This window comes from Anomalospiza imberbis, chromosome 2 (assembly GCF_031753505.1).
Source record: "Anomalospiza imberbis isolate Cuckoo-Finch-1a 21T00152 chromosome 2, ASM3175350v1, whole genome shotgun sequence".
Taxonomy (NCBI): Eukaryota; Metazoa; Chordata; class Aves; order Passeriformes; family Viduidae; genus Anomalospiza; species Anomalospiza imberbis.
Window position 1 is genome coordinate 13,985,956 of NC_089682.1, and position 72,089 is coordinate 14,058,044.

At 43.2% G+C, this 72,089-nt stretch overlaps 1 protein-coding gene across 1 annotated transcript; it reads right to left on the bottom strand.

Moving 5' to 3' along the window:
* Positions 1 to 13,570: 13,570 nt before the first annotated feature.
* On the bottom strand, positions 13,571 to 47,128 carry PTCHD1 (patched domain containing 1). The gene is made up of 3 exons (XM_068179874.1): positions 46,226 to 47,128; positions 33,401 to 34,061; positions 13,571 to 15,281 (listed from the first exon to the last, which is right to left on the bottom strand). Exons 1-3 carry the CDS (start codon positions 46,652 to 46,654, stop codon positions 13,627 to 13,629), a joined length of 2,745 nt encoding a protein of 914 aa, XP_068035975.1. The 5' UTR covers positions 46,655 to 47,128; the 3' UTR covers positions 13,571 to 13,626.
* Positions 47,129 to 72,089: the final 24,961 nt, after the last annotated feature.

The window sequence follows — 72,089 nt, forward strand, 5'->3', positions numbered from 1 at the left end:
GTGGTCTTTGATTTGACTCTGTTCTCAGCCTTCAGAATTCTGCAGTTTTTCCCAACTTAGGCAGATGCTAATGCTTTATTAATATATTATTTTGTGCATTGTCCATGCTGGTAGTAGTGAAAACATTGAATGGAGCTGGTCCTGAATAGCCCATGTGGGATCTCCCCCCATGGGTCTGCTAAGAGTACCACTGAGTACACCAAATGTGAGCATGCACACACATGCAATTGTAGAGATGGATTTGAAATGTGACCTGATAATTCCTATTGTACCACACTTACTCTGGGATTTGAACACATTTAAATTTCAGAAACACTTCTCTTTTTTTCAAAATAGTGCCATTTCACATTGTAATTGCTTTGTATTCAAAGCACAGACCAAAACTGGTACCACAAAATGATGATTCTGTAACCAGTTGCAAAAAATAATGATATGCCCTCTCAACTCATTGTACTTATACTAAACTCACAGTACATGTTTTGTAAAAATTAGTAGCATGCTTGTCTTCTGTTCCCTCTGCAGTATTTTGGATATCCGTCATTAGATCATCTTTCTCTGTTTCTTGTGATGTTTCTCGTGTTGAGGAAAGGAGAAAAATGATAATTTTGCCAAAATTGTGGATTGCTTTCCTTTGCCAATGGAAGTCGTGTTGGCTTAGGCCACAGAGGAATGGACTGAGATCAGCCTTTTGCATAGGAATCTCTTATGTACATGTCTGTGAGATAAATGAGGATGAGAACAAGGAGAGAGAAGGAGGGTGGCATTGCAGGAGGGCAAGGTGCCAGAGAATCTTCCTCTGAAGAAAGTCAGAGATCTTGAAATGTGCATTGTCACTCCCAGAGGAGAGGGGGAGAGGAGAGACCTCCTACTGGAGGTCTGCAAAGCAGAGCCTTTGTGTGTTACCAAGATTTGGTGGGATAAACCATGGGTCCTTGGGCAAACTGACAGGACCTGGCTCCCTGCGAGCTGCGTCACCTCCCTGTTTTCAGGGCATGCCAGAGATTATCAGTTCTCCAACTGTAAGTGGAAGACCTTTTTCCCCTTTCCTTTTTCCCCCAGACTTTGTAGCTGACGGAGGAGCCCAGGAATTAGAAACCCTTTGGTGTTTCATTACTGGCACATTGCTGGGAAAATGCAGTCCTTTAGGCATTGACCTAGTTAAGGCTCCTACTTCTGCAGAAATTTGGTGTCCCCACCTAGGCAGCTCCTAGCAAATGCCTGGTGAGCCATTCCTTTTTTCTCCCACACTCTCTAGAAGGTTGTCTCCCTCTCTTTGCAGGTATAATTCAATTCAAACAAGAGCTGCATATTCCTTGCTAGTCATTGCCTAGCTCCCCAGGCACTGACCGAGTCACTGCCTTCCCATCAGCCTCAACAGGAAGTTGCATAATGCTGCAGAGACACAATGGAGAAAGGGATATTTTTAAATGTGTGCTTTATTTTTATTTTTTTAAATCTGTATAAATAAATACAAAATGACAAAGAGGTTCATGTTTACTAAACATTGCATTTGATTGTATGACATTACACAGTGTGTGTCACAATAATTCACTTTGTAATTGTGTCCTTTTTGCTGTTGGTGCATAATTCTATAACTCATAGGATACAATTAGTCCTGAAGCTGCATCCAGCCACCCCTTTAGTGGAACCCCTGAGTACTTACAATTGCAAGAGTGTATTAGGGGAGCGCTTGAGTCAACTGGCCAAAACTGGGGAATTTCATAAGAGAGGTCTGGCATAGCAAAAGGAGAAAGTAATGGGAGGTGTAGGATACATTCTTGAGAAAAGAAAAAGCAATAAAGATTTGGAGGATTTTTATTTCTGTCTTTTGTCCCCTTAGTGGTTAACAGAAACATACTGGAATTAACCAAAATCAGCAGAAACCACAGGCTCGTTTAGGAATATGATTTTTTTCATGCTCACTGAGAGCAGACAAATGGATAAACCTTGCATGATCAGTTTTTACCTGATGAGCTGGTTCATATTTGAAAAGGGTAAAAATATACTCAACCACTTGATGAAATGCTGATTCTCCAAACCACTTACCATCCTCACCCATTGAAGGTCAACTGCCAAGGTATTATAGACATTCCCTGGTCATGATTCGCTTGCTTGCTTCTTTAAATTGCACTCCATGTGCTTTTTCACATTCATTCTCTCATTTTTTCTCTTCAAAAGGCTTGAATAGAGCTACTTTACCTTCACATTTGAGCTTATAAAAGTATTTGCTGCAAACAATTTTTCAATTCTGTTTGGCCTGTTTAAAGCAAATTGTTTTCAGGTAGGTTAGAATTTTGTATAGATTTTCCCAACTATTCTGTGGAGTACATACACTTGATATGTATTTTAGGAGTGGGGGTTGCTGTTAAGGATGACCTTTGACTAATTGAGATCTATGTCTGGCCACCTGAGTATGGTTTATATTTGGTCAATGGCTGAATGTATATTAATGATAACTATGTCTAAAGAAACAGTTACAGATTTGAATGGAGTGTGAAAGCCACAGATCTGGTGAACTTACAAATAAGCCATAACAAGAAGTTAAAAACCATATAAAGGTTTTTTGACAATCTTTCCCTGACTTTATTTTTCCTGTAACATTCAGCCAATTATGCATTCAAATCTGTGTTTCCATAGAAGTGCAATGTTTGCTATTGTTTGTATTTGCTACTGCCTTGATATCTCTTCTCAGCTCAAGTCTGGCCTCTCCTCTTCTGAATGGAAGGTTTTGTATATGATTTTATGTGCTTTGAGTTTGTTGGACTTAAAGACTTCTCCTTTCAAAACAAAGTCCAGCAACTCTATTCACCTCTCCTCCCCTTCCCAATGCTTTATTTCCACTGGGCAACATGGTTTCAATGCAGCAGTTATATTCTGCTTGGAGTATTCTGAAAATCCATAGTTCTTCCTGGCTTGGGAGTGGAATAGTGAGCACCTTTTAAAAATTTGGTACTGGAAAATGAGGCGCACAAAATTCCTGGTAATTGAGCCTCACAAAACTAGCTGCCACTTAACTGAAATGATGGGACTTTTGCTTGCTTTCCAGTTCTCTCCTTCCCACTGTGGCCACCTTAATTTCTAGATGTACTAACAGGGAATAGAGATGGCAGGTGTGGGAACCTTCTGGGGAGAATAGAAGAGTTCATATTTAAAAAGATTTGTTAGTTCTGAACAAAGTCCTTTTCACCAAAAAGGTATATCAATGAAACTTGCAATATGAGTGTCAGAGGGACTGCGTGGCATGAAGCCAAAGGCTGAGGACTACTAAAATTTGGGAAAGCACAAGCGTAAGGATGCCTGGACAGCATCCATAGCACATCTACTACTTAGGTAAACCACAGTGTTCCACAGAGGCCAATTTTTCTTATAAGCTTTTAAAGTACATTAGGAATTGGAATGCTCTCTTTTGCACAGCTGTCTGCTGAAGGAGGAACAATGCTTTGCCTTGCTATGGCTCAGGTATGGATTTCCTGTGCTGATCTGTGCTGGCCTCTGTGTCTCAGGTCCTATGTCACTCAGACACTGCCACAGGGATCATCTGCCTTGAAAGCAGACTGACAAAATGAAACTCAGCCTTTGGCTTCCAGGGGAAGGGGAGAACAGTTGTCTGGAATGTGCTGGATGGCGCTTTAAACAAATGCTATTAGCTGTAACTCCTGAGAAGCCTGTGGAGAGGAGCTGATGAACACAAAGAGTAAGTAATTCAGTATTTTTCCCATAATTTTTCCATTTCTCCCCTACCCAAGTTCCACACTTTAAAGGTCTGTTGGTTGTAGTTGTCAATAATTTAAAACTCTTACCTTATTTTTGATCTGGTACTGGAACAGACCACCTGAAGAGCTCTTCAGGGCTGTGAGTACATTTAGGAGGTTTTCTGCTCAGGCTTTCATGGACTTCTCTACAATAAATCTAGGCATTTCCCATCTGAGTTGATTTTTTTGTCTCCCTTGACTTTACAGTTTCCAGTATGTATTTGTCATTTCTACCTGTGAAATGTTCTCCATGAATTTATTATTTGCTTCTCACTTCAAGTATTTTGTATTCTGAGATTCTGGCTTTGAAGCATATGCTGGGAAAAAAAAAAAAACAAAAAAAAGAAAACCTCACTGATGTTAGCAATCTTGTCCATAATTCTGAAGTCACATATCACTGCTCCACATTTTCCCTTGCTAAGCCAAATTCTTTTAATCTTTTTCTGTAAATTAGATTCTTAAGGTTTGGTATCACCACTGACTGTGAGGCAAGAACTCTTACTTTGATGGAGAGGTTTCGAAAGTGCTGAATGAGCAGTTAAATTGATATTCTCTCTCTCTCCTCTGCCTATTTCTGCAAATTCCATATAATAAATCTGCTGTATAAACATCCTCAGAGATGGTGATATTAATACCATATGATGTCCTGACAGTGAGCTTTGGATGCTTCTCCTTGCTAGATGTAATACCGCTATGTCACTTGTGTATATCAGAGGCATGGCAGGTCAGCAAATTGTTGTTGGTTGTCCTGTGACAGCCATTGTAGCCACCCTTCCAGTAAGATCCAAGATAGTGACAGAAAGGCTCCCATGAGAGAGGCTAATGAGCAGGAATAATCCTGAAATTATAATGCGGCCACTGCCTCTGGAGCCAGCATCAGGAGATGCTTGGCAGAGCTCCACCTCTCTTGCAAAGAGGGGTATGATTGGTCAAACTGCCAATAGACAGGTTTGGAATTGCCTGCAATAGTATGCAGAGAGGAAAGAAAAGAGAAATCCAATTGCAGACGGATGTCCTTGAATCAGGAATCACCTTAAGAGAGGAATTTCCCACTTCTTGCTATGGGTTATGTGCCTGGGGGCTTACTTTGTCCAGAGAGAAAATTGATCGCATCATCAAAAGAAAAGAAAAGAAATCCTTCCAACAGACGAGTATTTTGTCAGGAAGGCACGACTGTTTCAGAACATTAAAGTCAGCTGCTCTTCTCTAAATAAGAGCTGCAGTAAAATAGTGAGGGTCAATTTGTCATTTTTAAGTAAGTTATGAGCCAGAATCCATGACCAATCTCTTTTTCTGTATGATCCTGTTTATAGATCATGTCAAATTCTTCAGCTCTGGGCCCCAGATTAGATTATGAATGATATTCTCCTTTTATTCCAAAACAATGAGGTATTGAATCTATATTTGAAATCATATAATTAGGCAGCTGTGATTTTTTATTTTCCTTGTATAGACAGATCCTGTCTTTTACTAAACAGCCTTAATATACATTACAGCTGCTAGTCTTACATATGTTCATATGATTTTTTTCAGTCCCATACTAGCTTAGACCTTCCTTCCCTTTGCAACACAGAGGGTTTTATATAATTTCTTTCTCATCCTCCTGACACAGTTTTATTGACAGCTCTGCATTTCTGTAGCCAGTTTCTTTGTTCCTAAACTCCTTACCAAACTTCTCTGTTGCTCCTCCCCTGCTGATCCATTACTAATCTCAGTACAGATAAACTATTCTTCCTACCAGCTTTCAACTACATTTCTAGATTGGCTTTTCCTCCTCTTTAAACGGAGCCAACTTGTGTTGGGCGTATAATACATAATTGGTATGGGGGTGTATGCACTATATATACATTAGTGGGGCATCTCATTTTCCTGAATATAGCTGACAAATAAAAAATCAGTTTTTACTTGTAGCATCAGGGAACAGATTGCTTATTATGAAATATAATCAGCATGTGAAGGCATACTTTTTACAAATTGTGTTTTCTGGCATCAGTTTGTTTGTATACATTTAAAATTTTGTTTCCAGCAAACTTCACCTGTGCAAATTGGTAATTTCTAAGAAGACAAATGTCAGTTTAGCTCAAAAGTATGCCTCCTCACAGAACAGAGCATATTTCAGAGGATTCAATGTGGCCAAAAAGAATCCGAATGGAATATTCTGCACTATATATAGCATATGCTATGTATAGCAGCTAAGGTCTTTAACATGATTCTTACATTTCTCATACATATAAATTTTCAAGGGGACTTTTTTTCTCTGCTGATGGACTCTTGGTTCTTTCTAGCTAGTGCTTGGCATATATTACAGTTATATTCTGCCATTAAACTGAAGTCAGCAAAAAATATCCTGTTCTTCTCAATGAGTTGTATATTGCCATTACCTTTAAAAGTTTAAGTGATATTTACAGGATGAATGTAAACATGAGCACGCTTCACTGTTTTGGGCCCACAATCTTGCCTAGTTTCTGTGTGCAAATTAGTTGTATAAATAAGGAAATGTGGTATTTGGGAGTGAAAATATTCTGACTTGAATGCAGCAGTGAAAGAATTGCATGTGGAATTCAGACATGCTGCTCACGAACATTTGTTGAGCTGAACTGTATTACTTGATAAGCTAAAAATCAGATTTAACATGCCTTTATTTTGAAGGTATAAGTACAGATGAACTTTCAGAATAAAACGTGCCGATTACACATTTGGAAAGCCTGAATTTTGTAAATTAGATCGGTGGAGATTTGCAGGAAGGAGCTCTTGCTAACACAAATGAACACCAGCCTGGTACCAGGGGTTTTGCTTTTTGAGTTCCTGTGTGATGCTTAGACATAGCCTCTCTTACATTACACTAGTAACTGGAAAAATTGATATAGTTTGAGTTTCAGTTTCAGACAGTGCTTCTGGATTCTGAATTTAAGGCAACGAGGCAAACTGAAAGGGACAAGGCCAGGAGCCATAACAGGTGACAGGAATCACCTTTAAATTGCAGACCCAAACTTCCCATTATACTAAAGTAGCTGAAAGCCCTTGGTAGCCAAAAACCCCTAACCCCTGCTATTTGTTGCAGTGACTTGGTATTGGATCTGGCTCACCTGCTTTTTACAGTAAAGTGATGCATATCTCATTTCTGCAGTCTCGTGTGACAGAGCACCAGTAGCTGTCACCCTCATCCCCTGGTGGAGTGGTTTGCTTCTGCTTTGAAGCAGTAGGTCCATATGGGCCTGTAGGGATGCTGGCACCTTCTCCAAAACATTAGGAGAGAAGTGTAAATGGATTATCTGCTTGGGCATGGGAAGAAGATGATTGAGCACAGTCATCAGAAGATCCTGGAGCAGCAGCTGTGGTTTTGCTGGTGAGAGAGGTGGTTCTCTCAGTGATGATGGGGCTTCTAAGTTTGTGAATGGTAAGGTATTGGTTAGAAAATTTTTAATAGTAATAAGTCTGTTCAATTGCAATACTTCTGTTCAACAGTAATACTGCAGGTCTACCTACCTACCAGATCTCAGAAGGTCTGGGTCTTGTTTGAGGAAATGTAGTTTTTGATCAAATCAGTTTCAGATTTTTGCCTTAGCTGTTGGTTTGCCAGCCGAGGCTGGAGTTCTGCTGCTGGATTATCTAGAATTCCCCCAAAAAGCACTTAGATCCCAATGACATGGAAATGAATAGATGTGGCTTTCCCCGTGCTTGCAGTGTGCAGCCTGGAACAAGAGGGGCTCCTGCAGAAGCAGCATGCTCATCAACTGGGGGATATTGCTGGCTCTGTGCTGAGCAGGTGCCCCGGAACTACTCCACCATCCCCTCTGTGGGGCCTTGTAGAGCATGCTCATCCTGATTACTTGGGTTAAGCCAGGAAAACCAGACTGTTGCATTGGCGATAGCATGGGATTTCTGTAGCAGTTTGGGAGCACAGGAAGCAAAGAGAGAGATAGCCATTTTATTTTAGGCTTATGCTATACATTGAGATTCATTATACAATTTTTCCCCTAAATTAATACAAAAATAGTAAAAATAGGTTAAAAAAAGCCTAAATGAAAACCCCTGACATCTTGCAAGCCATTTATTTGATGCACAGATTAAGACTTATTGGAGCGCAAATAATCTAGAATTGTTTCTGCCAAACTTTTTTGTTTTGTTATTCCCAAAAATTAAAAAAAGGTAATGACTTGCAGAATGCCAACGACATCAGAACAATTTGTGCCTGAGAAGCGGCTGCCCCAGGCAGGCGCACATGATGCTGAGGTGCCCTCTCTCCAGGCAGGAAGCTGTGCCAGGACAACAGGGCAAGGGGTGGCATGTCAGGGCATGCCATTCTGCTCCAACCCATGCACCATGGACAGGAATTTGTGTTCAAATGCCCTCCTGGGATACTTTTGCCATCTTTCTCAAAAAAACCCAACCAAACAAGAAGTTTGCCACTGCACTTTCCTGGCAGTGGATGGGTTTCACAAGGGCTTCTGGGGGCCCACACCCCCCACAATTTGGAGTTGAAGCTTCTCCCTGTTCTCTAATAAGATTGGGGATGGGGGATAAGGTTGCCCTCCCCACTGCACTGAGCTGGGGTCACTGGGGGTGCCCTGCAGTGATGGTGTAGTGCCTGGCCATGGGTGGAAGATGCTTCCTACCTTTGGGAAAGGGAAGGGGCTGTCCCCCCTCCCCACCTCCTTCTCATCAGACTTGTGTGTACCCCAGAAAGGCTTACTTATTTTGCAATGTTTATAATAAAATAAACGACAAGTACTTTTAGTGATAAATGTAGGGATAAAGCCATGGAAGAAATACTTTGTCCCTACATATCTAAAGTGTACAATCTGATTTTTATGGATCAGGATTTTACCATGTGCAAAGGCAGGGGAGGAAAAGGCTCTGGGTAATTCTTTCTAACCAAGAGCTTCCAGAAAGTGGTTTCCTACAGGGCTGGTGCCTTACCATGAAAGCACTGGTTCAGCAAAACCCACCAGCAGTGCTGCCACAGTGTGAGAATCGTGAGGAACTGTTCCTGCTTGGCAGCTGATGCTCTCTGCAGGCTGCACACTCCGGGAACCCCGGGGCAAGGCTGTGGGATGGGGACAAGGGAAATGGCACCACCACAGCCCCTGGTCTGGCATCCCCAATACCCACACGGCAGTGCCAGCCCTGCATCTCACACATTCCCATCCTGCTGACAGTTCCCAACCACGCCAGAGGAGCTACTGTAACTGGAGTGCACAGCAAATCCAGAGCTGACTCCTACTAACTCAGCTTCCCTTCCCCGTGCCTCCCTGAACATGCTGTTTGCTTTTCGAGTTAATGAAATAGGAAAGACCACCACTTTGCTAAGTTTTGAAGTCATCAGATCTTCTTACTTGCTTTGCTGGCTCTCTGTTTTTCAGAGAAGCCAGTCTTCCTTCTGGACTCCCCTGATCTCTGCCCAGTTGTGCCACCACTTAGTTTTGTTTTCCCTTTGAATAAAAATAAAAGTGTTGGCTGATGTGGGATTTCATGGCTCACAGGAGGACAGTCAGCCTAGAAAAAAACATTTAAAAGTACACCTTTCAATTTACAGTACATGTTTTACCTGAATTCAGTGCTGGCTCAGAAGGCTTCTGTGAGCAGATGTGAATCCTCTCGTGACTCAACATAACCTCAGGCCACTTTGGTACTGTATTCCCTCCAGGTTCATGCAGTTGACCATAATAAGTGTATTTGCTTGTCTTTGGAAAAGAAGTTCTTTTTCTTTGACAGACAGGTTTTTCTCAACAATTCCAGCTCTAATTTTAATCTAACTAGAACACTTCCACATTTCTGCTTTGGGCAGAAAATTCTGTCTTCATCAATTAATGTTATGGCATAGTTATTCCAGCTATAACAAATTTTCTTTATTTTTTTTTCTCTAGTTAGAGTAATTGCAAATTGAAAGTGGACTTGTGCTAACACAATATCTGAAGTTATATTACAAGGAAACTGGATTGATCTTGAGGGCCATATGCACATAGGTTGGCTCTTTTTCCCCATGCTTACCCTGTAGTAAAAATATACTGTACACCATACCTTACATGGAAATACCTTACTATGGGAATTTTCATGTTTGTAAAAGATGTATGTGCTCAGTGAGCCATAGTCCTACGTAGTCTTGTTAGCCTTAGCTAAAATTTTCACTGTTAGATTTTGGTCAGTGCCTGACAGTGTATAATACTCTCTTCTACTCACTGCATTTATAAAAAATTGGATCATCTATATTGCAAACAAAACCACAGTGATATCTGGGCTAAAAAGCCACTTAAGAGTATGACAAAAATCTGCTTAAGCCTAGGTAGTCTTCCAAACTGGAGGTTCACCAGTAAGGGTAAAATCTCATGCACAGTTAGCCGCTGGGAGTGCTTTGGACTGAGAACAGAGCTCTGCATCTGCACCTACTAATCAATCAGTGCAGGGAGGTCCATTGACTTTGGTGAAGATAATTGCTCCAGAGAAAAAAGTTGAAGGAGAGGAAGGCCAAAGTGGCTTAGCATAGTCTGAAACCTTGAGAACGTGGTTCGTGTTGAGGTATTCAAGCTACCTGCAGAGAAGGAGCATTTGGTGCATCCCTCAGACACATCAGGGTTCAGGCCGAAGTCTCACGGACCTGGGCTGAGTGCACCTTGGACACTTCCATGGCTGTACCTTGCCAGTGCTGGGGGTGGGGAACAGAATGACAGCGTGATGTGAAACACAGTGAAAAATGTATGTAAGTTGGTTTTGGCTTTGTTCTGGGTTTTCACTTTTTTGGGGATGCTCCAGTCTCCTGCCTGTCCTATCCCTGTGTAGAGAGGGGCACGGCTCCTCTTCTCCATCCCAGTCTTGGGTAGCTAGCGGGAGTTACTGGTTACTGGAGAGGGTAACATGGCATTGAGGGGGAACTACTGGGAGAAGAATCTTCCCTTAAAAAGACTTTTAGGAATGGGCTGGACAAACATCCTTCAGAAATTATTTAAATGTTGTTGGCTCTGCCCTGGGGGCAAGGGTGTGGACTTCATGACTTCTCACCCTGCCTTCTGTGGACACTCAAGCCTCTTCTGCAGCACTTTGTCACAAGAATGCCTCCACATCCTTTTTCTGACAGGTTTGGAGATAGAGAAGTAATTTTATCCCTGGTTTTATCACTTTTCTTGAAGATCTCAGAAGGCCTCACATGGTGAGATTTAATAAGAGATCTGTGAAACTGCAAGCTTGTCTTTGGACATCTCTTTAAAGATGCTCCTGTCTATGCACTGCAATTAGATGTGAGGAGTTTTATGGTAACTATCTTGGAGTCTGGTGTTTGCAAGTGAATAGCATGAGGGATAGCAGAGGTGTAAAATCAGTGTTTGCCGTGTATTCCTCTTGGCAGTGTACAAACAACCTCTTTGACACGTCCCATTTCCAAGTGTCGCACAAGTCAGTAGATTACTGCAGAGGAATTGCAATTCCTCTGGAACTCTCAGCTAATTTGCTAATGCCCTCAGAAGTTTAAAACCACTGCAGCTGCCTGTTGAACAGCCAGGGGACAGGGTGACTGGTATTTAAACAACATACTGATGATCACGGAAAATCTACAGTGAAGTATATTTAAGGAATATTTTTTGGCTGGAAAATAATAGCCCCAAGCCTGAATCTAAAAAAACAGGGGAAACATCTTTTTCCTAGCCTTACATTCATTTGGCTGTCTTCAAGGTGTCTGCCTGTGTTCTGCCAAGGCTGAAGTTGTTGTTACAGCTTCCCAGCTGCTACCGAAGCAACTGTTGTTTACTTAAGCAAAGAGCCTGTGCATTCCTGGGCACAGCTTCCTTTCTTCTGGTCAGGGAAAGGACTTATCCAGGGGAAAGTAAATGTTGCCAGCTGCTCTGCTGAGTTGTTTTGCTAGTGAGAATGTAATATTTTGCTTCAGGGCAAAATATCTGGTTATCTTATTTTCTGCTAGGAAGGATGCTTCAGAAATATCTCTTTGCTTGAAAATTAATATTCAGTAGGTGGCATTGCAGGTTTTGTACAGGGCATTTGGGGGTCACTGGGATTTGGATGCTAAAGAGACGTTTCATGCAATGAAGCACATCCTGGGTTTGTGACCACAAACATCCTAGTGACTGTACAGGTACCACAGGCAGCCTCCCGAGCCACGGTGCTCCCAGTGCTCCAGGCCCCATGGCTCTTGCAATACCCCTCCCCCCCGATTCTGTCACTGAAGCAAACTTTGTGCCAAATGCTGAAAACTTTTCAAGTACTCTTAGTTTCCATATGAGCTGCAAAAGGGAATCTGGTTGGAATACATTCATGTTGCACCACAAAGCAACAGTCCATATGAAACCACCTGCACACCCGCCAGCTCCCTGCTACTGGGTTTCCACAGGCGATGTATGGTCAGAATACTCTCAGCAAAACCTACAGAACTGGCTTACATATCCCCACTAGGGTTCAACCACATGATAAAACCTTACAGTAATGAGCCTGTTGCTCTTAAGGGTGGAGGGGGCAGAGGAGGGAAGAGGTGCTGCTTTATCTGTTTTACTCCACATCACAGATGCTGACAGAATTATTGATTTAGAACTCACAGCTCCAAAAAGACTCGGTAATGTAATCTTTTTAAGTAGTTGGTTTTGGTGGGTTTTTTTGGGTTGCTTTTTTTTCTCTCTCACACGTGATGTTTTCAATAGGCCCCTTAGATATGGGCTCTTTGGGGAAGTTGATAAACTTGCTGCTGCTGAACCACAGTCCCAACCTTCAGTTTATTCCACACAACTCTTACTGTCTACTGTCTCCTGGAAGAGCCCATAGCTGCAAGGTCTATTGCTTTACAGGTACTCTAAGAAGATCGAGGGATTAAGTTCTACATTATGTAAAACTACCCACTAATCCTCTTAGTGTGCATTACCAGTGAATGGCCTGAAATAGGCTCTCACTAAAAGAGCCCTAACATTCACTTTCTTGATGACATTTTAGTATTTGAGGTTTGTATCATGGATTTTGGTGCTGAAATATTCAGTACACCATCTTCTGTCTGCTGCTAGATCCACTCACATGTCTTAGTAGAGTACTAACAAAATTACAGTTGGTAAAGCAGATTACATGTTTAACTAGTAGCGAGACATGTATAAAATAGAATTATATATTTTCTAGAGTGACAGAGTCACATGGATTTTTTTTTTGTTCCTTTTTTTGTTCTTTTTGTTTTTATAAGAAAAAGAAACAGTTATAAAACCATGATTAAAAATGTTACAAGGGATGATTTCATTTTTAAAATAATGATACATTTAGAAAAAAAAGTGATTCATAACATAAAGGTGTTTGGAAAGCACTTGGTTGCTGTGTACTGCCTTCTTTCCCAGTACAGTTTGCTATCTTTTATATAGTCTTGCATAAATGTTTAGATTAGGGGAGAAAAGAAATATTAAATGTGATGGCAAAGACTTATAAGAGCTGACTCACTGACTTGAGTTATTGCTGTGCAGAAAGTTTGTAAAGCCTTTACATCCAGCAAACATTTAGTGCTACTTCAGCCTTGACAGTTGACCTTTCAACATGATTTGGTTTAGCCACAATAATTGCAGCATCTGCAGTACAGGCGATGCAGATGACTGCTTAAGAACCCAACTTCTTCCATTAGATCTTACTTCATGCATCTAAAATTTAACCTCTCTTTGCATGGGTGTGCAAATTCTCCCATATTACCTGTTATAGGAACTGAGCAAGGTACAATACCCCGGCTCTTTTTATTTATTTTTTAAAATTTATTTTTAATTTCTCCCATAATTTTGAATATTCCTGGGTTTACTTTAAAGGAAGGAGGGGAAAACCTCCAATCTTCCTGTCCCCACACATTTACTCAGTACGGGTTTCTTTTTTTTTTTCTCAGTAAGACCTAGTGTAAAAAAGCAACCAACAAATCAAGTTAGACTGTTGTAATTTGGTCAACCACTCGGGTGCTATCCATATCCACCATTTCAACACACTCTATTTCCTCACGGTTTTCAGGATTCTTCTTCTCTTTCCTCTTCTTCTTGGAAGGTGGCAGGAAAGTCAGTATCACAGGTAAAATGGCAAAGCAGTGAAAGAAGGTGACTAATGCTATTAAAAACAAGCACCTGAACAGTGTACGGGTCAGATTTGAAGGCACAGCTGCGAGAGGAATCAGACCAACAATATAGCAGAGGTAGCTCTGCAAAATAGCTACCCCATGCACTTCCAGGGCATTTTTCACCCATTTAGTTCTTGTGAACTCTTTGCCCAGGACAAAGGTTGATAACAGTGGAGCACAGTTGTCAATTGTATAATTAATTCCGTAAATTAAGCACAACACAGAAATACAATCTAGTTCCACTTTCCACAAGGTCATAAAACCTATAACTCCAAATTCAACCGAGGCAACAGTTAGAGTGAGCCAGACATTGATCAGAGAGTCTGCCACCAGGAATGCAGAGAAGAAGAGCAGAAATAAAGCACTAATGCAGGAGTTTTGTAAGGGGGCTCCCACTGAAGAGGCATAACGATCCATGTACACAAATGATGGATTGAAAACGATGAATTTCACCTTGGAGGTGAGAGAGAGCTTCCTCAGGGTCTCCAGGAGGTCATACAGTTCTTCCCTCTTGGTTTCCATTGTCTTGGCCACCAAGAACATCCTGGAGGCCACAACATCAACTTCATTGTTGTATTTCTTGGAAAATATGATATCCTCTGAAAAATGGGCAAACTGAGGGGTCTTCAGGAAGGAGTTCCTCAACATATCAGTGAAATTCTTCTTCGGCAATCCAGTAGATATGTTGAGTTTCCTAAGGTAATTTAAGTAGCTTTCGAACCAAGATATCCTCACAAAGCCCTTGGTGTACTCCAACACGTCCTCCTGGACACTGGTGTTCCAGTACTCGATTGACTCGTAGATGTAGAACCCAATGACCGGGCTGTAGTTACTGAAATACTTCTGCTGGGCAGTTGTGTACTCGATGGTCCGAGTCGCAGTCGCTACGATGTTGCTCAGGTCTGACCCCTCACTGACCTGCAGGTAGCCCATTAAGGCAAAGGAAATATAAACAAGGTAAAAGAGAACTACAAAAGGCTTGACGTAAGTGTTTGTTATCCAGTCACAATAGTAGCGTTTTAGGAACCACACCAAAAGATGACTCTCGTAAGTGTTTGTTTCCTCTGAATCATCCGTGTCCTCACTGAATCTGGCTGTCAGGAGAAACCTATACCATGCAGGCTTCTCTTGCAATACCTCTGGCTTTGGTACCTTTCTGCAGAAGATACTATGCTGGTAGTTGTTTTCTATGTAGCCAGTAAACACCAGGCTGGAACCATAAAAGGAGAGTACATAGAGGTAGTTGAAGAAAATTGCAATACAGGAATTGCAGCAGAAAATCCTGGCTGCTTCAATGTTAGTGAAGGGACTGGCACCTATTCCAAAAGTGACCAGGTACATGGCAGTGGTGAGAGAAAACGAGAGCATGGAGTCTGCAAATACAGCTGCAGTCCTCTCTTTAACATGTTGGTCTTCTCTAGTTTTTCTCCAGGAGGACAACATTTCAAAAGTCCCATACAACCCATGACCTACAATAGAGAACAAAGGTATTGTTTAATGTATTCAAATCCTGAATTACACAGAAGAAAGTAATGTTGACACGCTAAAAGGCTCAAAGGAGACACAGCTGGATTCTACCAGTGCTTGAAGGAAATGTTCTGCAGAAGAGAGAAATTATTATGGAGGTGTAAACCACAGGAGCATGTTTGCTACCTGCCTAGCAAACCTTACTGCCAGAGCTTGAGGAGAGTTCTGTACTGCTGTAACAGGATGCATGGGTTAAAGAAACAGGATGTTTTTACTCTGCTTGGGTGTTTTGTTTCATTATTTCCAAGTGCCTGTGGTGGAAGATGCTTTCAAATTAGTTTTTCCTGGTGATGGTAACTGACCTGTGGTGAAAACAAAGAAATACGACCTTGAAGTGCCTATGCTGGAAGCAGAGCATTAGTTGGCTGCATTGTAGAAAATCTGTAAAAAATGAAAATTCCACATAAACTGAAAATGATCAATTAAATCAGTTACTGATTTCTCCACTTCCTGTACAAATTTTCCATCAGGAAAAAGAAATCCTAGAAATGAAACAAACAAATAAAAGAACAAATACATTTTAGAGAAGGAGAGGGGTAAAACTGATATGGAGCTGCTTCAGGCATTGGTGTTCTTTATATATCCAAGAGCTTATAAAACCAAATACAGCCCTATATTTCTTGTAATGTCCACATTTTGTAATGTATTTAATTGACTCTTAAAATGGATATACCATTCACAAAAGGAATGACCTAAAATCCTGTGTTTAACTCCAAAGTGTAGGTAAATCAGGAAAAGTACATGCTTTTATTTTAATCCCTGGTAGGTCATCTTCCTCTTACAGTTTCTATGTTGTGACGATGCATTTGGAGGAACAGACCTCTGCTCTCTGGTAGTGATCCTGAGCTGGGAATGCAGCCACTGACCGTCTACCAGGTGAGAGGAGCTGAAGTCAATGTAGTTTGATGATTTACAGAGAAATAAACAGAAGGTAGCCTTTGTATCACACCTAAAATGTAACATGGTAATATTTTCTCATAATAATTCATTATTATGTTCATCTTTACTTAAGAGATTTTACCATATAATCCCAGCCTCTTTGCTGCCTTTTAATTCCTCTCCTCCTTATTCTTTTGCTGATTTTGCCGTCACTTTTCTGCTTCTCTGGTCTGCTCTTGGATTATCTCCAGAAATTCCCAAAAGTCAGTCCACTGTGTTGTGCTCTTACCCATCTTCTCTGATAGTATTAGATAAAATGATCAGTGCTAAATTAGTTGCTGATAACACTGAAATGCAATCACTGAACTTTTGAAGCTGATGTTCCAGTCAGGAAGGTCAAGGTAATTCACAGATCTCACTTAGAATTTCAGACTGTCTGCAGAGTTGACACCAAAATTGCTGTATCACCTCTGTTCTCTCCACCTGTAGACAATTATCATTTTTATACAAGGGCGATAAATACCAGTCCATGAAACCCAAGCAAATGAGGTATTTTGAAGAACTGGAATACCACAAGATATATTAGGGATGTCGGAATTAGATGATCTTGAAGGTCCCTTCCAGCCCAAACCATACTATGATGCTGTGAGTCTATAACCATGTTAAGGTTATAAACCATGTTGAGGCATTCTTAAATGCCTCATACAGGCTAAATATTTAATTAACTTGACAAAATAACCCTTTTGTGGTCAGCGCCTTTTACTGTAGGGGCAGTTGTTGCTGATTCACTCTACCCTTCTTGAAATCTGTATTTTGACAGATGGCAGAGCTGGTCACTGTTATGCTGAAAAGAATAGGTATGCAGTATTTTATAAAGAAGTCACAACACAGAGCTCATAAGATGAGATAATAGGGCAGCTGGTGTATCTCCTTATCACCTGGTGTTTAGTGTAATGAAGTCCACACTCTCATGTATATCAGCTATTTTACCTATTTTGTTATTTAGAGTCATGGCATGAACCTCAAATGTCCAATTTGTAGCAGTATTACAGACCTGGCTTTGGCATTCATCTTAATTTTCCCCAACAGTGTTTTACAGCTGCTTTCAGAGGCCAGGTCAAAACTGTCAATTTGATAACTAGCACTGTGCCCCCTCTTAAAGCTAATAGGGAATACTGGAACTCCCCAGACATAAAATCAAGCAAAAAGCACAATCAGTGACTGGCACCCCGTTGCTAATTATGCTTCAAATAGTTATGTTCTAGGCTCAGTAGGGAAAGCTATTAAGCTTGCTTTTAGTGTGTTCTTTGTAAAGACAGACTGACCTTTATTTAAATGTAACTGATCACTTGCCAAAGTAGGGAGTGAGAGGTTTAATCCATTTATGGCTCCCATGAGTCCTGCAGACAGGCTCGTCTGCGAATTTCACATGGCATCATACACATTAGCATTGAGTGAGCAAAACAGAATAAAATGAGGTCATTGAATAGTACAAATTACTTCCATCATGAGCTTTAGCTATAGCATGATTTTGCAAAAAAAAAAAAAAATTGCATTAATAGGCTCTTGCCTAAAAATACTCAAATAGCCATATTAATTTGGGGAACCTTTGACTGTGCAATGAGAGAAGGAAAATAGACCTAGTTAAATATGATGCTGAACATGACATTTTAACAGGTATAAGGCTTTGGATAATGCCTTTTAACATGACTTCTGATACCACATTCCTTCTTCAAGCAGAAAAGATAAAACCACAATTTGCTCTTACATAATCTTCAAGACTACCCTAAAATGGAATCTGATTTAGAGAACTGCTCAAGCAAATGCATGAAGAGGCGTCACCACATGTGCTCCACAAAGTCAAGAGAAAAATATTTGGATACTTTCCTATTTTAGGATAGGTTCCTTTTGTTGTTTGCTACACAATCTGTGTACTAAGAGCTGGTATTTTCCTTCAATTTTACAGTTTGTGATTTCTCTGTCCATTTATACAATAGCTACAGAATTATCATTTACATTGAGGAGGACATGCTTAAATTGCAGAATTTTGCACCAGTGGCACTCCTGACCTGATCCAGTTTCCTCAGAAAAAAATTAGGCCCAAACTCAAGCACAAATTAGGCTTGGCAGTCAAAAGATTAGCTGTATTTAGCTAGGATGGGATTTACCTAACCTAATTTACCTCTAAATACTGACTGTAAACACAACTTGGGTAACAATCTCCGACACTCTAACTCGCTGATGTTCATATAAGTCTAGCCCACAGAGACTAGGGCAGATATCTCCATGGAAGCATTATGAGAGAATTTCTTTCACTTCTCTGTCATTTCAGAGTTTTCATTTTTTGCATCCCTAATCAATTTGCACCAATTACCTCTATTTCTCTTGCTACATCTACTCTATGTAATATTAATGAGACAAAAGGAATTTTTTCCTTTTAAATAAATTCTGTAATTGCTTCAACTGATTTTCCCTTTTTAATAGAGATTTAGCCACAAATCTGTAATCGTTTAGAGCAACTTGTTCATTATCCACAGTCATTCAGTAAATAATAAATATGAACTCAAACAGCTAATAGGCTACTGGAGATCTTTTCCCACTGACATTTGCTGTTATGATTCACTGGTCATGCCCCACAGTCAGGCTGTACAATCATGAGCTAACAAGAGGTTCCCAGAAAGATGGGAGTTTTTTAAGAAAAATAGGTTCAGGGTCAAAGGAAAATGTTAAAGGGATAGGAGAAAGGTATTGCACAAAATGGGAATCAAACTTCTTTTTCTTATTCTCTTTTTCTGCTGCTTTGCATTTAGGAGATACTCCTAGCATATGTTGGAGGACTGAGAGCAGACATTCTGACTTCTGTAATCAAAGAAAATGAAGAAAAAAATTATTGTTAATGCTGAGGATCTCCACAGGTTTTTCAGCCAGAGATGGGCTACCTTTAATTTTAGAACATGATAATAATAGTAATACTACCAATAAACCAAATAAATTAGGTCTAGATTAAATACAGCACTTTTATGAGTAGCCTGAAAATGCTATTAAAAGTTTCATTTTCCTCCTTCAGAAACAAGTCTTGCAATTACACATGCTCTGCAAAATCAATGCAGAGCATACATCAGAAAAAAGCACTTGTAGGAAGTTGTGAAAACGAAAGCAATATTTTATCTTCCTTAAGATTATCGAATCATTAACCTCATTTTAAAATACTACTTATGTGCAGGCACTGAAACAGTTCTTTCTAGTACCATACCTCAAAAAAGAAATGCATCCTTTCCCCTGTTAAGTGGTTGTTCAAGCAAGGGGCCTTCATGAATTGGCACGGGCAGCCCAGGCTTAGTGTTGGCTTTGCTTCCGACTGCAAACGGCGAGACCAAAGCAGAGGGAGCAGGAGGGATTTAAGCAGCCCTAGAGCCTGTGAGAGGGCAGCAAAGTGACCTTCTGGTCACTGGAGTCAAAAACCAGTTCTCTATTTGCTTGGCTTAATTGCTTACCTGAAGCAAGGGCTCCTGCATGCTTTTGTAAAACAAGCGAGGAATATGCCCAATTGTGCACAAAAATCATGTGAAGTTTTGATCTTATTGTGGTAATATGAGGCTTGGATATCCAAATAGATTTCTTCCATCAGAAAAATAAAGGGGAATGACTGAGAAAGAAGTTTTTGGTTCTTCTTTTTGCACTTTTACCCATCTATGAAAGTAGAGAATAATAGTACACTGTGGGTCTCATCTTTTTGTCCTTATTGTTTTGAAGGTTGTATGCCTCTGTATGTGTTTGATACTTGAGTAAAATCTCCCTGAGTAAAATGCCACTTACAGGTTGTGACCTTCCAAACTTCTGTGAGGAAGGTAGCATTTCAGGGCTAATAGATTTTATTAATCCCATTTTAATGCAGAGGTACACAAAACACTAATAAAAACAGATCTGCCCCTCAGGGAGGCTGAGTACTGCACCAGGATGTATGGTGCCCATGAACAGCCACAATTAACACCAATAAAGCATCAAATTGTTTTCCAGAGGGACCAGACTTCACTAGTGGCAAAGCTGGGCTATGGGGTATTTCTCCCTTCTCAGGCATTACTTCCCCTCTCCTACTGTACTAGTATTAGTAGCCACATGGTTACTAATTCACCTGTTTTAGTCTACACTGAACTAAAGGAATGGTGGGGATCAGCAAGTTGCCTTTTTTTTTGAAGGTTACTTTTGAAACAAAACCCTTTCCTGATGCTGATGTCACAAAAGACTGTCTGAAATGGGTAATGACTCATGGTAGGATATATGGGAGCCTTGTAAACTGGGTGGCTGAAAATTTGAAATGGAAGCATGCTCTGATGGCATTTCGGAGGCTAAGTGAGGATTTTGATTTAAGGTTTTTGCTTGCACTGTAGTGGCTGCATCCCTGTAACACTATCAGTTCAGCTGGACCACTGTTGTCCCACTCAGGTTGATTTAAGCCTGAAATCAACCCACTGAATTGGAGCACTTGTCTGCAAGAGGAATTTAGTGTCCTGTGAAAAGGGGTGTGAATGCATAGAGGGCAAACTATGTTGCACCAGATTTCTTTGTGGGCATCTGTGAAGCACAGCTTGATTCACATTCAAAGTGGAGTGAAATATCATCTGCAGAGACAAACACCAGATGAATTAACATGAAATAACTAGGATGCTGTAAATTCATATCCCAGCTTGCTGCCAACGCAGGCAAGGTCTCAAGAACTGCTCTTGTGTGCAAAAATAGTACATAGGAGATCAGAATCATATCGCAGGAATTGCCCTTTCCAAAACGGTACCTGCAATAACATATGATATAATGAAGGTGCAATGAATTTTCCTAGCTGACAGTATTAAAAATAACAATGTACACTGCTCGACTCTAGAACTGCTTTCTACAGTAATGTCAACAAAGAGGCTGAGATAATTTCCCCCTGCTGACTTATTTTTTTCCAGCTAGATCAGTGATCTCATCTCCCATCTTCTGACAAGCCAAGTGAAACCACTAATCCAGACTCCCTTTGTCACAGGAGCTGCAATCAACCAGTTGTTGACTAAATACCTGGCCTGCCTCATGTGGCCTCTCCTAGCAGGCTCGATTTCAGCCTGGACCATATAGCAGGCTCAAACTGCCTCTGAATGTGACAGGCAGAGCAAGAATGTTTGCATCCAGCTGAAGCAAACATCTGGCTCCATACCCTGTTCTCACTAAAACAATAAAATACTACAGCTAAACGAGATCCTTCAGCACGCAGACAGAACCAGCACCAAGCCTAATGATACAACACTTTTCACTGAGTGGATAACAATTTAATGGCAAGGGTTGAACTGACCAGCTATACCATCATTAGCACGCTGTTGTAACAAACCCTAAGCAATGTCCAACTTTGTGGTCCATAAATGGTGCGATACATGAATGTAAAACATAAATGGTTTTGCAGCATGAATGTCAGACGTGAAGGAGGGTGTGTATTGCTGAACATCCCACAGTGCAGACTTGTCTGTCCCAAACATTTGTGCTGAGCTGAGAAATGCACTGTGAATCCTACTTGCTTTTCCTACACTTGCCTGTTTGTGGGAGCCCAGTTCACAGTGTAGAGTAAAATCCTGGAGGATACTAACATCCTGTAAGGTACTCATCTAAACAACTGTTGTTTCCAGGCAGCAGTGTTCGTCTCAGGGAAATTGTACTAGGGCACTGCAGGCTCTGGACAGCTGAGTGGTGTTAAATGCATCCTTTTTGGCAAAGTAATTGAAGTCCCAGCCACACAAATCCCTCCTCATTTCATACCTCCAAGCACAGGTTCAAAGGCCAAGTAAGCCTGAATGCTATGTGCAGGCATGGAACATGGATTCAGGACACATGAAGAGCAACATGGGATGGGATGTACTGGTATAAGCATAGGCTGTATGTATTGCAGTGCTTTATTCACCTCCTGTCCCAGAGAATCTACATGTCAGTATTGTAACTGCACTGCAGCTATGACAGCACGCCTCAAAAACATGGTAATGGTACTGTTGGGTAGATTCAGTATTTGCAGTTATTGCTTTAAAGGGTACTAAAGTTTACACATATTATCACCTAAGATGTACTACGGCTGCAGGTACTAACATCTGACTTGGGATCTTCCCAAAGGATAAACATACTGAAATTAGGTAGGTGAGCTTGTTAGGTATCTAGGCATGAAACCCATTGATCAATCTCTGGTTTTGCTTTATATTTGATTATTAGCCATTCACCCTCAAGTGTCAGGCTGATCTCTCCAACCGTGTTTACAACAGCACTGGCCATCCCAGTCATAAAGCCCCACGCATGCCCAAGTATTCCTCAACTTACTACCAGCATCAAAAACACAGTATCTTGGTGCATGCACACCAGATAAAAATCTGCCTCAGTCTCTGGAGAGAGAGCTGTGTTTTGTGCTGTATCTACTTGGCAACAAAGTAAGAGAAACCAAAATGTTTAATAATATGCTCTCAGAATCTGCTGTGTTTCACAGCTGTGGGCGGCTGTGCCCACAGAAATGCACTGTGAAGAGAAAGTGTCCCCATGCAGCACACGCTGGCTTGGTTGGTGTGTGCAGAGAAGACGTCTTCAACTGGCGCTCAGTGCTTCACCCTGGGAGACCACAATGATATTTTCAGTCGTAGATCCTGCTAAAAGACTCTCCGGGCCATTAAGCCTGCACTCAAATTGCTTAATGCACAGTCAGGAAAATGGAGTGTGTCTGGAAATCCAGCACAAGGTTGAGGCTTCATTTAGGTCTTGTGCAGCCTACTCCCCCAAGCACAAAAGGGGAGTAGGTTCCTCATAAGACTCGTATGGATCTGTTGCACCAGAGTAATTTAGATCCCAGTCTTCTGGCAATGAATGTCTGCCATAATATCCTACATTTTTAAACTGAGCTTTTGGAAATGAAGCACCCAGTCAACTCTTTGCTGTCCTGTGAAACTGTCTGTTTTGGTCAGGTGTAGCCCTTTCTGACCTGTACTAAAAAGCACACATTTGCACAAAGCAGGCACGGACAAAATGAAATCATCCCCTTGGTCTCACCCTAAACTGTGGGGACACAGTCAGCAACGCTTGGGGTACGTGGTGCACACCAACTATAAACTCCCCAGTACTATTTTCTATTTTTTATCACGGCAAATAAACAACAAGGAGCCAATATTTTCACAACCTAATTTTAAAACTATGATCACATATTACACATACTCACACACACACACACATATATATATATACACCATGATGACATATAACTATTGAAATGAAAATCATTCTACATATAAATTGCTATCTTTGAAGAAATACATACACATACACAAGAAACATAAACATTCTGTATTTTTTCTATCTATTTAAGGGAAAAAGAAACAAAGAGAATGTGAAATATTTTAATTAAGTAAAATTAAACAATGCTTTGGTATTCATAATCCTAGACTTCACCACAATCCCTAATCAGCAATGGTGGTAATGGTGTTCACTACTTTTTATTTTTGGAGTATTTTAGAGCTATTTACTAATAAAAAAATCTTACTATTTAATATTGCATTTTCAAATTATTTTTTTAAAGTATACCAAATTCTGTTCCAATTAACAGCCTCCTACTGTAATGATTATACATGCAATTCAGCACTTACATGGTAAATCCTGAACAGACCCATTGATTTCACTAAATAAAGTTATTGTTTTAGGTTTTGGGAGAATGATGAATGTTTTTCTTGTATCACCCTTTTTTACTTTGAAACAATGTAATATTTGAGATTTTTTTGTTACAGTGATAGCAAGAATGTCATATAAACACATTTTAAACAAGAGAGATTTGAGAGAAAGTTTGAGTGGCTCTTGTATTTTGATAAACAAACTAAGTTATAGTTCAAAACCTACTTTTATATATAAAGAGAACATTTATTCCACTTAAAAATCAGTAAAGGGTTGTTTTGGCATTTAAATAGCAGGCTGTCAGCTCTGTTTAAATGTGTCACTTGCTTTCCTATGTTTTCACAAAAGCCCTGGCAAAAGTTAAAAGTCATATTTCTTTCAGTGCAACAGAAGGAGCTGTGTGTTAGCAAAATTTGGTTTTAGCTGCTGGAATATTTATGTCTGCATGGTTTGCTCATCTACTGACTCCCCGGACCTGTTGCAGATCTGAAGTGAAAGCATTTGAGCCACACCTGTGCCATACGTGCAGATCTGTGCTTCTGGAACAAACACCACGGAGCACCTGACTGTGTCTGGCCTCCAAAGAGTCTCCCTGCCCCAAAGACCTCCCAGGAACGCCTCTTCATCCTCTTTAGCTCAGAAACACCAGAAAATCTCCCAGGAAGCAGAGTGCCCTGCCTGAGCTGTTTTCTGAAGAGAGAAGGAGAAAGCCGCAAGGAGGATGACAAGAGGAGGAGAGCAGGGGTCTGCTCGCCACTGCTGCTGGCATGGGGAGCAGACCCCAGGGTGTGTGGGGAGCCAGGACCACCCTGTGCACCAGGGGAGCTGTACAGGATGGGAGAGTGCCATGCCAGGACAGTAAAGGAATGACAGCTACAGCTGGCAAGATGAATTTCCCCGTGGTGTACGTAGCTCACATGTGGTCACATGTGGAGTTAGTCTGTTAAGAAACCCGGGCTCGTCTCACATATAACATGCTATGACTCATATCAGCAGACAAAATTGAAAACTGATTTTCATCACTAAGTGATTTTTGGACAGATTTTATGCATGCTGTGGAAAAGAAGCACTTAAAAGTGAGGGCTTCCTGCAATCACCCATGCTAGGTTAATGTTTACCTTGTTACAGAACAGCCAAGGGACACAGAGCAAACCTCCTGAAGATGGAGTAAGACATAGAGGGTACATTTGGGGCAAACAGATTTTAAATCTGCTTTAAATTTCTAAGGCTACAAGCGAAAATATCATTTGCTTCTACAAGTGCTGTCCTAGTGGAACATGGACCAGTGGAATATGAATTTGTTTACCACTCTTCAAGTTTCTCCTTTTCTGGCGAGAAAGCTACAACTGCAACATCTCAGGCATACACTTAAATTCTCCTGTTTTAGTGATGTTTGTCACTACTCTTACTCATAATATATAGATCAACCATATGTGAAACACAATGTTCAGAAAGTTGCAAAAATTCAGTTAAACCACATCCAACCTACTATTTTTGCTGATTAAAAAAAAAAAAGGTTTGGAACTCAACTTGGGCTTTTCACAAAGCATCCAGACTTATTCCAATTTATTTAATCCACCTCTGAATTCTCTGCCAGAGGTTTCATGACCTGAAAATGACTGGTCCCCTCTCTATATTCTTCTATGCTGTTGCCTATTTGAGGGATGCCATTTATATGAAGCTCACAACGTTCACCTTCTCTCTCACAGCCAGACCTAAAATGAAGTCACATCAGTTCCTTCTGACATTCCCCAGGTCTTCATTGACCACTGAGGCCCAGTAAATAAAGTGTACCACAAACATGTATATATATACATACACACACATATATATATATGTATGTATATATATACATACATATATATATATATATATGTATATATACACATACACATTTTACATGTAGTTATAGAGATAAAAGATTCCTTTCTTTAACCTCTGAACTTCCAGCATATTATCTCATATGTGAAAGTTTCTCCTGAGGGACTTCACTACTTGGAGAAAATCAGGATGACAGTGCCAAACTCTTAGTACCTGTGACTGTTTGGGGCACCTCTTGACAAAGCCCTTCACTGAGCCCTTGCATGCACTGAGTTCCCCACAGTTAAAAGAATGCAGACGGTGAAAGTGTAACAGCTGTTACTCTTTGCATAAATGAATATTCAATGAACATGCCGCATCACCTGTAACATACTTTTCACAAGTGTATATTGGAACACCAAAAATGAAGAGGAAATGGCTGTACAGCACTTGGTTTCAATATTAAGATGTTCTTTGGACTGACTTCCTATGGATACAGCTCCTCTCTTCTAAGAACCATTGTAAATTATCTGAGTTATCAGCAGTCTTCTGAAGCCAAGAAGCATGTACGTGTGCAGGGATTTCACTGGGCTTTGTGGTGGTGAAGGGGGAACTTGGACACCATGTTGGCTGTATGTCGTTTGTGCTCATGTCGTATGTCATGTAAGCTCTACCTGCTGCTTTTGAATTGCTCAGGAAAGGGCCAGTGTTTAAAACAGTCCGCCACCATTTGTTTTTCAAGTCTATTTCTTTTCCACACAATAATGGCTTCTGTGTTTGGGTTCCTTAAAGGGCTTGAGACATCATCTTTCAGGAGGAGAGCTGGAGTAAGGAAGACCAGCAGGTGAAGGAGGTGATTAATCAGCTCCACTTTGGGTGGAAAGTGTTGACTTTGGTGAGAGGACTAATTGGTACATTGAGTGAGGAGGGGTGGCCTGGGAACCTACTTCTGCTCTTACTCCCTCTTCCACATGAGGAACAGAAATGCCAGGTGATGCTTGAAGGACTGCAGAAGATGCATGGCTGCTTAGAGATGTCATAAAAGACTGAGGGACTGAGAACAGAAAAGGAAGAAGAAAAAAGCATGATGAGGAAAATGACATGCCTGGGATTCTGTCTGTTCAGGGTAGATAAAACCAGATAATTTTATTCATTTCTTAGAAGAGGGATGAAAGGAACAAACCACAAAATGCTTTAGGACTGTAACTGAGCTGTGCGGGGTTGAACTGGGAAAGCTGAGCAGATGGAGTGACAAAAACCCAAGTGTACTTCCAGGGCACTCTTGGAGTGCTTTGGCAGTATGAAAAAAGGAAAGGATGAATGGTGGAAATCACAAGCAGCTGAGATACAACTGCAGGGCATAGTGGGACCTATCTGACTGCCAAGGAAGTTGTTGAGGAATATAGGGAAAATGGTGGGAGCAATGGGACCAGCTGTGGCTGAGGAGAGGGGAGGATGAGAGAGGAGAAATTTAAAGAAAACCCAACCAAAATGGCAGAGAGGACACACTGACAGGAATGTGAAAAACAGCAGAAAAGACAAAGGAAGCTTAGGGAGACCAAAACCAAAAGATGCTGAGAGTTGTGCAGGCATTAGGAAGGAGATACCATGGCCTGGAGGAGGAAGATGGGTGAGACCTGCTGGAGAAGGCTGCCAGATATTGCAAAAGAGATGGATGAGATGGGAGAAAGGGACGTGGGGGCAGCCAGCTGAGCCAGCTGAAGGAGGACATGCTTCTTCACAGCATGAAAAGACAGCAGAGGGACAGTTGGACAGGTAGAGTGAGAAAGTTTAGCTGGGGAATTAAAAAAACAGACTCAGTAAGCTTCACATTTTTATTAACTGACAGCAGGGAAATTGGTGGAAAAATACAAAGCCAAACATTCGGGGGTGTGTGTTACTTCTGTGTGTGGACTGAAGGGCACTGGGGAGACCTGAGGAGGGGCTGCTTCTCTCTCTTTGAAACTCTCTATATGTAACCAATGTTGACTCTTCAGCTTTACTGAACATAGCAAACACTTGGATGCTTGATAGGGAGGATAATGGATGCTTTTTTGGATGTATAAATTTGGCATATGTTGCAACTCCCTACCAGCATGTTCTTCCAGAGAATTAAGCAGCAGCCAGGCCAGGTGCCTTACTGGCACCGAGGCACAGCACCAGTGAGCCCCATGTACTGGTGTGTGTTGGCCTGAACACCCTCAGGTTTTTGTGCTGGTTGTCAGCTGCCCTATTTGGTTTCGTTGCCTGTTGCCTTTGGGGTCTCTAACCTTCAGCAGTCCTCTCGCTTGCTGTCCTGCGCTTTTCACTCCTATCATCAAACACATTGACCTCCCCTCTTCTTCTGATGCCTTTTTCCTTCCAACTTTCTTCCCCAGCTGTCTCTGACCTCAGATCTAATCTGTGGTGCTCCATCTTTTTGCATCTGTCAAACCCCCATACACGTATCTCAGTTCACTTCTCCATCAGCAGAGTTCTCCCCCAGGCAAGCCATGTGGAAGGTGTGTGGCCAAGAAATATGTGTTTCTAAGAGGTGACTGGAACTTCTCTGTATCTATAAGGTGCCACTATGAGTCCTGGTTCCTTCAGGTACCTTCCAAAGTGCTCCACACCTTACCCTGTTCCTGTGCTTTCTCCTGCCAGATGCAGACCTGTAAGGGTGTCCTTCTCCCCCTGACTTTCCTCCACTTGAGACTGAACCTCAGGAGAACCCTGCCTGGGTCCTACATGACATTTCCACCTGCTCCTTCCCACTCATCCCTCCCTGGATCTCTATGTTGACTGCATTTCCCTTCTCTCATCCCAGAAAGGGCATGCTGCAGGGCAGGATGCGATGGAGGTTGTAAGAAGGGGTTTTCATTTGTGCCTGAGTGTTACACACGGCCGGCTACCATTTCCTTTTACAGTGTGCTACAAGCTCAAGCCACTTTCATAACTTCTACCTGGTTTTCCCCTGCCAGCATTGGAGGCTAAATATAAGCTCTCAGAGCTGGCCCCGTGTCCCTGCCCATATCTGGCAGCGCCCGGCATTCCACCGCGGTTTCACACAGCCGATGCTTTTCACGAACTTGGCAGCTGAAGAGAGCCACTTCTCCCCGAGTAAGCTGTATTCATTTCTGAAGGAACAGCAAACACATTGCTAGTTTGCGGTGCAAAGGGCTGTGTTGCAATTTTCTTTTGAGTGCCTAGGTTCCACTCTGCCTCTGGGAAGGAAAAAAAGTCACGCCAAAAACTTGTTCAGACAGCACTGGTTGTTGTCCAATGATTTGTTTGGTAACACTCTGATTTTTTGAGGAAAACATTATTTTTAAAGGTTTGGCAGTTTTTAAACAGCATTTAATGTGTAAGGGAAACTTATGATGGATATATTAGCATCTCTGCCAGACCAAACATCTGTAGTTTTTAATGAAGAAGGCAATGGGAAATCAGAATTTTAATTCTGTTTTTCAGCTGACACTATAAATCAGCCATTTTAAACCCAACCTAGCTGTAGAATTTTTTTTTTTCCTATGGTCAAAAATGAACATCCCTAATTCAGCAAAGTATTCACAAGATCTAGACATGTCAGCAAACTTGTCCTTAGTTTACTTGTTTGCACACTGATAGAGGTGGATGGCAGTTTGAAAAAAACGCAGAGACATATGCTAATTCATACTACGTCCAGACGAATGGTGGGAGCCTGCTAATTTTCCCAGGTTTTAGGCTTCACTTTCAGGTTAGAAGTATTTGTGTTAACCTGTAATGGGAGAAGAGCAGTTCCCAGTTTGACTTGACAAGATATCCCAGAGAAGAGTGGCTGCAGCCAGCCTGGACTCTGCTGCCTCACCCTACAGCCCCTCGGTGAGGTTCAGGCCAGCCCCAGCCACGGCCTCTTGCAACTGGACCACCAGGCACCCAAGGGAACATTTGCTCTTTTAGTATCTGCTGGGGAAGGGGGTGTCTGGCAGCATTTCTCCTGGCTTCAGTTTTTGCCATTGAGTTAGAAATCAGGGATGGCAAAAAAGAAACCTGCCTCACCATAAAAATCGTCACAGTAGTGACATACTCAGACTGTGTAGAGTCCTCTTTTCTAAGATGGGTTACAGTAATCTGCCTTAATTAAAAAGTAAAATAAATTAGAATAAACGACCATTATTAAAACCAAAGTATGAAGTGTTTAAACTGGCATGTCATATTTAACAGGTGGAGTAGGCAAAAGATATTCCTGCCTACACTTACACAGCCTGAGTTTAAGACTGTAATTTGGTAAGTCATGGTAATTTAGTAACTTTTAAAATTCCCTGTTGATGCAAAAGCTGAGGATTCAACATCTGCCGAGGCTGGTACCCTTCACTGTGGCTTGTTTGTTCTTGGAAATGCCTGATGAATAAGGGATGTCAAAGAAACAGGATAAATGAAAGAAGTATTACAAAGCACTTTGATCAGACTATTTTCCAGACATACTGCCTATATTTTTAGAATGGGCTGGTGACTGGACAACCTATTCAGAAAGTAATTCTTGAAAATATGAAAAGGTTGATAATTGCAAAACATTGCTGACCAGCTAATACATCTTGGAGACAGTGATGGTCTCCAGATAAACTTATTGAGGAGAAATGGTGTGAGATAAACAACCTATAATTCAGCAAGGACAAGGGCAAACTTCTACGTGTTGTTTGGAATAAATGACTGTGAAAACGGGGTAGAAAATGACATGAAGGATCTGTGAATTACCATGTACCACCAACCAAATGCCAACCATTTCATACTGCTGAGAAAAAAATGAATGACATATGGCGATGTATGAACAGCAGTGCCATATGCAAGATGTGAAAAATCATCCTCCTACTCTACGTGCTGCTGAAAGCCTCAGTCTGAATCCTGTGCCTGAATTTAGGCACCACACTCCCTGGAAGATGTGGAATGGTCAAAAGTAAGAAGATTGCTGGAAGTCTGGTAAACATAGTCTGAGGAAAGCTGGGATGAAAGGGAAGAAGACTAGGCAAGTGAGAGTGCTAACAAATATGCAAAGAAAATGAAAATAAATTATTTTCCAGATGCAATGGATAAATAAGGAGGACAGCTAAGTTGCAAAAGGGGAACTCAGGTTAGACATGATGCAAATGCTGTAGTGGTTGTGCAGTGAAACACAGGCGGAAGTGGTCCAAGAAGGAGACAAAGTACATGATGAAAACTATTTGTTATGAAAGATGTAATCTCATCCTGTGTCAAATGATGTCTGGAGAGTGTCCCCCTGCCTCCGCAACGCTGATGAAAAGTTAAAAATCCTCAGCTGCTACAAACCAGGGAAACTTCATTAATGATGTATACCAGTAAAGGGGCCGTGCCTGAAATGTGTCCGGTGTAATCATTTTTTCTATCTCAGTTCTGCTTTTAGCCATGAGATTATGAGTAATAGATACAGGGCTACATCATTAGCCAGAAATCTTTTAGCTTCCTAAAGGTCAGTTAATCTATGATCTAATCTGACGGTCACTGAAATTAAGTGGAAGCAGTTCAGCGAGCTATAACGGAGGATTCTTGGCGTCTGCAGCCTTCAGTTGCTTTGACTTAAAACATCCTTTATAAGCAAAACAACATGTAGGTATGAAATACGTTTCAAAACGCATGCTGAATCTTTCTGTTGTACTTCAGGAAGAGAAGAAAAGGCCAACCTGCCTTTCTAGCTATCTGCCAGTTTAAACAGCTCTCATTAAAAACTCCAAAATGCTGTCAGTGCCTTCTGTTCACCTGTTGATATTCCCATCCCTTGGGAGATTTTATGCAGCTGGGGAAGCAGACAAGATTTACACGAACTTGGCTGCTTTATCTTGACTTGTTCACAGTGGGAGCCGAGCTGCCCTTTTAAGAGTGGAATACTTAACCAAGTAAGACAAAAAAAAAACAGGAAAAAGAAAAAAAAAAAAAAAAAAAAAAAGAAAAGCAGAGCTGTCTATACAGCTTGGCACTTAATGGAGCACTAAAATAGTCATTTGAAACTTTTCATAGTTATCTGTAAGTCTTTGAGGATTTCAAGTCTCAGCATTGTCACTACTAGTAAATTAAAGATCTGAAAAGTTGTCCCAGTGAGCAGATATTTGATCCCTAAACAAAGCTAATATTTCATATTTTTGAGTCAGTTTCCCCATGTTCTTTCAATTCATATGTCTGGACTTTAGATTGCTTTTCTGCTACTCTTGTAACACGTCTGAAAATCCCCTCCTATCTAAAGTTACACTTAATATACTCTACTTAGTTTGAAGAATTGAATTTTATAATACATGAACAGGCATAAAAACCCACCAAAGAAACCAAAGACTCAGGTCAGAAAGATACCCTTCTTTTGACTCTGACTTTCTTGTGCTACGTTTCCTCTAGATAACAATGTAGTTTAATTTTCACAGATGTCATCTGAAAATGACAGCTGATGTAATGTAGCTGAATTCTGTTTGTCACTGAATATATTCTGTATGTTAACTGGTAGTGTGATGCACTGAAGCATAGTCTTTAATTAAAGTGCAACAATACCACAGTGCAGCAGCACTATAGTACCAGCACAGCACAGGAACCTGGTGCTGGATATAAAAATAGCTGTGCTCAAAACGTGTCATATCACTACATGATGTGACTAAGTCAGTGGAGACACTCTTACACTTGAAACCTGAAGTATTACTGAACACTGATTTTCAGCTGGGGAAGCTGTGATCAAATCAATGCATGTATTATTCTCCACAAATGAATAATGGCGTGAACAAGGACATATTAAACACCTACAGTGCACAAAGCTTTTCACACTGGTTATGAACCAAAAACAAACAAAGAGGCTGTGAACTCTCCAGAGCTCTCATTTTGTCTCCCGTGAAGTCCTCCTGCCTCTCTGGGTACAATAGGCAGAATTCCCACAAATACCCTGGTGCCAGCAGGAGAGGGCTCTGACTCTGGGTTGGGAACAAGATGACCAGACTTCTGTCCTCCCCTTTCCTACCCTTGATGAAAACAAAACAAAACAAACTGAAACCACTCCGTACTCCACAGTGAGTGAAGGTGGTACAAAACCCAGGGAGATAAAGATTCTCTGCTGGCACAGGAGCCAGGGAGCAGCCAGTGCTGCTTCCCTCCATAACCCTCTGCTGTGGAATGTGCTGGTGCTGAGCTTGCAGGTCCAGGGGTGCCAAAATTCTCTCCCCCAGGGCTGTGAAACTCTCCCTACACTTGCTCAGCCAATACAGGGACTTCTGGAGAAATGCAACCCAGAACCAACCACCACTCATATCCCACAGGAAGGTACCTGCCAAGCCAGGACAGCATTGCTCTGGCCTCCAAAGGAGCCAGCACTCCCTAAATGCTCAACATGGGCAGCCCTTTGACTTGCCAGCACAGCTGATGCTGTCAGTGTTGCATGGGGACCACTGCAAAGGTCTCCCTCCAAAACCAGAATCAAACATCCACAGAGAAGCAGCAGCTGGGCTCCCTCTCCGCAAAAGGCACAGCACTTGCACATCCTTGTTCCTTGCTACTGCACAGGCTCCGCATCCCACGGCATTGTGCTATGCTGTACTGGAGCCCCAGGCATGATTTTAACATCCAGGCACCATATAAACAGTTTAGGAAAAGAGGCAGTGTGGATTTGGCATGGGGCAGTGCTGCAGGAATGAGACAATAGGAACCATGCAGTGATGCTTGTCTGCTTGCTGGGAAATGCGTCAGGGAGGCACAAACACACAAAAGAGAGAGAGGAGATAGTTACCTAACATGACGAAGGGGATTCCCAGGAAGGTGGAATTGTATTTCCCACCAGTGAGATTGATGATCCCAGCAGCAGTCAGGGTGGCAAGGGTCACTGTCAGCAATCCCAGCAGGCCAAGCCAGGGTTTGCTGCGGACACAATCCTGCATGGAGCAGCAGAGAATGGCCAAGGTGACCACAAGGACCAAGCTTGTGATCAGGTAGCGTTCTGACACCCTGCTCGTCTTCTGGAAATCCTCCTTCAGCGAAGAGGAAGTGAAAGGATACATTTTGACTTTCCTGTTGGATTTCTGGAAAAGTTCAACAGTGTCACAAAAAATGGATTCCCACTTCTCTGCCACCATGTCATTCAAGGAGTTGATTGCCTGCAAGTAGTAGGTGAGCTGAATGGCTTCTGCAGACTTCACCCGGTCCTTGCTGTGCACAGTAACCCCACCGAGCTGATGCCCATTATACACTTCCCTGCCATCCTTTAAGTGAGTAATCGGATAAGTGATTGCAAAATTAGTTCGATTAGAAGAACGAGCAGCCTTTAATTCCTCCAGTACATGCACTATGTCGTCCACTATGCATGTCTTGTCATTGTTCAGGATACATATATGGGCAAACGTGTAATTGAAACCAGGTCTTTGAACTTGGATCCTGGTCACTGCAGAGTGCAACTACAAGGGAAAGAGAAATCACACACGTTATTCATCAGTTCATCTCGCACATTAGCAGCCAGAACGACAGCAGCTCCTCACCGCCATCCCTTTTGTACTTGATCTAAGCAACAACAACAACAAAAGTTCTGGTGACTGCAGTATTAATAGCACACTCATTGCAAAAAAAAAAAAAAAAAAAAGGAAACATGCATCAAATCAGCAGTATTATTCCCCTGTGTCCTTTGCTGGTAACTCTGGCATAATGTGACGTGCATATGTGCCACGTGCAGCTGCAGCTTGGCCTCTCTAAATAAGTAAACTCAACAGGTCCAGCCAAAGCCCAGCCATGTCCAGGGACAATGTTGTGCTCAGGATTGCCCAATTACTCTCTCAAGAGATCATCTTGAGGTGTAGAAGGCAGAAGAGCATTGTGACCAGGTGTGCCACCTGTGCAGGATGCACTGGCAGCCTGGCAGTGCAGGGCACCAGCACAGGCCACAGCTGCATGTCCTACATATAGAGACAGTTGGCACAGCAGGGAAAAGAAATCTGGCAATAACTAATTTGCCCTCTTTTCTCCTCCCTCTTTCTCCCATCAAATCCTCAGTAGTCTGAGAGCAGGAAGCAATGGCAGAGACAGACACTGGTTTTCTCTTGCTCTCTCTGAGAGGTTCTGTTAATTAGTGAAGGTCCCCTAACTTTAGGGTTTGTAGGTTATTTTTGGGTCTAGCAGCTCTTAGTGCACCTTCCTTTTTGTTTCTCATCTTTCTGAAATTTGCCATGCCTAAGCTCTGACTCCAAAAATATTAAGCTATTTTTGAGCATCAGAAAGGCAGAAAAATTAACATCTCTTCTTGAAAAAATACAGAAAACTCTTGCAAACTTTTCTGAATCCATTTTAGTCAACATAGAAGAAACAAGAAATTTAAAATATGGCAAAAGAATAGCCCAAATAGGCTAGGGTTGCAATGTTTTTCAAAAATAAAATATTGAGTTTGCTAATGTTTATCATTCTGTCTGATGATAAACACTGTTTAAAAAATAGAAGATAGTGTACAGGAGAGCAGTAGAGCTTATACACTCTTCTGGGGGCAAAGGAAAAAATGTCAAATAATCCTGGCTAACCTCCTGTGTCTGTTGAAACTAAACAGTCATAGTGACTTTTGTATGGTATTTGAGACTTATTTGCAGCACCCCACCCAGCCAGCTTGCCCCTTCCTAAGGTACTATCAGTCTGATTGTTTTGTGATTACATTGCACACCCTGTGATGGGTAGAAATTTAGTTATGTTGCCTCCGTTCCTCAGGATAATGTGACATCATATAGACAAAGATTACAACATTCCTATATTCTCATCTTGTTTCTCTAGCAGCTTGAGGGTGTGTTTTTCCACCTTTGAGTAGTTTTAATTTTTTTGACAGAAATAACAGTTCAATACTGACATTAGGAAGATAAGTTTGAGAAATGAACTGAACTAACAAATCTTTTCACAGTACTGTGAGAACAAGATACCTGGCCATGGTGAGAAGCAAAATTTTCCATTGTGGTGGGAGGAAAAATGTAACTGTCTGTGCAACAGATTAAGGTCTTTTGCACAACTTTCTTCTAAAACAAAACAAAACAAAATATTTGCAGGAACATGACAAAGAAATTAACCTCTATGGGGAATACTTCCCATCTTTTCAGATTGGAGTTGCAAAGTTCCAACTGTTTTGGGGTACAAATTCTATTGTATTTGACTACAGTTTGGGGAAAATGCCCTGATTTACCAGATCAAAGACAGAGATCTGATTTTAATTTTTTTGCAGTGGGAGCTACTGAATGGTTTTCATTGACTACAGCTATAAAACAAGATGTCGCATAAAGAAGTGCAGCTGAAAGAAAACAGGAGGAATAGAAGGAATTTCCTGCCTTTATTAGATTCACAATACAACTCCTTCAGAGAGGGTCTATGGAGTGACACAATGCAGAAGAAACTAAACTGACATGCAACTTTTATCAAACAGTGTGTGTTGCTATTTACCCACCCTGCCTCACTGCAGCATTTGCTTCCTTCCACATCTGAAGCACTTTCTTTTAATATTTAGGTTATAAAATAACCTCATCTATTACAGCTATTACTTCATCTTTAGTGAATGGCTAGAAGCTAAATGTCATACCTAAAATACTCCTTTCCTCTTGGAAATGATCCTTTCAGGCTGAGGAGCTTGCTCTGCAGCAGTGGCCTGGTGCTTCTGAGATCGTGCTGGGCTGGACAGGGCACTGCACGGGGCGGACCTGCCCATCCCACCTCTCAGCAATGGGGCTTTGGGGAGGAGAGGGAAGGTGGCAGACAGCTGTGTCCTGGCACATCCTGCCAGCTGAGCAGCTCCCAGAGCTGGCTGCAAGCTTGTGCAGTTCAGAGCAGCTATGAGATATATTCTGAGCTTTGCCAGGGGCCACAGTGTTTGGTCTCAAATTGGTGGCAAACAGCCAAAGAAGAAAACTTGCTATTCCCTCCATCCCAACAAAGTATGCTGAGAACTGCACCAGCATGTCCAAGGATTCAGCACTGGGAATTCAGACCCAGACTTTCCTTCTTAAGACAAACACAACACTTTATCTGCACTTTTTTCAGCCTTGATGCTAGGAAAGCCCTCTGCTGCCTCAGTGCAGGGCAGGGGTGTGCTGCAGCATGGCTGCAGGCTCTCTCTCCTTTCTCCCTTTGCCTGTGGCAGCCCGTGAGCCACAGGATGCTGCCTCCTCCCTGATGAGAGCTGCAGACCCATGGCGCTCTCCCTTCTGCTGCCATGCTGGGAATTCAGCTGCGGCCACCCAGATTGTTCCACCCATCCAGAGCCCACAGTCATAACCCTGGGTGACTGGTTTCCACAGAAAACAGAAGCTCTGAGAGCTTACAAGGGCACATCCTGTGAGTTCAAAGGATTGCACAGTCTACAATTTGGCTTGCCTATGGTACACCAGGAGGTCCCCCAGGAAACTTCAGTCTGATGGTAAAGGCTATTGTGTGATGGGGACATCAGCAATATGCTAATGCATAATGCATATTACACTCCTCAGTGCAGAGGATTCTAATAGCAAGTAACCATACTCAGAATAAACCTGGCACCTAGTCCTGGGACAAATGACTGACTACCAGATCCTCATTTATCCAGCTGTTCTTATCCTTACTGCTCCTATTAGGAGAAAGCGAAATTTAAAGGAATAACAAAATTTGAATGAATGTTTTTTCTTGAAGGGAGACACGCACTGCTTGCTCATCACTCCCAGCTTTTTCAGCTAGCTAACAGTGCAAGGAACCAAAAAGCAGTTCACTGCTGAGATGCCAGAGCACTGCAGCACGAGAACTGCACAGCACCACCTAAGCTCCCTCACCACGGTGGCACACGGTCCCTGAGAGTGTTCAGACATGAAATAATAACATTCACTTCTTCCTTTTGCCATTGTTTAAACAGTGACCATTCCTTGGACTTCCCCTCTCCCTTCCGAAAATGGTATTTATGTATCCTGCACCACCTTAGAGATTTCTAGAACAGGGTTTTCCTTTAGTCTTTAGTCATTTACATTTGGTAACATCTTGGTCTTGGTGTTTGCTTACTTTAAGTCCCATGCTCACTCGGTTATTTATTTTAGACAGAGAGGAATGATGGCTTCAACAAGGAGACAAATGTGGGGGCTTCAGATGGCCTCTTACACCAATATCTCCAGGTGAGGGCTGTACTGGTCTCACACCTCCCCACCACCCCATGTTTAAGCCTGTGGCACAGCTGACAGATGAGAGGTGGTGAAATTGCACTTTCCTGCCTGTGAATACCACACCTGCCAGCTGGTTCTGTCATGGGCCCAGGAGGGGACGCCAGAAAGCAAAAATCCTTCCACTTATCCTGGGCTATGCTGTTTGCACCAGGGCGTCAGAGAGCCATGGCTGGAAGTTCTTCAAACTGTTTTATTTTTGCTGGTCCTCCTACCTCTGCCACCAGCACAGGAAGACAGGTGCTGGGAACCAGAGCCCCTCAGTAGGGTCAGTTTGGGTGCCCTGGGATGGCCAAGCCCCACACTGGGCTCTGTCAGCCGGCTCTCCACTGTAAAGAGCTTGGCACATCTTTCAGCAGCGCCATCAAAGCCGAGCCTGAAGGCAAAAGGGTTGTACTTGGAGATGTATGGTCATGACAGAAAGGAAAGCTTGTTTTTATTCTTAAGTCCCTGCAAAAGATGCAGAAAGCTACAAGAAGGGGTGAGAAAAACCTGTGCCCCTTTGCTTTGTGGAAAAATCCTTTAATTCAAAAGTGAGAAGGTATTACCAGAAATTTGTTAATTTAATCAGGTAACAAAGAAGTCTGCAGCCTCCCTGTGAAGGAAACAGATCCCTTCTCAGCAGGAATGGGTTAGAAACTGCTGATTCATCTGCAAAATGGTCCAATCTCAGAAATCCTTTAAGCTCACATTACATAATTTCCTACCCCAATCAAATCTATGGGCAAAGGGGATGAGAACCCAATCACCAGTGTCCCACTTGGATCTCACCTCGCTGGTGGCACAGCTTTGCTCCCAGGGAAACTCCACAGTGACAGCAAAATGCAATGGCACCATTCAGTTTTTATCAAGCTCCCATGCCCAGCTCATGAAAACACATCCTGACTCTCTTGGAAGCAGGGTCACACACAGACACCATTTTTAATCATAAGGATGCATACAACTACCTCCTGCTTATCATGTATACCTCAAAAATATGTTTGGTTTTGCTGCTGAGCAGTGATATGTGGTGTTTATAGAGGACATCACTCATTGTAAGGACTCGACTATACTTTGTACTTGACATACAGTCAATGAATGGCCAATGAGACAAAACTAGCTGGATATATGGATGTCCTCCTGCTCTGCAAATGATCTGGCACACAGACATGTTTTACTCTCAGGAGCATCATCTTTGCAAAGCCATATTACTTTGTTGTTGCTGCTATTATTTGACTTATTTAGTCTTGCAGTCTCCATCTGATGGTTCAAATCCAATATTAGCTTCACTTTTCAGTGTTGCCACTCTTAGAATATTTTCGCTGTCATTTTCACCAAGTCTGTTTTTATTGTGAGTCCTGGAGCCTGAAGTATTGTGTTTTGTTTTTTTTTAATCTCAGCTTTCATTAAAAAAAAAAAAAGAAGAAAGAAAAAAAAATACTGATCTCGTGGTTATGGAGGAAAGACTGAGAAGGCTCTGAACTCATTACCTATTACCGTTTAAAATTTTATCACTGTTTTGGATTCAAGACTGAAAAACTAGAAAGCAGGATGAAGACAATAATTTTAAATATACACTTCATTTTTATGAGAAGCTGGTTTACTCTTTTAGTAATTTTTACAGGTAACTTGTGCCAAGGAAAATGAACAGGAGAAAAATGCCTTTAATGGATAGCTATAAATTTCTCCACTTTTTCTATGATCTCAGTAATCTCTGGCATTTCATACCTTTGCAGTGTACTTTTTGATTCACGTCAAGAGGTGGCCTCAGTCAGAACGTAAAAAGGTTATGAGAGACTTGCACAGCTTCCAGCTTAATTTACAAAAAAATCCCCACTGTGGGTTCTGCAGATATGGGCAGAATTAAACTTTCAAGAGTGCATTTTCATCAGAAGGTGCAGAGAGGGAGGGCAAGGGAGACCCTGGCCAGGGCTGTGCCCTGCTGTCAGTCCGAGACTGTGGGTCCAGGGCAGAGGTTCAAAGAGGGTGGTGGGCAGTGGCCTCCCGACCATGCCAGCCTAGCAAGGGATGAAGAGCGTGCACACAGCCAACAGAGGAAGCCAACAGATCCTAATGGCTCGGGAAAAACATTAGAAGTCCCAGCTGGAGAGCAAGCAGCAAGGATCGCTATGAGTAGTTTGGCTCTTTTTCTCAGTCCTACAATCAGGTTTCCTGAAGAGGCACTAAGATACTAATTATGCACGGGATTTATTTTTGCAACTAATTTTTTCAGCTGTCCAAAACACAATGATTTATCTTTTATCCAAACATTTTTCAGAAAAATAAAATCTAAAAATTGTTCAAACTACAAGTCATCAACTGAGGGACAACTATTAGTGCTCGAAGCGACAGATGTGCGTACATTAACATTTCCATCTGTCTTCTTGGTAGCTACAGAAAATCGCTAGATATGATTTTTCTTTTCTAATCTGAAGCGGAGAAGCTTTGCTAATCAATACCGTCTTAATTCTGACACCTTGTAAATCTGCCTGAATTTGTTCCACCGAGAGAAGCCCACTCTTTTTTGGGCTGACTGCTGCTGGATGACAGGACACCTGGGCAGCAGAAACCTCCCCGCACAGCCTGGTGTGCGGCAACAAGATCAATTTTTCATGATGGGGAAAAAAGAATAAAACTTCGCTCCTGTGTCTGATCTTGCATCAGTTCTACCACGGGTGGCTTTCTCCATGCCCTTCAGATGTCTCCATGAACACCCTTCCATCTTTATACTGCTTCTCAGGGGGCTCTTCCCAAGCAGAAGCCCGAGGAACAGCCCCTTCTGCACCGCAGGGAAACCTTAACAGCTGCAGATTCACAGCCCACGGTGTTAGTTAACAACTCGGCTCCTGTCTTCCAGTACGAGAGAGGGGGTTCTCCTGCTGTAAATCCCAGCTAAAGGCAGGGCCTTGTCACAGCTTTTAGGAAGTACAAATGTGGTCAACGGGGAGGCCTGGCAGCTCTCCCTCAGCCCTGTGACACTGCCTGGGGTGGCCTGGTCTCGGTGGCTGTGACGCACAGATGTCCCTGGCTTCTGATGCCTGCCCTGCCCGCTTGTGTGATCTCCCTGAGGGGCGATGCCCCCAGCACACACAACACATCCAGCCACCTACTGAAAACACCTGGCCTCCATGTGTTCTGTTTGCTAGAGAGGAAGCAAAGTCTGACCTTCCAAGGCAGGAAAGGCAAGGCAGCACGGGGTGCTGGGCATTCTGAGCACGGGCTGCTCAGCTGGCAGCAGCAGCAGGGTGGTAGGGAGCATCACACCACGGAGTGAAGCAGGAGGGAGAGCGGAGGGCCCTGTCCTGACTGGTGCTACTGGAGCAGGGCCGGGGGGTGCTGGGCACCAGGGGGATGTGATCTTCCTCCCAGGCACAGGCAACTTTAGGACTTCTGCTCCAGTCGCTGACCAGTGCCTGCGGGAGAGACCGAACCCTCTTGCCTGCAGGAATCACTCTGAGGAGCTGCTGCTGCTGACACCGGGAGCTCAGGGGGGTTTCTGCACACACTTCTACACTGTCCTTGCAATGTGCTATTTACCTTCCCTGTTCCTTGGCTGTGCCCAGATCTTACCTGCGTATCTTAATTCTCATCTGTTTTCGCATAAGATACATTTTAGCCCTGCAGCATTGTGCTGCTATGACAACAGGCTTGCACTTCTGCTGCTTTCACACCCTTGTTTTTCTCATATTAGGACTCTTCCCCTCATCTTACAGCCTTGCTTTAAAGACACGACTTCATCCTTTATTTTGTTTTCAGCAGAATGCACGGTATATTCTATTGACTGTTTCCCAAGAAGTGTTTTTAGTGCCCGAGCTACCTTGAGAATGTGGAGACCTACTACATCCATTGCTAGATCGACAGCTGACTGCCCGCGTCCAGGCATTCAGGAGTAGCCAAAAGTTTCTAAAAAGGGGTACCTTGCATTACTCAGGATTGCAAGAGACCCAGCTTTTGGCTCTGCTGAACAACCACAACCCACTTCCACTGACTTTGGAAGGAATGGCTTAAGTGTGCCATGTTTGTACAGCAAAGCAATTGGGAATACCACAGACAAGGGAACGTGGTTATTTCTAAACACGGTTGTTTCCTCCACGAATTTCCTCACACGTACAAAGTAAGTGAGGAAATCCGTGAGGACCGTACACCAAGCGTGCCAACACACACGTTAACAGGAACAGAATAATTAAGGAGCAGAGAGAGGAAATAAAATCACAACAAGTATAAAGTCTGCAAGATTTTTTGAAGCTAAACTGTTTTTTTTCTGCAGCAATCAGAAGTTATGAAGTTCTTAAATAAATGTGTCCTTAAACAGAAATACCTGACTTTACTTCATTTGTGTGTACAAATACATATTTAGTTACCTAGATCAAATAACGACCAGTTTATGAGAGAAGCAATCTATAAGCACTATAAATCTGTAGTTAGTAAAGGTTTCTTTAAGAAAAAAACCCCTGTCATCTACAGATTTTTATAGAAGGAAACTGCAAATACAATCCCCTTCAGTAAGGCGTGTTACATTTCAACCCCTTTTCATCTTTATGCCTTGATATCTTAAGCGGAGTTTTTGCCAAAAAAATATTAGTACTGTGTTATTGTTATAAACACAAGAATGGAAATGGAAGAAAGAATATTTTTCTGCAAAAAAAAAGGTAAATCTTTAATTTAAAAAAGTCTTTAGTATGGTGCAGTTGACTCACTGTTAGCATACAGGAATAAACAGAATCAGAAGGATCGGTGTCTCAAATTCTGTTTAAGTCAGAATGTATTCTCTGAGGTTCAAAAATCTGTCTAGGTCTGTATTCCCAGGAGTTTGTATAACTTTAACCTAACAAGTCTCTCGCTGCAAGTGAAAATATCACTGTGAAATGATAGGGGCTGTTCTAACACTATTTTTAGGGGGGATTCTAGGTTTTCTTAGACAATTTCTACAGACTTTATATAATCATCTGAACCTCTGCATGATGGTCCATACCAAGTATCCCAATTATTTTTGCTTTTCTAAGCACTCATTGGGAACACAGGGGAAAAAGCACACTTTCTTCAATTAGGTGTTTTTACCTCCTACCTCTCTCTCTCAAAAGACAAATCTTGAGGAAGAAACATCCTGCCCACCAACAGCACAGGATGCCAGTTCCCTATGCTCAGCTATAAAGCAGGTACTGCAGCAAGTAAAATTTCATTATTGTCTTCCCATGATATCTTAGTCTCAGGATGCATCTCTTCCATATCTGAGATTCTACCAAGGCTTTATATTGGAACACCTATTCAAGATCAGAGACTGAGGATATGGTTAGATTTCTCCTTTCAGCAAATGACTATGGCAGCTGGAAATGCAATGTTGGGATGGCAGGCCTAGAATGGTGTAAGCACTTACAAGTAGCTATGAGAACGATGGATAGAGATTTGCACAAAAATAAGAAATAAAAGAGTACTTGGCATCGTCTCAAAAGCAAAACTATTCTATAAGAGAGCCACACACCTCTCTGCTAATGAGGAGAGACCCTGTGTGGAGCAGCTTGTGTGTCCAGCAAGACCTGGGGCTGTCCTGGGAGCAGCCAGCGTGGCGCTGGCAGATGTGCACTGACAGCAGGAGCCCTTCTGCAGCCCCTGCTCTGGGAGTGCTGTCTGGGCCCCGGGCTGAGACAGTTCTCAGGCTGAGCCCTGCCCAAAATCCCTGCCCAGCTAGCAACAAGGTACCCTGCAGCACTGGCAACGGTGACTTTCTCAGCCTGGTGATGTGCCCACCAGGAACTGCACGAAGCTAACCAGAGTGTTTTAGAGATGTCACCACCAGAGTCATTTCACTGTATAATGAACTGTCTTGGATGTTAAACTGATTGACTTTTGACAGGACCATCTATGTTTCAGTTTCAACTGCTCAGAGCCCAAAACTTTGTATCCTTTTGCTAAGGAACAGTAACAGAAGCTGACTTCTTCCTCTGCCTAGATCCGGGAAAATCTTTCCTTGGCACATGACTAGGGAAGCTGTAGCTGCTCATTCTTTTCCCTCTTTAGCAGATGAAGTGGAATATGGCAGGTAAGGAAACCAATAAGATGTGCTGCAAGAGCATCCAGCATCTGCCTGGGGCAACCATCCTCCTGTGTCTCCCATCCTCCTGCTTGTGGGTGGAGATGCAGCAACAGCCATGTGGGAGGAGCCAGCGTCCAACCTGACATTTATTCTAAAGCAAAACCTCTCCCTTGGGGAGGTCATCCTCCAGAAAAGGAAAGATAAGCAAAAGCTGCCGTGTAGGTTCTCTGCCCTGCCTGTACTTACATGGCAGCTTCAGAAATGTGAGTGGGATTTACTCTGTGGTTTCACCCAGGACACTTATTCACAAGCACAGTCCTTTGAGCTGGCTGGCTCTGGACTGCAGCTGGGGCTGCCTTTGCTCCCTTCTCCCTTTCATGCAACCGAATGTGTACAGGAAACCCTTGATGGCCACCCTTTTCTTACCCCTTCCCTTGTGGGCCCTGTTAACACAAGATGATGTAGGCCTGCATCACCACAGATAAAACAATATCGGGAGCTAGGAGCCCTCCCTCCTGTTTTGCTGTTCAGTGGCCCATGGGACGGGCCATCCACAGGGTTGGACAGGCAGCTGCCTGAGCCTGCCTCTGCCCACAAATAGAAGCACAACCAGGACAAGGAACTTAATCCATTCTACACAAAACATATTGGAATTAACTAGGTAAGTAAAGAGTTGGAAATAATGCATCAGACACGCCTGACAATGTCTAAACAATCAAGTGGCAATGGTGTTCATTATCTCACTAAAAGAAAAATAATAATTTTTTTGGTGAATTTTGTCTATTAAAAATGAGGCTGTGTTAAATACTGACAGAACTTTTACAGTTATACCTCTTTTGCTGACGTGATAATCTTATGCAGAAGTTTGCCTGCAGAAAGATTCTGAGTACCATTTATTTGTGTGTCACTCTGCTATTGATAAAACTACAGATCTCCAGAGAAAGCAGTACAGAGAAAAAAATCCATTATCATTATTATCCTATGACTGAGTAAATGTGCACATACTGGATGCAAATGCAATTCACAGTGCAAGAAGATGAAGGAATGAAAATCATTTCTCTGGAGTTTTCTCATTTGCCAGTAACATTGCTGTTACTGTACTTAGTGAGTCGACACTCATTAAATGTTTGCTCATTACTGTTGGGTAATATGTCAAAAGGAAAACAGAAAATACTGTGTGGCTCTGTACCGCAGTTCTGTATGTGCCTACAGTGGAAATAAAATATAAATAAATTCACTGTAACAGTTATTTCATTGTTTAGTAAAGAGAGAGGTCTCCCTGAAGTCACTTACAATAGGTGTTTGCATCTGTTTTTTCATTTCAGAAGAGACACTCCTTGAAGCAATAAAAAAGAATTAACATTGGCTTTTATATGGGCTGACAGTTTGACATTCAGGGGAAAAAACCACAACAAAACAATGCTGAAATCTTTTGGGCTTCCACAAGGCAACAGCAAAAATGTGCAGGATTGAGCTAGCCACACCTCTGCTTATTTCCAAATGTTCCTTTCCTTTTTCTTGAGTGAACTTGACCCTCTTAACACTCAAGTTTTTGCATCTATCATCCCTGTTTTTCTTTCCAGGATTGTTCAAAACTACTGGGGCATAAACTAGAGTACCAGCTTCAAGAAACGTAGGTTTCTGACGTTATTATATATAGCACAGTGAGATGTCCTGTCAGATTGTGACTCGCACACTCTGTGCTGCTCAAGTGGGAAGATGCTGCCCGCTCTAACTTGAACAGGCAGCACAGGCTGCACCATGCCTGCAGTCTGTAGCTGGGCTGGATTTTCTTTTCATCTATGAAACTGGTGGTGGTGGGCTGGGAGTGGAGGGGAAAAAAACACTACCCACTAAAAATAAGCTGCCGAGTTATGTCATTTGCCTTGATGAGCAGTGAGAAGAAGGTTTTGTGCCACCCCTCTCCATGCAGAAGTGCAGTCCAGACACAGCAGCAGCCCCCCAAACCATTCTCGGCAGCCTGACAGACTGGTACCTAACTGTTTTTGAAGTTTGAGTTTATGAAAGCCCGAGACGCCCTAACTCGGGAGCACAGCTGCCACGCGAGTAGAGAGACACCGAAAAAATTATTTAAGCAAGCCAGACTGCCCTTCTCGCTCACCCAAAGCAAACAAAAGCAAAACGGGAAAAAAAGAAAAAGATGGGAGAAAAAAAAAAAGAAAAAAAAAAAAAAAAAGAGGATGAGCGCGGTGCCGGCTCCCCGCGGCGGGCTGGCGTCCCAACTGTTGCAGGGAGGTGACCGGGGAGCTGCGGTGGCAGCGCCCGTGCCGGGCGGGCAGAGCACGGCATGCGCGGGAGGCTCCGTGCCGGTGGGCAGGTGCGGGGAGCGGGGCGGGATGCGGAGCGCCGGGCCAGGCGGGGTAGCGATGCTTGGGGCCGGGGGATCCGCCGGGGTTACCTTGAGGATGAGATCGGTGTGGTGCTGGTCCAGCATGTTGGCCTTGCGGAAGGAGGTGATGATCACCCGGCCGTACCTCCCAGGCGTCTGCAGGTCGGAGTAGAGCCGGTGCTTGGAGCGGTTCACCGGGAAGAGGCTGTCCACCAGGTTCCTCTCGATCTTGGCCAGGCTGTGCGTGGGGGCCAGGAGGTGCTCCACGCTGTCTTCCACCTGGTAGCGGCTGAAGCTGGCGCCCAGCAGGATGGAGATGAGCACGGGTGCCGAGGCGAAGAACACCGGGTGGCTGGCGACGAAGTGGCCGAGCCGGGAGAAGGACGTCCCCAGCCCCCTGTGCAAGACCTGCCGCAACATCCTAGTGCGGAGGGCACGCAGGAGAGCGAGCGCCGCGCCGGGGCCCCCGCAGCTCCCCCACGGCCCCCTCAAGACCATGGGGCAGCCCCGCCGGGCGCCGCCTCCCCGCCGGCCGCGGCTGCGGGGGGCCGGGGGCCGCCGCCGCGCGTGTGCGTGTGTGTGCGGTGTGTGTGCGCGCCCGCCCGCCCGTGTGCGTGCGCGGGGCGGCTCGGGCGCTCGTCCTCCCGCAACGCCGCCGTGCCCGAGAGGAGTTTCCCAGCCCCTCGGTGCTCGACTTCCCAACCCGCCGCCCCTCGCCGCGGAGCGGCGGCGCGGACCGCCGGGGGGTGTGTGTGGGGGGGCAGCCCCGCCGCCGCCCCGCCGCGGGAAGGGGAAGGGGCAAGCGCCGCTCCCCGCCCCCGCCGCGGAGTTTGCGCGGGAGCGGGGCTGCCCGCAGACTGCTGACTAATCCCCCGGCCGCGGCAGGCGAGGCGAGGCGGCGCGGGCGCGCAAAGCCCTCCGCGGCGCCCCCGCCGCCGCCGCCCTCCGCCCCGGGGCGCGGGGCCACGCCGGGCGGCGCCGAGCACGGGGCGGCGGGCGCAGCGCCGCGCCTCCCGCCGGGGCCGCCCGCCCGCCGGCCGCGCTCGGGACGCCGCGGCGCGCCCCGCCCCGCCCGGCCCCGCCCGCCGCCGCCGGCACCGCCGCCCCCGGGACGACGGGGCAGCGCAGGCTGTCCGCGGCCCCGACGGGCGAGCGGCGGGCCGCGGAACGGCTGCCGGAGTTGGGTGTGTTTCGTGGGAGGTTTTGATGCGGGGACCCGCCGCCAGAAACGTCCGGGCGCTTCCCCCGGCGACGGGGGCGGGTCGCGTCCCGGGGTGCCCGACGGCGCGCCCCGCGGTCCCGCCGCACGGCTACCGCGGCGGCGCCGGCAGCGCGGCGCGGCGCGGCACAGCCCGCCGGCCCCGCGCGGCCCGAGTGGGCATGTGCGAGCGCCGCACATGCCCATTAGGGAAAGCGGGTGCCGGCGGCGGGGCTGTCCCTGCCCGTCTCGCGGTCCCCGGCTCCCGGGCATCGTCTCCGCCGCCGCCCCGGGCTGCCCCGGCAGTGCCCCGCGCGGGGAGCCCCGGCACCTGCCGGCACCGCGCCGTGCCCAGGGAGCGCTGCCGCTCCCCTCAGCGCGAACCGGCAACCCCGGCGGCGGTGCCCACCTGTGTGTCGGTATGACCGGATAGGATTCGGGGGCACGACCTCGTTTTTAAACACAAATTGTATCTAAATAGCAGAAACGAACACAAGTGCTCTGGCTGTTGGCATATTTGGGCACGCTGATTCCTAGCGCTGTTGTCTGGCCCAGGCTGCTACTTCCCAATCCAAAGGTGTTGGTAATGAAAGTCCAGTTACTACCCAAGCCGGTGGTTTTGCAAATCTGAGAAAAGGAAGTTTCTGTTTGACATCTGTTACATGTACTGCTGCATAAAACGGCAGTGGCTCCCTGTTTTGGTTGTTAACAGGCTGACAGTCATCCTCCCTTTTACATTTCAGTAGTGTCTGACCTAAGCTGATGTTTTGTCATGGATGCTTCATGCACAAAATCTTGACATCATTCTTGTCTCCTCACAGCTAGGTCACACAGCTTGAATGCTAAACTCTTTTCATGTTTCACTTGTAACATGGCAAGCAAGTGAGTGGCTTGATTGATCACAGCCAAGGTCAGAACCAACATCTCGTGATTCTTCTGGGTTTCATGCCCAAGACCAGGAATCACTCCAAGAGTGATCTGCCTGTGAGGTCAGTGCAGCTGCACCTATGGTGCCCAGTCCAGGCATGCCAGGGTTTGTAACATGATCGTGCCCCTGCTTGGTTCCACTCCCACAGAGGTGGGTCCCCACTGCTTGTATCAGTCCTACATAAGTTTAAGAAAGAAAATCTAATTTGAAGATATTTTAAAGAGCATTTCAAAGGTGGACATAGAAGCACAGACATGGGAGAGGACTAGACCTGAGTTTAGGCGACCGTTCACTGTTAGGTCAGGCTCAGAACCCAGGTCTCTTGTCTCTCAGTCCAGCACTTTCCCCTCACTGCCATGGCTGTACACAGATCAGAACACAGGCTTACTCACCTCTGTGTGTTGAGGGAATGTCGGGATGTGCCTAGTGCTCTACATCATTAGCAACAAGTAAAGAACTTTTGTCATTGCTGCAGGCAGTATCATCTGTGCTGTTTTTTTTTGGGTCTCCATTAAAGATATTTTATCATTATTAAAAAGGAAGGGAGATTATTAATTGTTTCAGTAACCATCCAGTGGCCAATTCCCAGTTCTCCAGGGTATCTCAGGAAAACTAGTTTGAGGATCTGACATCTAGCCCAGTTCTCAGCACATTAACTTTGGGTAAGCTATAGGTGACCCCAGGAAGGCTCAAAGAATCATTTGACATCACTGAACCCAACCATTAAGAATATATATGCATTTTTGCAGGGGCATAGAGGAAAAAACTGATGCATCAGCAATTCTGCTGGATGTTCCGCTGTCTTCCCAGAGCAGTCAGTTTTACTGCCTGTTGTAACCAGCATCAGGCTGCACTGTTAGCTGCAGTGGAAATGATGTCTTTCCAAAAAAAGCCATAGAATTTCACTCCACAAAATTCTTCCTCCCTTTGGCCCAAGGAATTTCCCTGTCTTTGACTGTGGGGTTGTCTGTAGGGGAGGAATATACGGGGGAATGTTGACATATGCTACTGGACGTGTCAGAGATCAGCTGTGCGTGCTGGAACTGCACTGAGTACATTGCAATGCCGTGAGCACCCCGTGGATGTTCCCAAACCAGCAGGGAAACCTGCATACTGCTGACTTTGCAGGTGGTGAAATCACCTTGTTACTGAGCGTGCCAGAAATTGCCATCAAAATGCGTTCTGTGGGAATGTGGCTGTCAGGAGTGGGACAGCTGGATGCCTCCCACAGCACTCTGTGAAGACCAAGGCCTGGTGAGCTCCCGCCTCTGTTGTAGGGGAAAGCTGGCAGCACGTGCTGCACAGCGAGCACTGAGCACTAACCTGCTCTGCATTTCTCTTGGAGCAAAATGGAAGGGTAGGATTTCTGTCACGTATGTGCCACTCTGCTACGGCTCTGAATGGCGCTTTACAAAATAGATAATGATGTCTCATTGCTCCAGAGAGGTTCCAAACTAAATTAAGAGAGAATGATGGGAAGAGATGACCGTACAATGAGGTGCAGATGCTGGGAATAGGGATAATGAGGGGGGAACAATATGATTATGTCCTTTCAAAGCAAACGCCTCAGGGTAGCTACTTTTGGGGACAGAGTATAAAAGAGAGATGGGGAAGATGTGAGTCAAAGGCAGCATCTGCACAGGGTTCAAGCCTACTCTCAAGAGCAGATTTGTCTGCTGGGAAGCATTTGTTGACTCTCAGATCCCTGCAGAAAGACTGCCTTGACCCACACTCAGAAGCTGTCAAGGCCAAACAGGTCATGTGGAATAGCATGAGGCCATGGTGTCATTCCCAGGGCCTGCAAGGCCTTGGTGGGTTCAAACAACCCACAACCCAGGCCAGCGGGCTTTAGGATGACTTGAACATTCAGAAATTAGCATATCTTTATGCATCTGCTCAAATCTTGTTATGATGGGAAGTTTTAAAACTAATGTGAGAGAAAGAAGTTGGCAATGTTTTATTTAAAATAACTTCTTCTAACTCCCCAAAAGTGGTCCAATGAAAGAAAAAACTGAGAGAAGTGATGGAGGAGGGCATTCCTGATGAGTAGATTCAGATGAGTGAAGAGGGCCTCAGGGAAAGAAAAGGTGTCAGGAGCAGCTGGGATGGCTGTGGGAGGTATGCAGAGAATCAGGATTTTGCATTGTTTAGTTAGGCATGAGGAACCACAGAAGATATTTTAGGAGCATGTGCAGGGGATTTAGTGCTGCGAATGGGGAATGTTTTTTGCAACAGGGCACTGAACAAAGTGTAATGCAGGTTCCAGCTGGAGCTTGGAGAGAAGGAGGTTACCCACAGTGAGGAGATGGGTAACAAAGACTTTTTTTTTTAAGGCAACTAAAAAGAAAAATTTCAAGGAGAATTTAATTATGATTAGACTCTTAAGGGGTACAAAACCTTTTTTATTGACATTGGTTATGTTATGCTCATTTCTACTGGCTGAAGGTCTTGCTGGTGACATAGAAAGACCCTGTGCTTTGTGCCAAGGGATCAAGACAACATGTAGCCAGTCCAGGATGGCTGGGGGGAGGAGTAGCTCTCATTGCATCACCCAACCAAACTCTACTCTATATTTCTTGGCCTCAGGTCTGGGACTTGGGCCAATGCCAATTAAATTGGTGAGGGCACAGACAAGGTTAATGATAAAGTTAATCTCTCATTGCTGATTGGTGAGGGATCCTCTCCACTTGCAACTTTTGTCCATTTGCAGTTATCAGAAAAGTGAAGCAGAAGGAGGCATCCTCCTTATTTCCAGCCTGGGTTCCATCACAGTAGGAATATTATACAAAAGTATCACTCTTTCCACTCTTATGTGCTGCATTTCTCCCAGAAGGATGGTAATTTTCTTATACTAAAAAGGACTTTCTAGAAGTAACCTTGGGAAATTGAAAGCTGGTCTCAGTGCAGTTAGCAGTTTATATTTAATCAGTGAAACTTCGCTTGCCTCTTTTCCTCTCCTCAGTCCCACCTTCTTTTGGCTGGGACCAAGGAGTGGGGCATCATGGGCCCAAACAGCATGATTAGAGCTTAAGAACCCCAAAACTAAGGTGACTTTTTAAAGTGTGCGACCAGAGAAAGAAGAAATTAAATAGAGGAGCAAAGCAGCATCACTGCCTGTGTATTGCCTCTCTACACCAGTCCTTTGGGTCATGAAGAATGGGGCTGTCTCAAGAAGAGCTGCCTTTTTAACCCAGCATAGAAACCAGCAAGCGATACCATGCCGAGGGATGGCCACGCTTTTTGCAAACTGCATCCACAGATTTCATTGCTGGAATTCAAGATGGCTGATTTCTTACCTCCCTGAAACAGGCTACTGACAAAATCAGTCGTGTTGGGAGTTTTTCTCCAGTGTGTGTAAGCCCCTAATGTTGACCAAACAGAAGGGAAGAGAGGGACAAAGACGAGGAGGAGCTGTGGCTGTGCACGCCCGTGCTGCCACCCGTGAGAGGACACACACACTCCACACACTGGACTTGCTAATGCAGATCTTGGGAGAAATCACAGGAACTGAAATATCTTTTTGTGTCTGCTGAAAGGAAAGAAATCTTCTCTCCTGTTCCTGCATGACAACATCTCTTCTTTGTAGTCTGTCCTGTAAAATGCAAATATGTAAATGCTCCTCTCTGGCCTGTTCCTCCAAGTGGAAAGAGAGATATATGAAAATGATGTAAATCACCAAGAAATACTTTGACAGCTAGCACCTGATTCTCTCCCAAGTGCCCTGGTGGTCACTCTTTGGCAGCTCTTTGCTGATTCACGAGGACTGCTAAGAGAAAGCATGTGTGACATCTTCTACAGAGTGTAATAAAAGGAGAAAAGTGTCCTGTGTGGCTGGAACTGTGGTCTGTCTCTGAGATGCTCCATTAGGCTGCTCCTGGCAGTGATGATACAAAAACTGGAAATCCCCAGTTGTACCATTAATATGAATAGATTGGAAAAATACCCTGGAATGTAACAGGGAGCCAGTGAGCCTGTGCTTTTTTTTTTTTCTACTTTTTTTTTTTTTTTTTTTTTTTTTTTTTCCCTCTGCTTGTATGAAAGCTCAGTAGAGGGGAAGGATGGAGCTGTTCCCTTGCATATTGGCATAGGCTGCACAAAACCACAGCTCTGCTTTTATTTGAGTTCCCCATAATTTTTGTTAGATCCAAATTTGCTTCTTAAGCTGAAACATTTGGGTCTCTCTCTGGCTATGTTTTTGACTCCATTGTCTGATATTTGTGATTGACCAGACTATTAATCATGGCCTCTTCCCTGTTTATTTTAAAAGAGTGTCTGCTGACACTTCTGCCAGATCTAGGGAAAGGTCCTTCCTTCACCATAAATAATAATGGCTTGATAAAAAAGAGTCCTTCCTTGCAGAAAGATGGATTAAGTTCTTGTTTTGAAATGCAGTCTGAATGGTCCTGATGTGCTGAAATGTTACAGCTAATGTAAGCAGACGAGTCAATTTACAGCTTTCATACTACATTTTAAGAAACAAAACAAGCAGATGACAACACAATAAATCTGCTTGGTGTCTTGGTCTGGCTGATGTTAACTGAATGCAGTTGTATTAGATAACTGGATGATGCAGCTTTCTAAAAAAAATAGGAAATGCACAAATTTTATCAAGAACATGAATTTGTCTAAAGAAGAGGACAGACTTTAACAATATATTCTTTGGGAAAAATGTCTGTGAGCCAATGAAGAATTGCTGTATGTATTACCCTGGGTGCACAGTTCAAAGTTCTTATTGGAATAACCCTGATTATTCTGATATTGGAATACTGCTAGAAAAGGAATTATAATATTCAGGGTTCAGGGGACCAAAATAGAAATTTCATTTGTGGATAAATTATTCTTTAAAAATAGGTATTTTTAGTTTAACTATCACAGTTAAGTATAATAAAATCTCTATTTTAAAGGTAAAGCACTGCTTTAAGATACAAGGTTTAGTATAAAACAACATTAACTGGGAGTTTAGTAAATATGTCTGGAGATACTGGGATTTTTGGCAGAGTGTAACTCCTAGAATAGTGTGAGTGTTTCTCTTTTGTTTATATGCCTTCATACAAAAATGGGCAAAAGCAGTAGGTTGCAAGTGAAAGCAGAAGAAAACACATGGAGCTATCAAAATAGGTTAGCATCTGATTTCAGATTTAGGAATGAATACATGCATATGCACACATAAATGCACATGTATATGTGAAGACACACACATACACTATATATATGGAATATATGTAAATGCTTATTTATATATATATTTTATATATATTTACATAAGCTTAAATAAAAGCAGGAGATGTTTGAGTTGGATACTAAAAATGCTTTTGATGGTGACACTTTTCTAATAGTAATGTGGAGCAGCAGGGTCACCCGAGAAGGTGCAGGCTTTCCAGTAGTGGTGGGGTTTAAAAGCAAGCTGGATAAAAGTAAAAGGTGTGATGTAAGTGGGATTGCTAATCCCACTTTGGTGCAGAAGAATGGACTAGGAATCTTTGAGGACTCTGTCAGACAGCATTATTTTCTGTGCCTCCAAGATATGGGCAAAGAATAGTTAGATGTCACACTGCCATATCTGATGAAGTATAAGAAAAATAGCCTGTGATTTGTGATGCAAAGAGACTCATTAATGAACACAGTGAACAGCTCCTACTTAGCTCATCTACTTTCTCTTTCAAGAGAAAATGTGGGTTTGATGGAAGTCCCTGGCAGAGCAGCCAAGTTGTGTAGATAGGCCAGATCAACCCATTTCTCCCCTGCTTTACTTCTTTATATTCTGACTTACATCCCCTTTACAGCCTTTGGCTAGGCTTTGTGTCTCTAAAGCTGTTAGTAAAAACAATTATCTAAATATATATTACAGATGTACAGCTTTGGGACGGCACACTGACTCAGAATTGTCTTCATACTGCTCTGTCTCATTATTCCACCTGCATCTAGATTGCATATTGAGTCATATTGACAGTGTTGGCTATAAAGTAAGAGACCTTCAGTAAAGGACATTTTAAAAAATCCTGTAATTTTTCTGTAGTCTTTCAGAATGTCTTTATGGACTGGTATCAGATTGAGCAGATTTTAGACAATATCACAGGGATTTTGCATCATTTATAGGATACAGCATAAATGACAGACCAAGGACTAAAAGCTGTTGGCATCAGGTTCTACAACTGCTGTGTTGCTGTAGGCAATTCACTTTTATTCTCTCCTTGCCTCACTTTCCCCATCTTTAAAACTGGGATGATAAAGGTTGTGTTACAGGGACTGGAATGACCATAATGAGCAATTTAACAGCATTTAGGAAACATAGTATGATAAACCAGTGCAGAGTTTTATTCAGAACCCGCACTGTAAGATCATTCTTAACATTACACTTTGTTATGTTTTATCAAGTGTTTTTAAATTTTGTCATGAGCCAAGTAATAGAATGAATTGTAAAGGGAAAGTGAGTTTTACCTACTCTTTAACCAGCCCATTTTCAGCTTCCCACAAACATGGATCCCAGATGGCCATTGTTACAGCCTTGCACCAGTGCTCTCTCAAAAAACACCAGAAAAATGCACCAGGGATGTGTTTGTCAGCAGTTTGGATGTACCTCTGTGGTGCTGTACCTCTGTGCTGCTGTCCTTTCTATCTGTCACAAACACATCCTTCCCCTGCATTGCTGTAAGTACCCATGGATGAAGCCAAGGACTGGCTATAATCAGGAGAAAAATAGAAGAGGAGCTTCTTAGGACCTTTAAGAAGCAGAACAGCAGACAAAACAAAGCAGCCAGATTATCATAATGCAAGAGATTTGCCATTCTTACACCTCTTATGTTAACACATGTTCACTAAAAACATACCACAACCATATTAAAATAACTCCTAAAATGTCCCATTACTTGTTTATCCCACACTGGCGTGTGAAGAATATGCAGGACAGTAGGAGAAGGTTTCTCAGAGTACTGTATTTAGGGTAAGACAACAGTCTGCCTGTTTGTATTTTTAAGCACTAAAAGTCTCTCATGACAAAGCATGGATTGTACAGTGCTGTATCAGTAAGTCACAGGTGTACCTTTAATGAGCAGGTGAAATGCATACAGTCTTTGAGAGAGGTCAGTTATTCTTAAGGCATACTTTTTCAGTTCAGAACCATCAGATAATTAAGCAGATATGTATTGAAAATAAGAAAACATCATATTCCTTTGTCTGTTACATACTCTTCATAGGACTGGCTTGATTTTCCAATTGTTCCTGATGTTTCTGGGATAAAAGAGAAGCAGGGAATTATCCTACTGTATGATGCACGTCTGATCTTTATAGGGTTTTTTGGCTTGCTTTCTATGAAAGCTGCATTCCAAGCAGCTCTTTCTGCTCATGAATATAGAATTACACTACTGTAAATGTTACATATTGCTTTACATTCTAATTGAGGAGCTGGTGTTCTACCTGGGTAAGTGCCCATCAGCATTAGATGACACACAATTAAAGCAGAGTGTCTAAACCTAATTTTCTAAGGCAAATGTTTAAAATCGCATCTGTGCCTATTTTTGGATCAAAACCCCTTATCAAGCTGTACACTGGCTTTCCTTGCAAATCCAAATGTGCAGACCATGGCAGTATGAATCATCAGCTTGCCTCTGATCAGCATTCAGGGTATATTCTGGTTTGTGTATAATACTAATTGAGTTTGGCTTTGCACCTGAAAGCACACACTTTATTTTGACTGCATGGGAATATCATACAAGGAAAGACTGTTCTGTATTTCAGTGAAATTTACTGTACATTTGAGGAAATCTTTAAGAGTAGTTTTTCCCCTCAAGCCTGCTGCAAGCTTACATTTTGGTTCATGGGAGATGAATTCTATTCCTAAAACTAAACTCAGTGTTTCATTATTCTGTAATACTTATGTCACAGTAGTACTTAGAGCCTTCTCTTGCTGTTCCTGTAAAATTCTTCCAAAATTCGGTAAATCATAATAATCTCCAAAGTCACTATTTGCACATGCTAAGCAGATGGTTCCTAAGAGATGGCTGCTTAAACCACACTGTATTTAGCATGCTCAGTTTGGGGCTTTGCAATTGCTTTTTTTGGAAGCCAGGGGCTGCTCTGGTCCCTGACAATTCTGTGAAGTTCAGGGAGATTGTTTTCCTGGGTTTCTTTTTCTTTTAATGTATCCTTCTCTGATATGACGGAAGGTGAATTAGCCTGACTGAAATGGAGAGGAAGGGAGGTGCATGAAGATACAGAAATCTTAGGCAGTTGATGGAGAATAATGGTGCAGAGGGGAACTGGGACCAGCAGGTGGGATAAAACAGTGAGAGGATGAATCCTGGTCTTGAGGAACACATTACTTACAGGAGTGGAAAATGAACAAAGAGAAGTGTCTTTCACCATCACCATACATCACCCCTCTTTGTGTTTCTGTGTCTCTTCTGTTGCCAGAGAAGACTAGTGACAATCACAGTAAAGGGAGTGTTTTATTCTCCCTTGAAAAGTTTCCTTCTCAGCTTGTGAGGTCAAAGCCTGTATATTAAGTCTTCGGATCTCTCAATGAGTCCTCTGTTAATAATGCATTCAGAGACTCGTGTGGGGGGGGAAGCCATTTGCTTTAGAGACATTTGCCCCCACCTCCACCCCCATCCCCATTCCAGAGTTTATATGCAGATATGTATTAAAGAGCATTCCTGTTGCAGAGTCAGGCACTGAAATGTTCAGTTGGGGACCTAAATTCAGGTCCCAAAATGACATTAATTTGGCCTTAGTGTAAATACACATTTTACTTGCATGCTGACACATTAGCTTTTTTTAGGATTAAGCCATTCCTTTTTAGGTGTTCAGGGTCAATTAAGGAAGGAATCAGAACTGCATGTGGAAGGAGTCTGTTCCCTGGGTGCCAGACCCTGTGTCTTTTGCTGTAGGTGCTGGAATGTTATGGTAACTGAAATGAGAGGAGAGAAGATTTAAAGAAAAGACTCAAGAGTTATATAGCTATACACCCTCTTGCACATCAGACTTTTCCTTGCCTCTCACTGCTATGTCTGGCTGCCTGAAGACTCACTTGAGAGCTGAGATGCAGAGTTTTGTCTGGGTAAAAGTATGAGGAAAGGGCTTGAGTGGAGAACAGCTGCAGTAAGGTGGGTGAACTCAGCTTTGGCTTCTGAAATTTGTTATCTGTCTTGTCAGGGCTGGGAGATCCTCTGAGTGAAAGAGAAAATCAAGATAAGTGACACTAATCCCTTGGGTCACTGATTTGTAGCCAGAGGTCCAGGTGGCATGGAATGGCCTGGACAAAGGTGGAGCCGGCTGCAGCTTGATAGAGGAAAGGGAGTAGGATATGAAGAATGGCCAGGCTTTGGCACAATCAAATTCACAGATGTGAGAAAAAAGGTAATGAAAAAGGGAAACCTTCAGTAAGGTGTTGTTCAGGGTCGAGAGTGGCTGCTAAGCTCCAGTGTCTCTTGGTAAAGCTTTGTAATTTCTTCCCATTTGCCACTGCTGAGTCTCTGCTGCTTTCAGCGCTCTTTGGGGGATGCCACCAGCCCGCCGATGCACCAGCCACAGACTGTAAACAGAGGATTACCTGGGAAAAGAGTCCATTAGTTCTTATAAGGAAAACAGCGCCTTCCATTTACACTGACTGTGATGTTGTGGGGGTCCCCTTGCCTCCAGTTTTTGGAAAGAGCCTACCAAGGGCTCTCTGGCTCTCCGGGAACGCGCTCGGCCAAATGACGGGGCCATATCCCCACCTCTGCCGGGCAGCTGCCCAAGGTGCAGTTGAGTCCTGCGTCCATATCAGATCCCGAATATTCCGCTCTTTGTTGCTTTCCTTTCCTCTGTCCTGTTTCCCTTTTCCCCTCGCCTCAGACCCGCTGTCGGCTCCCACCGCTCCTCTGCCGCTTTTCCCGCGGCCCCGCGCGTTCGCCCGCGGGAGGGGAGGGGAAGGCGGGACGGGGTGCGGGAAGGGAGGCGCGGGCAGCTCCCGGCGCTTCGGCACCTCCGGGCACCTTCGGGCTCTCCGGGCACTCCGGGCACCTCCGGGCTCTCCGGGCACCCCGGGCACTCCGAGCAGCTCCCGGCGCTCCGGGCACCTCCGGCACCTTCGGGCTCTCCGGGCACTCCCGGCGCTCCGGGCAGCCCGGGAGGCGGCGGGGCCGCGGGGCGGCGGTGTCGGGCAGCGCTGCCGGGCGCTCTCGCCTCGCCCTGCCGGGACACGGCACCGCGCAGGAGCTGCCGCCGGACACGGGCAGCGACCTAGAGCACTGGTGTGGCACTTTGGGAAAACCGGCCAAAAATCCCTGACAAAGCAGCTGGTGCTGCTGGAGCCAGGCTGCGTTAAGCAGATGGGTGTTACCCTGCCAGCATAGCGAGCATGAAGTAATACTGTATTTGTGCCCCAACGAAATGGTCCGGTTCTGCGCTTTGGGCTTTTGTTCACCTTCCACAGATGCAAAAGCAAGGCAGAAGGTGCAAGCAGCCGGGAGTGCCCAGGTGCGGCACTGGAGTGCAGGGAGTCAGAGGATTCCCGAGCAGCAGCAGCAGCAGCAGCAGCAGCAGCAGCAGCAGAGTGTCTCTGAGCAAGTGTCAGAGTGTCTTGGCAGCAGTACAAGATGTCTGCAACTTTCCTTCACTTATGCAGAAAACACGTCGTGTAGGCAGTGCAGTGGTGCGTGAACACAGCAGTGTAGGCTTGGGTTTGAAATATTTGCGTTGAAAGCAAAGGCTTGTTTGGTTGGTGTAGGGAGACTGAAAATTTTGTGACAGAGGCTATGGCATTTCTCTCCCTGGCCATTAATTGGTTGTTACAAATCTGCAGTGCAGTAATTCTCTCTCTCTCTCTCTCTTTTTTCCCCTTTCCCTCTCCTTTCCTCTCCTTCCAGTTATTTCTTCTGATAGTAATATTAGTTTTCAGTGGTGTAGAACATGAACTAGTTTCTTTGGTAACCAAGTCGGTTACACACCCACACAAAGTTAGAATCTGCTAGGTGCAGACATTTTCTCTTTCAGAAAAGATGTGGGTTTTGAAAAGCACAGCAGTAGGGCAGCAATATATGTCTCAGGGAGTTGTTTCAGAAGTCCCATATACCATATGCAGATTTATATGTAAGTCCTGGTCTTTTGTTTACACACACATGTGAAACTTGAATATACTACCAATGGATTGATTTCTCCAGTGACTTCAGGATTATTTACTTCTTGTCCCAATATTTAATTCTTCCCACTTTCTCCCTAACTCCTACCCACTTGTAGAGAATAGGTGGCTGTGAAAGAGCATGCAGTAGGGGTACAGCACTGGTGAGTAAGCCTGCAAATACATGCTGCATTTCTTCTTAATTTACTTGGTGCTAGTAAAAATTCGTCCCATTTCTTAATCTGCTCCCTGAAATTAAAGAGACAAAATTCAGCAGCTTTTGTAGATAACTTTTTTTTAGGGATTTAAGTAAAAATTTGACCTTTCTGTTTTGATTGGATTTTGAAAGCAAATAGCTACATGCAGGATTAAAACCGATTTGTGTGTATGAATTGTAACAATTAATGTGACTAATAATCCCTGTCATATTGTCTTGATCATGATCAGTAGTTTGGTCTATAGCAGAAGCAGAAACTTGTAGACTTTTGTTGCCTTTTCTCTGATGACACATCAAATCCTGACAAAATAAAAACATGTACATTTTAAAACATACTTCCCTTGTTCTTGTGTATGAGGCAAGAAGGCACTAGTACTCGAGAACTGAAAGGTAGCTATAAACAGAGACTGAGCCTGGCGAGGCCATTTCATTGCTCTTGTCTGAATGAAGTGTTAAAAAGGAAACAATAAATAGGTAAGAGTGAATTAGAATCTTTACTTTCTTTCCTTTCCTGTTCTTAATCATCAGTTATAATAGTAGTTATGTTTTTAGTTAAATATGGTTTTTATGCTAATGTAATGCCTTTTAACTGCAGTTCTTCCAAAGAGGGAAAAGCCTGACACAAATACAGAGAGCACCTGAAAGTGCTCTTATGCAGTACTTGTTGTTTCATAATAACCCTTCCTGTGCCACAGCAAAGTACATAACATGCAGTGCAGTTCTGCACTAGAAAGCTGGAAAGGTTACATTTCATAGTTTTCAGGAGCTTGGTGGAGATTGAGCTGGGTGGTGTGCAGTAAGCACTTTTTACAGTAATGTGTGGTTAAAATTTAATCCATTATAAAGAAAAGGTAATGAAAATATTAATGGTAAGGAAAACCTGACTTGAAGGAAACTGACACTTATGCTATTTTCCTTTGGGTCCTTTGTTGTCATCCCGTGGCCACATCACTTTCCTAAGCCTGCAGGGAATGTTTCTCTCTGGTCTCCTGCACATTCTGCTGTCTCCTCCTGGTGCCAGACAGTCCTTTCTGCAGCATCTTTCCCAGGCTTTTCCTGTCTCTCATTGCCATAGAGACAGTGTGTGCCTGTTAGAGTCACTGCAGAGATGTGCTCTTTTGAGACCAGGGATGGCTGGAGAAGGCAGGCCATGGGCAGACCTGGAGGCTTAGGGTGCCATGGAGAGAATTTTGTGCTCAGGTCCTGATCTGTGTAGCTGTTTCAGTACACAAGGGCAACAGACTCCAGAAATGCTCCACAGCTGAAATGGGCTCGGGGGGTCCAGCTAAAAGGCTTAAGGAACTCATTCCTAATGCCCTGGGTCCTCTGAGGCATTTCTGGTGAAGATGATGTACAACCTTAGTTCATATTCTCAGTAGTAACCGAAAGGATGCTTAGAGCAGGAGGGTTGGGATTGTAATACAAAAAGTAAGCAAGGACTCAAGGCAGCTTTGATTCCTGTCTCTGGCCCGGCGATTCTGTGTAGTTCTGACCAAATTGTTTCCCTTATTTTCTTCTCTTCAGGTTAAGGATGTTGTTTTTTTTTCTCCCTTTATAGGGTAAGTGAGAGCCTAAAGTCATCATCCGACGTAATCTCCACGCACATACACGTTCCACATTTGCTCCAGAACCAGGCAGTTGCAGCCCCTGAGCAATTCCAGAAGCTTGAGCACCTTTGGTGCCTTGCCATGCATGTGTAACCTCCTACATCCTGTGTGGAGGGGCAGGTTCAGGCCAAAATACCTCAAGGAGTGGTCCACCACCAGGTTTCCTCAGTCCTGCTTGTAGTAACATTGGTGCATTGGGCCTGAAGTGCAGTTGGAGCAGCAGGAGTGTAGGTGCCAAATACTTGGTGACAGTGTTTACTGAGAAAAAGCATCAGCTTAGCTCCAAAGCTGAAGTTGCACTGCTGTCCCAGCAGTGTATATGGTTACTCCTGTGGTGGGCAGCAGCTGTAGGGCAGAATGCTGTTTCTGCTGAACTGGTGCAGGCCCTCTGCAGTGTTTGCGTGCGGGAGAAGAAGTAGTGGGAAAGAAATGGGGAGCAGTGTGAATCATGCCCCCACCTTCCCCACTGGCCATGGCACTGGAGATACTGGGGCAGAACACTGCACCAGGGACAGACTCAGAACATGTGGTGTGTCTGTGTGCAGAGACCCTTGTCCTGTGCTGGCCAAGTGTTGTCCCTGATGGTGAGACAAGGTTAACAAACATGCACTGAGGCTAATAAAGCTTGACTCTCAGTGGGGCTAATTAGCTTCTCTACAGCAACATGGCAAAATGAGTGGCAGCTCTGCAGCTAGATCACTGGGCACAGTCCCATGCAGAGCTGCTCTGCCTTCCTTGTCTGCTGAGAGAGCATCTCCTATTCATGAAGCAGCGGCAAAGTCGTGAGGACAAGTTGCCTTTGAGGAGTTGAGGTGCCAAGGTGGTATCCATCATTATTGCTCTTTCTGAAATGGTAGCTAAAAATAGCAAATGCCATAATTTTTGTATTGATATTCTAACACTTTCAGCCCTGGTTAGCCCCATTTTCCTGCTCTTTCTTATTTTCTCCATCTCTTCATGAAACATATCTTAGTCCACAACAGCCCTTAAAAATATACAAGGATATGTTAGCATGTGGGCTGCAGTAAGCACTGCTGTTACTGGTGGTGAAGAGAAACCAGCTTGGAAGAAAATTTGATGTTAGGCACACAAAGCAGATGGAGAGAACCTGTGCCTACAAGGTGCATGAGCCAAGGGATGTCTGGGGAGGAAATAAGTGGTCAAAAAAAGGAAGGGATTGAGCTCAGTTCCCCAGTTTTTATGCTCCCAGCCTTCTCTTGTGAATTAGCAAATGAAATTCATTGTACTGCCCTAACATAGAAAAGCTCCAATGTGACCCTTTATTACTTTTGGGTTTGTGTCTACATGCTTATGTTTGCTTATTTACCGAAGCCAGAACTGTTGTCTTCACCCTGAAGGTATGGGATGGAGGATGTGGCTCACTTACCCTCAGTGTGTGGAATCCATCTGTATATCTGGTCCCTGGGTCAGGCCTGGATTTCCTTTGGTTTGGAGCCTCTCATTGTTTAGGGTTGCCAAACAGCACCTGCTCTGAAGTGAAAGTGCCTAATGTCACCAAGGCCTTATAAGAGCTTTACAGTGCTTTCATCAAAACTTAGATTAAGCTCATATTAATATCCTTTATATGCTGCAAGTACATTAAGAGACTTCTCTGAAACAGAGCCTGCTTCCATTACTCTGATTCCTGTGGCACACAGGAATTATTGTCTCCCAGAGAAGTGTTAAGTGAAATGTCGCCAGGGGATTATCACCTCCCTTTCCTGCATGTTTTGCTAAACTGAGCAGGAGAAAAGGAGCTCCCACTGCCCTCCTAGGAAGCCTTGGGGAAGAATTCTGGTTTGTAGTTTCTTTTCAATAAGAGGGCGAGAAACATTGTTTTGCTGTAGGTTTTTCTGGTATGAAGAGCTGTTCCACAGCTCACTTCCAACACTTCTAGCTGCCTTTGTGGAAAACAAGGCCTGGCCCAGGAAGATTCACCTGATGTGAAGCTTTCCCTCTCCCCATTTCCTCATATGCTTCAAACACGTCTCTAATGGGGTTTTACTGATCATGCATTGCTTACAAGAACTAATGGTAAATTTAGTTACTTGTACCTTTTGGGTTCATTGTATTTCTCATCTGCCAGCCTCTGCTACCAGCGCAAGCAAGATCTTTGATCTTGGAGTTTTTTTTCTCACCCTGGTCACTCTCATCTTCCCTAAGATGAATGTGCTGTACTGTGAATTCTAGTTATTATTCACTGTGATTATTGCCTAACTGTGATTTATGCAAACCAGGGTTACTTCAGACAAATGTACTTCCTAGCTTGTGTACACAGGCCATTGACAGCCTGATGAAAATAGTTGACTATTATATTTTATGATAATTAATAAATTATTTAATCCTGGAATGTATTTCAGATGTGAATGTATTTCAGCTGTGGTAGCAGGTCATCATAAGATGTTTTCTACAGCAAATAATACTTGGAATGAAGATACATGGATTTAGGCAGTGATATATTAAAAACTAATTGTGGTGCAATGCTGATGCCATTTAAAAAGGTTAAGCATTGAAAACTGCATTTGAGCCAAGTTGAAGGGCTTGCTTCCTCCTTAGCTTGCATTTTCCCCGTGTGCTCCCAAACACGCAAGGCATCTGATGTACAGGAGCAGAGGCACAGCCCCTGCCTGGGGAGGAGCCTGGGCAGGGCACAGGGGGAGCAGCCCTGGCCTGGGGCTGGGGGGAGAGAGGACCGTGAGCTCCTGCACCACTCACTCCGGCCACACATGGTTCCTCTTCTTGCCCTGAGAAAGGATTATCAAATCTTTGTGAGAGAAATACAGATCATAGGCAGGGGAGTAGATGTGAGGGAGGAGAGGAAGGGAGGTGGGGAAAGCAAGGATAACACCATTTCTCACTGCAGCATGAATGTATCTTGAGGTCCATTTCATTTCTTTTTCCTCCCTGTTTTTACCCTCCCACGCCCTCTCCAGACAACTTGAGTGGGAACTGGAGTGAGGGGATGGAGATGCTTTGGGAGGGAACTGGATGTTAAGGAGCATGTGGAGCAAAACACGACAGCTTGGGAAGAAGCAGCAGGTGTAAGGACACAACAGTCAGGTGTCTTAGGGTAGCTCTGCAGCTGAGGGTGGCTTTCAAGTAGAGCACATAAAACCCTCCATCTAGACCTTTCTAGAATTGTGTCCAGACATACTTTATAGTGGGAAAATTAGGGATATTTAAGTTGGAGGTGTTGACAAGTCAGAGGTGATGGGGGCTGCAGAAAAAGTCCGTATAAGACAAGGCAGAGGTGATGGGGGCTGCAGAAAAAGTCCATATCAGACAAGGCAGAGGTGATGGGGGCTGCAGAAAAAGTCCATATCAGACAAGGCAGAGGTGATGGGGGCTGCAGAAAAAGTCCATATCAGACAAGGCAGAGGTGATGGGGGCTGCAGAAAAAGTCCATATCAGACAAGGCAGAGGTATGGGGGCTGCAGAAAAAGTCCATATCAGACAAGGCAGAGGTGATGGGGGCTGCAGAAAAAGTCCATATCAGACAAGGCAGAGGTGATGGGGGCTGCAGAAAAAGTCCATATCAGACAAGGCAGAGGTGATGGGGGCTGCAGAAAAAGTCCATGTCACAGAGGGGAGGGAGGGTGTGTGAGGCCACATTGCTGAAGGTACAGCTGGGGATTTTGAACCTAGCACCTGCAGGGTGGAGGAAATTGCCTGCTTGTTAAGTTGCAGAACCAACACACCTAGAAAACTTTGGCTTCTTATAAAGCCTCCTGTGAGAGACTTTATATTCTGTGACTCAGCTCCCATAACTGCTAAGGAGAACAGCAGTGTATTTGTCAATGTCAGGGGAGTTAGCGCATCAGTGCTGGAAAATTGATGTGAGGTCTTTGGATGGACAGTACCACAAAAAGCACTTTAGTCAAAGAATCACTGTAAAAACACTTAGCCTGGTATCTTACCATTTGTGTTTTAAAACAGATTTTTAATACCATATTCAGCAGAATGAGCTAGTGTTGCTGTTAATTTAAAAATGACTTGCAGTGTCTTTTCTGGTTTTGTGATTAAAAAAAAAATGCCTGCTTTGTTTTGCTTGTTGGTGGGTTTTTTTTTAAAGGAATGTTTTGTCTTTCTTTTTTGATTTCATTTTTGGGGGACATAAGGTTAGACTTTGATGAAAACACAAGGATTTTTTTTTCCCTAACATGGGCTTTTATCCTGTCAAGAAAAAAACCCCAACAAATTATCAACATTGAAAAAATAATTCTCATAGGGAAACAATGAAATGGGCATAAATACAGTTTCTGAATGATATGTTTTCTAATTTTGTTTTAGGCTGTTGAAAATGTTACTGTCAGTATTTACCCCAGCTGGAGCCAAATGTAGGTCTTGCAAGTAGTGGGAAAAGGCTGTTTTGTAAGAGGGGAGGTGAGACTGCCCAGGAAAAATGTCCCAAACAAAGGTGAGTGTGGACCAAAATCTCACAGCAGGGGAATGTACCATTACAGTGAAACCCAGCCAAACTGCTTCAAAACATAAGCATTTTGTGTCAAAATAAAATATTTACATCTGAACTGGAGTAGAGCTAAAAGTTTTTGTGGTTAGTGAAAACAAAAAGTATCATCAGATCTCCTCCTCCTCACCAGTGTTTTATTATGTAGGTTATGCATTAGCCACTAAAAAGCTTTCCAATATATAACATTTCTAGTTCATTTCTAGGTAGGATGGACCCAAAATACAGTGGTTCTAGTGACTGCCTCTTAACGTCTCAAATGATTTAAAATAGAATTGCTAGTCCCTACTGAGAATGAGTGCGTTCTGAAGTGTTGGCAGGGAACATCTGGTAACAGGAAGGGATAATGTTGGAGAAGCAGTTTGCTAAATTAGTAACTTTGTATTTCAGTGAGAGATGTTTTAATGACACCTTACGCTTTCTGTAATTTGTTCAAACTAAGTTGCATTTTATATTGCCTGTCATTATACAAGTCTCAAGTGAGGCCTCACAAGATGTAAGAGTTCAGATATCCATGTATGTGATACAAACTTATGTTTAAGAGAATTCTGTCCAATTTAAGACCCAGATCTTAGCTACCTGATGTACAACACACTAAAAAAACAAAAAAAATCTGAATTCTAATTCTACCTACATGTCATTGCTGAAAAACCAGAAGGAAAAAGTGGTATGACACCTAGAGTATACCTGTAATGATTTCATTTGCTGCAGAGTCATCCATCAGCAAAATGATAACTACCCAACCCTCTTGTCAACAGAGCACTACAAAATTTATCATTTATGTTGGTAGGTAAACAAGAGAGTTAATGAACCAGAGACCAGCTGGTCATGATGGGCAAGAATTTAGGGATTCTGCATTTTCTTCTCCCTTGTTCATCCTTTCATACCTGTGCTACTTTCATTTGGCACCAGTTTCCCTCATGTTTTACACTTGTCTTGCACTGCACTGAATAATTATGCAAAGATGAAGGCAGCTGCAAATCAGGCTTGACATATTCCATATAGTAAATTGCAGGAACCATTGTTAGGACTCTTTAGGTGCTTGGTTTTACAAATCACTTTTTATATGACCTTTGACAATTAAATTTTCTATGTTTCTATTTATCTAACTTTACTGCCTCCTGCCATGTTATTAGGTGTAATTTATCTATCACTCAATATGCTCTTATAAGATATTTTGAGATCTCTGCTGAAAGAGACCAGGTAAGTGTAGAATAAAAATTATAAGGATAATTCACCTATTAAACTTGGTTTGTTCTCTCTTTAATATACTGGGCTTTATAAACAGAATTGTATGCAAAATTTTTAGCAAGTGGAGATGGAGAAAACCAGGAGAGGGTTGTCAAAATCATGGGTATTTAAAAAGATTAAAAATTTCAAGAAGTGGTGAATGACTCTCTTTAAGCATGATATGACTCCGAGTCTTTCAAAACAGCTTAAATAAATTAATATTTACATTAATATTTATTATTCAGCAAGGTATTCTCAATGTTTCTAACTTGCAAGCTAACCCTCAAGAAAGAGATAGGGTTTAAAAAACGATCCGTAAATACTGCTAGTCAGAAAAGAGAATTTCCAAGCTTTCTTCATATCTTTTAAATGAAAGTTTCAAAAAAGCTTTTTTGTTTGCTAGAAATTCTTTCATGGATGTGCAACATCACCTTCACAGAATTGTATTTTCTAAAGAAGATGATTATTTTTATCAGAATTTTTTTTTGTCCAGACTACTCTAAAACAACTAACAGACTATAAATTCTAAAGTAATGAACTATAAGCTCTGAAGTTTCATTCACTGAAAACTATCCATTACTCTCCTTACACCAGTGCCAACTGGGAGGGTTTTGCAATGGCTGCCCCAAGAAAGTGAGAGCAGCTGGAAAACTAACCCCAAACTCACAGATGCCAAGGGAGATCACAGCAGAATCTAGAGACTTGATGAATATATGAAGCAAAGTACAGGTGTTAATGACAGGTTTTTTTTTTTTTTTTTTGTTAATTGGAAAAGCATTATGAGACAGCCTGCTGGACATGCTTCACTGTAGAGAGATAATGGAGGAAAAATGGATATGCAGCCATCAAGATGGTAGCTGTAGAAGTTGAAATAACTAATTTTTATAATGAAGAAACTATGAAGAAGCATGTATTGTACATGAGATGACTCTAGACATGATGTTAAGACTGAATATTTTTTCATTTAGAAATCAATCCTGCGTGCTAAATTGCTGTGGTAACATAATTTCTCTCCTGATTAACAGGGCATTTCTCCCTCTTCAGAAGTCCCAGCACCGAAAAAACCCCAGGCACCAAACCCTTTGCTCATTGCAGAATGCTGTGTTGGGATCTGGGGAACTTGCTGCTCCATCCAGGCAGGAGAGCTGGGAGCCCTGTTCGGTGCCAGCTCAGGCTGCTGACCCAGCTTTTCTTCAGTGAGCACTGCAGCCCTTTTGCCTCCTACTCCCAGCCCAAGCTGCAACATAATAAGGTTATTTTCTCCTGCTGGCTGCAAAGGAAGAAAGCAATTGAAAGGGTGTTGTACCTATGCTGAAATACTTGTGAAGGGCTGACGTATTATGGCATAGGAGGGTCATTACACTGTGTAGATTTAAGAAGATAATTAAACTGATGCAAAAGTGATTTTTGTACTTTGCTCATTCTCTAGCTGAAGGCACATCTTTATCTATAGATCTATCCTGGAAACATCATGGTTTGTCTTTAACAGGAACTCAATTTTGTCTGATTTTCAGTAAAAGTTCTCAAGCCCAGTAGGTGAATGTCTGATTCTCTGCCACCTCTCACTATGGGTGGTCACTAAATGTTGCGGAAAACGCCCCTTTGGTCTACCAAATCTGACCCTGCAATTCACCTTTGTGGCAGAATTTTTGTTGGAGCATGGGCACCACCTTGTTTTTCATTTTGCAAAGCAGTGGAGGTTCAGACCATAGGACAGGAGTCACAGTTATTTGCTTCTCTGGCCTCAGCATGGCACATCTTTATATTTCTCATCCTTTTCCTCTAAACTGGATGAAAAGTTTTTTAACTCTATAGGAATTTCTATTTAACCATCACTAATTGCGGTTTAAGGGGTACAAGTTACAGTCTGCCATGTTTTCTTTGGGAATACAAGCTTTTGAGGGACAGGCAGTAATAAATACTGCCCTTACAAGCTAGAAGCTTCTGAGTGTTGATGTTGCCAGGCTGCCACATTCTTAGAGGTATCATCACACCCCAGTGGCTGATGATCCTGTCTTGAGTGATTAGCCTACTGGGGGTAGTTGGATACAGGCAATTTCTTTTATTATATAGCTGTTCAATATAGGAGATAGTGGAGGCCTGAATTTCCATGGAATTAATGCACTTTTAACCCCTCAACTGACTCAGAATGAGGTAAATCTGTGGGTGGAACAGGGGTGTCTGTGAGCACAACCTCAGGCCTGGAGAGGCTTTTGTGCTCTGTGCCAGGACCCCTTGCACCGGGTAACTGCAGCACAGGGGAAGCTGCTCTCCTGCTGGCTCACAATTCCCTTTCTATACACGACTCAGCTCATCATTATGCCAGGTTTTTTTATCAGCCAAGAAGTTGTAGGAAGTAAAACCCTTTGAAAAACAAAAAATACTCATCAATAGTTTATACGTTGGTTGTGGAATAAATTATTTGAGAGCATCACTGCACTGATCTGTTGGGAAGAGTTATAAGCCCCTGGCTTTGCTTACTAATTCCTGGCCAAGCCTTCCTTGGTCGTTTCCCTTCTCTCTGGCATTTCCTTTTCCCATTGCTTTATTCATAAGGAGATGATTTTTATCACTCTCTGCTCAGCAATAATGTGGTTCCTATCCTTCCTGCAAGAAGAAATTTCTTATTCTTTTTATTACATATAATCATTCTTTTCTAAATTTATATCATGTCATGTATTATTCAGTGACATCTCTTGGCTCTGATTACAGGTTCTATATAATCTTATACACTTCAAAAATGATTGTTTAAATTACAATAAAATAATATCGAGCTCATTTATCTGCTGAATTTGTCTTTCATTTGCAGTTATCGGGACCAATGTTTTATATAAAAAGAACTTTCTTGAGGAACCTTGTAGAGAGGTGGAGCTGATGTGCTGGGATTCCTTGAGAAAGAGAAGGAAACAGTTCTGGGAAGTACTACCTGCCTCGGGGGAGAGATGTTGAGGTTTGGAGAGAAATGGCACAGAATCTTCAATTCATTGGATGCCTGAGCCAGGATGCATTGAAGACAGTGGGAGCAATGTCAAATGATGGCAAATTGTGATCTCAACAGGTTTTAAAATTCTTGCAAAGGTGGAAAACTAAATGAAACATCCTTCTACTTACTGCCTACAGATAGACTCAGAGCTCAGGATCCGAAGGGATATAGAAACTGCCTCAATTCCTCTGCTCTCCTCTGTGGCCTGAGCCAGCAAGAGCCAAGCATGGCTTGGTTTGGTTTGGTATGAGATGAAAAGAAGACTCATGCAGGAGTTGAGACCAAGGGAAGGGACTTGCTTTTAGAAAGTGGACAAATAAGGAGGGGCTTGAAAATTTGCTCTTCCTTGACCCTGATGAAATTAATTTTCGCACCTTTTCTTGAGATCAGTGAAATCATCTGTGTTGTGGTCTTTTCCTATCAATCCAGATAGAAATTGCTTCTATTAATAGTTAAGTATTATGGTAGTGTTATGAAAACCCTGTTGGAAATTGGTCTGCTGTGGTTTCAGCAGTGGACATCCACAGAGGATGGTATATCCGCTCCTTTTAGCTCTTAGTTTTAGACAAAAATTCTGGTCTTTTTATTTATCCCTTTCTTATTTAGAATATCTTTGGTCCTCTCCTGGATCCCAGCTACCTTCTTTCTGTTGGAGAGAGAAAGAAATTCCTGCTGTGCTGTTGAACAAACAATAAGCTGCTTTGCAGTCATGCCTGGGCTAAACCCTGAAATAAAGCTACGAGAAGTACTCAGGCTTTTCTCTTTCTTTGTGAAGACCCACTGAGTCAGGGGAAGAGACCTGTGAGGGGTTTTTCGGGATGTTGTTAGGACTATGTACAGTTTATTGGAGTTACTGATCTAAGTTACCCCTTCAGCTCCTTGGCCTCATGAAATGTCCTTATGAAGTCACCTAATTTCCCAGAAATATCTATTTCTTCTTCCTTTTTCAGTATTCATCCCCTTCAGAAGAGGCTGCTGGATGCTCCTGTAGCTGGAGCAGCTCCTCTGGCCCCCTCTATGCTTGTCAGGAGCTATTTCTTAGGGAAATCACTCATTCATGCCTCAGCCCTCCTGCCAACCCGTTCCAGGTTCAGATGCCTTGAAGTGAATGCAAATCCTGCCCAGGAATTTATATTGTTCAACTTCATCTTCTCAAGCTAGTACATCTAGGTCCTGACCCACTGGACAGGCCAAATTGATATCCATATTTTGTAATTTGGGCCTCTTATAATGAATATTGTAAAAGCATAATGTCACGTACCAAGGAGCAGACATGTCTCTTCCAGGGTTAGTTCCACCTGCTACAAAGATGCTGCTGCTGTGTGATTTCAACTCCAACTTTCTTACTTTTGAGGGACAGGGAAGGTGCTGGATGTCTGTGCCTAGTCTGAGTCCCTTAGGTTATCCTTTCTGCACTCACTTGGATTAGATGTGAGTTCAGCTGCAGTGGGCGACCCCTCCCCAGCTTGCATTCCAAGGATGGAACAGAGATCACTTCTACCACTAAATAAATTCCTATTAGCAAAACTGCCTGCTGGAAGCTTTTATTTGCTCTCCCAGTGCCAGGGAAAATAACAAGTTTCTTACCCTCCTCACACAGACAGTTTCTACAGATGCTTTTATCAAATAAAGCAAGAGAAGTGTTTTTTTTTTTTTTGTTGCTTTTTGTTGAAGATTCCTGACAGAAAACCTGCAGTACCCACTCTCCTCTCTGGTTGGGATCCAGCACTGCAGAAACTAATTTTCACTATACTTCAGCTGAAAACTTTAGAGACTGCGGACAGGAGCTGGAGCAGTCTCTGGATGCTGATTCTTGTCAGGTTTATAGATGTATTCCTAAGCAAGTCGTTTCTGCTCTCTGCAGGATGTTGCTTCTGTCTCTAAGGGCTAGGTTATGTAAAAATAATGGCAGAAGCCTGCCTTAACCTGGCAAAAAAATGGAGTAACAATTGTTCAGTGAAATGCTGCCTTTTCAATCAATCCTCCTTCCTAATTAGTGCTGCATGGTGGAACTAATCTTTCAATAATAATGGAAGAAAAAAAAAAGAAAGAACAATTTGGGTGATGATTGATGGGAGAAAACCTGAATACATTATTAAAAGTACCAATCAGTTGTGTCTAGAGGGGGTTTAATAAAAAATACTTTTGATGGGAATTATAAGACATCACAAGGTTTTTCAATATGAGTATAAACTTTAATGTGGTCT

Coding starts and splice junctions, on each gene's coding strand:
- PTCHD1 (XM_068179874.1), bottom strand. CDS start 46,654: ATGGTCTTGAGGGGGCCGTGGGGGAGCTGCGGGGGCCCCGGCGCGGCG. Junction 34,062..46,225: donor ACACCGATCTCATCCTCAAG/GTAACCCCGGCG, acceptor TTTCCCTTGTAG/TTGCACTCTGCAGTGACCAG. Junction 15,282..33,400: donor AATCCCCTTCGTCATGTTAG/GTAACTATCTCC, acceptor TCTCTATTGTAG/GTCATGGGTTGTATGGGACT.